The 72,089-nt window shown below is 22.1% G+C and overlaps 7 protein-coding genes across 8 annotated transcripts in view; 3 read left to right on the top strand and 4 right to left on the bottom strand.

Annotated features, from left to right (window-relative positions):
• Positions 1–1,903: 1,903 nt before the first annotated feature.
• LOC127291574 (mediator of RNA polymerase II transcription subunit 8) lies at positions 1,904–6,860 on the bottom strand. The gene is made up of 6 exons (XM_051320770.1): positions 6,646–6,860; positions 6,055–6,281; positions 4,464–4,709; positions 3,513–3,683; positions 2,508–2,613; positions 1,904–2,254 (listed from the first exon to the last, which is right to left on the bottom strand). Exons 2-6 carry the CDS (start codon positions 6,217–6,219, stop codon positions 2,178–2,180), a joined length of 765 nt encoding a protein of 254 aa, XP_051176727.1. The 5' UTR covers positions 6,220–6,281; positions 6,646–6,860; the 3' UTR covers positions 1,904–2,177.
• A 288-nt stretch (positions 6,861–7,148) lies between these two features.
• On the top strand, positions 7,149–12,452 carry LOC127291573 (proliferating cell nuclear antigen). Its single transcript, XM_051320768.1, has 4 exons — positions 7,149–7,558; positions 11,553–11,718; positions 11,846–11,990; positions 12,159–12,452. Exons 1-4 carry the CDS (start codon positions 7,338–7,340, stop codon positions 12,410–12,412), a joined length of 786 nt encoding a protein of 261 aa, XP_051176725.1. The 5' UTR covers positions 7,149–7,337; the 3' UTR covers positions 12,413–12,452.
• A 2,676-nt stretch (positions 12,453–15,128) lies between these two features.
• LOC127291565 (protein tramtrack, beta isoform) lies at positions 15,129–25,249 on the bottom strand. Its single transcript, XM_051320759.1, has 6 exons — positions 24,828–25,249; positions 24,263–24,504; positions 20,670–21,338; positions 20,483–20,590; positions 17,489–17,683; positions 15,129–17,363 (listed from the first exon to the last, which is right to left on the bottom strand). Exons 1-6 carry the CDS (start codon positions 24,835–24,837, stop codon positions 16,977–16,979), a joined length of 1,611 nt encoding a protein of 536 aa, XP_051176716.1. The 5' UTR covers positions 24,838–25,249; the 3' UTR covers positions 15,129–16,976.
• A 3,077-nt stretch (positions 25,250–28,326) lies between these two features.
• On the top strand, positions 28,327–40,483 carry LOC127291566 (palmitoyltransferase app). The gene is made up of 10 exons (XM_051320760.1): positions 28,327–28,748; positions 30,987–31,230; positions 31,327–31,487; positions 33,108–33,266; positions 33,342–33,479; positions 33,599–33,753; positions 33,951–34,068; positions 34,169–34,275; positions 34,361–34,484; positions 38,339–40,483. Exons 2-10 carry the CDS (start codon positions 31,082–31,084, stop codon positions 38,674–38,676), a joined length of 1,449 nt encoding a protein of 482 aa, XP_051176717.1. The 5' UTR covers positions 28,327–28,748; positions 30,987–31,081; the 3' UTR covers positions 38,677–40,483.
• A 1,143-nt stretch (positions 40,484–41,626) lies between these two features.
• Positions 41,627–48,471, bottom strand: LOC127291567 (protein odr-4 homolog). The gene is made up of 8 exons (XM_051320761.1): positions 48,286–48,471; positions 47,896–48,081; positions 45,615–45,817; positions 45,211–45,382; positions 44,908–45,105; positions 44,547–44,757; positions 42,237–42,416; positions 41,627–42,137 (listed from the first exon to the last, which is right to left on the bottom strand). Exons 1-8 carry the CDS (start codon positions 48,379–48,381, stop codon positions 41,977–41,979), a joined length of 1,407 nt encoding a protein of 468 aa, XP_051176718.1. The 5' UTR covers positions 48,382–48,471; the 3' UTR covers positions 41,627–41,976.
• Positions 48,472–48,667: 196 nt separating this feature from the next.
• On the top strand, positions 48,668–60,018 carry LOC127291572 (elongation of very long chain fatty acids protein 6). 2 transcript variants are annotated; one of them, XM_051320767.1, is made up of 4 exons: positions 48,668–49,043; positions 49,332–49,372; positions 52,498–52,823; positions 54,920–60,018. In XM_051320767.1, exons 3-4 carry the CDS (start codon positions 52,507–52,509, stop codon positions 55,482–55,484), a joined length of 882 nt encoding a protein of 293 aa, XP_051176724.1. In that variant the 5' UTR covers positions 48,668–49,043; positions 49,332–49,372; positions 52,498–52,506; the 3' UTR covers positions 55,485–60,018. The 2 variants fall into 2 exon arrangements, with proteins under 2 accessions (XP_051176724.1, XP_051176723.1); XM_051320766.1 differs by having other exon boundaries at positions 48,669–49,372.
• An 11,765-nt stretch (positions 60,019–71,783) lies between these two features.
• Positions 71,784–72,089, bottom strand: part of LOC127291576 (transmembrane protein 242) — a 4,326-nt gene continuing 4,020 nt past the window's right edge. Inside the window, exon 2 of the mRNA XM_051320772.1 lies at positions 71,784–72,089. This exon is cut by the window's right edge and continues 374 nt beyond it. Coding sequence (XP_051176729.1) covers positions 72,060–72,089 — 30 coding nt within the window. The 3' untranslated portion in view covers positions 71,784–72,059.

Genomic DNA, 72,089 nt, shown 5'->3' on the forward strand with positions numbered 1-72,089 from the left:
GAAATATGAGGTTTAAAATTTTTTTTAAATAATAATTATAATAATATTAAAAATAATAAATAAAAAAAATAAAAAAAAATTGCGAAATGAAAAAAATATATTATTTTAGACAAATTGGCCGAAATCGCTTATAACATTTATTGAAAAATGTAAACAAATTGATAGACTCGAAAAACCGGAACTCGAATTAAATATTCAACTACCGAGTCTTTTTCTAAAGGGTTTGACTCCAAAGAAGCAACATGAAATTTTATATCTTACAAATCTCGTTCGTAAACAATGTTTAGAAGAAAATATTTCTACTATTGTTGATTTTGGAGCAGGTTTGGTAAGAATTTTTTTTGATAAAAATAAATCAAAACGAAATTAAATTAAAAACTTTTTCAGGGCTACGTGTGTCAATTACTTCATTATTTATACGGTTATCGTATTCTTGGCTTAGAATCAAATGAAAAAAATGTTGAAAATGCAAAAAAAAGACAAAAATTATTTTATCCAAATTCAATAAATCATGTGAAATATTTACAATGTGAAGTAAATAATGAATTTTCCATTGATACAATTCATGTGAAATTAAAAGAAGAATTTAATGATTTATCATTTAAAAATGAGAAAATTTGTCTAATTGGCCTTCATGCATGTGCCGATCTTAGTGTTTGGATTATGAAAATATTCACACAACTTAAAGAGGCACGTCTTTTAATTTTACTTTCATGTTGCTATCATAAATTATCAATGATATCGTCAAATCAAATTTCCAACGTTGACAATGCATTAAATAATGATGGAGAATTTTTTCTACTATTTCCATTGTCGTCGACATTAAAAAATGTCATTGAATTGACAAATTTAAATTGTAATTTTTTTCAAAGGACATTTCTACGTTTAGCATGTCAAGAGCCTGCCGAACGTTGGCATGGAATGTCATCAAAAATTCATGAAAATCATGCATTTCACGTGATTGCAAGAGCTGTTCTTCAACTTTTTGCTAACAATAGTAATTATGGATTTTTTTTTTTTTTTTTTTTGAGGAAAATTAAATTTCAATCAAAATTATTAAACTTTTTTTTTTTAATGATTATTAATAATTATTTTGCTAATATTTTATTAATTGTCAATATTATTTTGCTAACAAATTAATTAAATTTTTTTTAAAATTAAAATGGTTATAACTTAGAATTTTATTTGTAAAAAAAAAATAAAATCGTTTTTTTTGTAATAAAATTAATTGATTGATTGATAAAAGAAAAATTGAAAAAACTGAATATTTTCCATTTTAGATAATTTACAACTCACAAAATTGACGCAAAAAGGAACGCGAAAATCGCAATGTGAAAATTTTTCAATGTACCTGAAGGATTCATTAAAAAGATACAAATTCACTGGAGAAAACGGTAGTTTTTTTGTTTTTTTTCTGATATAACAAAAAATTGGTTTCTTTCATTTCTTTACGAATTTATTTTTTGAAAAAAAAATTAATTTTTATATTTTCAAAAAGGGTTTTCTTAATAAATCCATATGAGTTTTGAAATAGACAAAGAATTTTTTTTTTATAAATATAAAAAATTAATATAAATAAAAATAATACAAAAATTAATTTAATATTTCAAGAAAAAATTTTTTTCTTACCTTCTTTTTTTTTGCAGATTTACCGGAGAATATTGAAGAAAAAATAACAAATCTCTGGACGACAAATGAGACGAAACTCAAGAGCGCCGAAATTTATACGGGACTTCAACTTCTTTTACAAAGTCCAGCCGAGTCATTAATTCTCATGGATCGAATTGTCTGGTTACGAGAATATGGATTTTGGGCGGAAATTCAATCCGTGATGAAAAAAACATTGTCGCCACGTTCTCATGCGATTATTTCAAAAAAAGAATAATAATAAAATTTCTCCAAATGTTGATAGCAAAAAAGGAAATTATATATTTTCTCTTTCCCCTTACTCTCAATTTTTTTTCCATTTTACAAAAAAAAAGAAAAAGAAAAAAAAGTATTCACATTTCATATTTACAAATTAAACTACTTACAATTAAATTAAATTAGAAAAACAGATACAATATGAAAAAAAATCAATTCTTTAAATATTGAATCATCAATAATTGATGGAGAAATTTTTCCCAATTCTCTCGAAAAGAAAATTGTAAAAAAAAAAAAAAAAGAAAAAAAAATTTCTACCGCCCATAAGGATGAATTTGCGAGGCTGCTTTGATGTTTGTCTTAATTGTACTCGGAGCTTTTGTCATTTGACCTGAAATAAAACGAAAGGGGAATTTTATTTTTTGTTTAAAAAGAAAAGAAGGTTATTTTTTTTAAATTAACAATTACTTGGAGAAGAAATTTAATAATATTAAATCGTTAAAATAAAGAGCAAACAAAAAAATAGTAAAAAAAAGAAATTATACTTAAATAAAAATTCCGTTTACTATGAAATAAATAAATAAATAATAATAATAATAATAATAATAATAATTTAATAAATTTCAAGTGGAAAGAAATTTTACCCATTGGTCCTTGACCACCAGGTTGGCCTTGACTACCAGGTCTTCCAACCATCATTCCTCCAGGTCCCGGGGATACTCCAGGTTGAACCATTTGCACCGAATCCGACTGGAAAAATTACATATTTTTCTCTTTTTTTTTCTTTTCTATAATAATTAAACAATTAAAAAACAAAAAAAATTCAATTTTTTTCCAAATTTTTATTTTTAATTTGAAAAAAAAAAAAAAATTTATTAGCCCTCGAATCGACCTTTAAGGGGCAAAAAAAATTCAATTTACATTCCGAAAAAAAGTAGAAAAAGTCGATTTTTTATTTTTAATAAATTTAATTAGTTAATAAATATTTTTTAATAATATTATTATTAATTATTAGATATTATTATTAATTATTAATAAATTAATTATCAATAATAATTGAAAAAAAAAATTCAAAAATTTTACCTCTTAATTAAATTTAAATTTTATTTTTAAAAATGATTTTTAATAAAAATTTTTTTACAACAAAAATTAAAATTTTTATTAATTTTTGTTAACTACAAAATTTTTTTTTATACAAAAAATTATAATTTTGTTTATCCTTTTTTTTATTATGAATATTTTTTTTTATGACAAAAATTATTATTTTTTGTTTTTTTTTAATAAAAAATTTTTTACGACAAAAATTATTATTTTTTACTAAAAAATTTTTTTACTACAAAAATTATAAATTTTTTTTTGTAATTTCTTTTTATTACTAAGCAACATTTTACGATAAAAAATTATTTTTTTTTTTTGAAATTGAATTTTTTTTGATTTTATTCGTTTATCAAGAAAATTTAAAAAAAAGAAAATAAATTTCTTTTTTTTTAAGTAATAGAAATAATTTTCATTTTTTTTTTTTTCTTTTTTTGATTTGGGGACTTTGTTCCGTTTATTTCTACGAAATAACTAAATTAATAAATTGATTAATTAATAAATTTCTAAAAAAAAAAAAAAAAAAGAATAAAATTGAAAAATCATTTTTCTACCTTAAGACCTTTTCCCATTCCAATTGCGGCAACAAGAGCATGAGTATCGGCAGCGCTACTTGTTTGCGCTTGTGCTGCACGCGTTCCAGCTTCACTTTCCCATTCTTCACGCGCTTTATTTGCAATATCCCAAACATGTCCAATAACTTTTGTATATTGTGCCACTTGTTTCTGAAAAAAGAATCTTCAAACATTTTTTCTTTCTTCTTAATTGAAAAAAAAAAAATTATTTTTTAAATCACTTTCCAATTGTTTAAAAAAAAGACACTAACGATCAGTGAAAGAAAAAAAAATACATTTTTTATACTAAATAAAAAATAAACAAATGATTTCTAGCTCTTTGCAAACTTTCTTTTTCTATTTACGAAGCGAGAGTGAAACTAAAAAAAAAAAATTTATTTTTTTTTAAGAAAAAATCTTAGGAGCTTACATTGCAGTCCTAGATGTCGTTTAGATTGCAAAATCAACAGAAAATTAAAGATTATTTTTAATATTAAAAAAAAAAAAATGGTTTCTTTCATTGAAATAAAAAAAAAAATAATTTTCTATTATTATTTTATTTATTATAATAAATAGATAAAGTCCTATAAAATAAATTCTATAAGATAAAAAAATAAATTTAATTTTCAAAATTAGGTAGAATTTTTGAAATTTTGTTCAACTTTTTTTTTTTGCAATATTCTGTAAATTTACAGAATTGCAAGAAAAAAAAAGAATAAAACAGCTAATTTGAAAATTTTCTTTATCAATTTTTTTGTCAATTTTCCAGTAAAAAATAATTGAATTATATAGAAAAAAATTTTATTTTCTTAAATAATAAAAATAGAAAAAAGAAAATAAAAATGAGAATTGTTTTCTTTCTTTTAAAAATTAAATTTCTTTTTTTTTTTGTAAAATAAAAATAGTTTTTTTTTTTTATTTACAAAGAATTTTTTTTTTTTTTTCACTTACGTGTGCAGAATCATAACTGAGATTTGCTGCCTTTGTTTCCAATGTTGTCATTTTTGCCTCAACATTTGGATCGGGTTTTGTTCGCAAATAATCAGGCACTAAATCATGAGCGAATACTGTTATTCTTCCCTCAGTCATTCGCATTAAATCTTCATCTTTCTCGGGACTCAAGTGTAATGGTAGCACTGTTAAATTCCTCAATGTTGGCGATTTTTCATGACTCAATATTTTCGTCAAACTCGTCAACTTTAATAATTTTGAAAAAAAAGAAAATGAAAAATAACAACTAATAAAAATTATACAAAATTTATTAAATTTAAAAAAGGAAAATTAATTGGTAACATTCTTTTGACAAAAATGAAATATTAAATTTTTTATTTTTATCAAAATTTTCAAATTTTTATTTTCTTTAAATAAATAAATAATTTTTTAGAACTAAAATAATTATTTTTCAAATATTTTTTATTTATTTACAACTAAAGAGTAAAATAAATATTTTACTTTATTTTAAAAATAATTATTCTTTCATTATCAAAATTTTCTATTTCATTTTTATAATAAATAATTTATTTTAATTTACATAATTTTTTTGTGAATTTTTATTTATTTATTTATTAACAAATAAATAGTAAAAATAAATATTTTACTTTATTTTAAAAATATTTTTTTATTTACCAAAATTGTCTATTTCTGTTTTATGTAAATAAATAAACTTCTTTTTTTATTTTATATTTTTCAAATAAATAAATATTTATTTATTTATTTATTTACAACTAAAGAGTAAAATAAATATTTTACTTTATTTTAAAAATATTTTTCTATTTACCAAAATTGTCTATTTCTGTTTTTTGTAAATAAATAAATTTCCTTTTTTTATTTTATATTTTATATTCTCCAAATAAATATTTATTTATTTATTTATTTACAAATAAAGGGTAAAATAAATATTTTACTTTATTTTTAAAAATATTCTTTTAATCAAAAAAAAAAAAAAAAAAAAAAAATTTCTATTTTATTTTACATTCTCTCAATAAATAAATAAATAGTTTTTTGAAGAAATAAAAAATATTAAAATAATTTCTTTTAAAAAAATTCAAATGTTTTTTTCTTTTCTTTTTTTTTTCTGAAATTCTTTTAAAAAAACAGAAAATTATTTCCAAAGAAAACAGAAAATTTTTAATTAAGAAGGAAAATTAAAATTTCTTTTTAATTTTCAAAAAGTAGATATAAAAAAGTTTTTTTTTCTCAAAAAAATATTTTATATTCGCAAAAAATAGATAAATAATAATAAAATAATAAATTTTAAATTATTTATTTAAATTATTAAATTTATTATTGTCTAAAATTTAAAAAAATTTTGAATAATTATAATTTTGAAAACCTTAAAATTTTTTGAAATTTATTTATTTAATTATCTATAAATAAATAAATAAATAAAATTAATTATTAAATTAATGTCAGCCAATAATTTTTATCAATTCCTTCAAAAATTAATTTATTTAAATTATTAAATTTATTATTCTCTAAAATTAAAAATTTTAAATAATAATAATAATAAAAATAACAATAATAAAAAGAAAATTATACTCACATGGCCGGAAATGAGGGCAAAATTATCAAGAAAACTGGGCCAATTAAGTGTTTCATATTCGTGTTCCAATTTAAAAATCATTCCAGCGATTGACGATTTTAAATCATTGACACGAGCAATTGTTGCCTCTAATGAGGCGTCTAACTGTTTTTCTTCTCTCTGCATTTTTTTGTTTTGCACTTCCGGTAAAATTTTTTTTTTTTTTTTTTTTTTTTTTTTTTTTTTATCTAAAATTACGAGAAAATTCAATTCAATGAGAGTGAAAAGTTTTTTTTTCGACTTTAATTTCAAATAGATTATAATTTTAAAAAATATATTTTCTTTTTTGTAAAAATTAAATTAATATTTGTTTATTTAATTTATTTTTGCAAATAATTATAATTAGACTTAAAAAATGAATCGATTTTTTTTTGTTGTAATATTTGTTTTTTTCATAAAAATTAAAATATTTATTTTTTATTTTAAATAAAAATTAAATTAATATTTATCTACTGTTTTAAATAAATTAATAACTAATATTTATAATAATAATATTATATATTTCATGCAAAAAGAAAGATATAATTGTTTTTAGGTTAGGTTTCAACTCACCTCCGTATACAGGAAAATACGTTTTCCTCGGCAATAAAAATATTTAATAATCACTAATTTTATATCACACACACATACTTGTGGAAAAAACTATTAATTGTTTTCATATCATGAAAATTGTAAAAATTCACTGGGAGGAAAAAAAAAGTGAAACGAGAATACAATAAACCACATAAACAAATTTGACAGATTAAAGTTTATTCAAGCATTGATAATGTAAATAATAAAGAAAGGGAATTACAATGTAAAAGAAACAACTTTAGGGCGTAACTCTTTAAATGCGCCACTGGACAAATTTCACTATTTGGGGGAATTTTCAAAAATTACCGAATTAAAGGTGAAATCACAAAGAAGCGTAAAGGGTGCTTTTATAAATTCTTTCACATTTCAGAAGTTTCACTCTAAAAATTCTTAAATAACAAAATTCCTTCTCTATTCTCCTATTATTTCTATGTTAATGGCGGTAAAATCTTAAAAAAGGCGGCACAAATGCGTAATTTTGGCGCCCTTGAAACCATAATGGACGTTCAGTACAGCGTGTGCAGTCGATAGTATAACATTAGCAAGTGCAAAATATTTTATAATAATTGTATTTAATATTCGAAATTCAACGAAAAATTTATTAACACGTTAAATATAGCTATTAGCTTTTTTTTCTATTTGTAACGCGTTAAGTACCAAAAAAAATCAAAATGTTTGAAGCACGTTTAGTACAAAGTTCTGTTTTAAAGAAAGTTATTGAAGCCGTTAAAGAGCTTTTATCTGAAGCAACATTTGAATGTTCGGATTCAGGAATGCAAGTACAAGCCATGGACAATGCCCATGTTTGTCTTGTATCATTAAATATGCGAAGTGATGGATTTGACAAATATCGTTGTGATAGGAATTTATCAATGGGAATGAGTATTACTTGGTAAGAGAGAGAGAGAGAGAGAGAGAAAGAGAGAAATTAAAAATTTTTTTTTTTCAATATTGGCATTATAATAATATTTTAATTTTAATACTTTTATCTTTTATTACATTATAATAATTCCATTTTTTATTGGGAGGGAGAGTAAATAAACTTTATTATTATTATAATTATTAAATAATTACAGTCTTTGGATTGTACGATTTTTTCGACTTTTTCCAACTTTTTTCCTCAGAAATTAAAAAATTTAGAAATTATTTTTGCAAAAATAAATTGATTTGAAATAATTTAAAAAAAAATGAATTTATCAGGTTTTGAAAAAAATTCTCCTCTATTATTATTAACTAGCAAAATTAAACGCGCGCAAGCGCGCTAAATTGAAGATTTGATTGTTTGTTATAAAGAAATTAAAGATTAATATTATCAATAATAATTTAATTTAATAGAATATTATTACATATTAAATGATAATAATGAAAATTATATATGTTTACAGGCCTCGGATTATACGACTTTTTCCGACTTTTTTCAAAAATACCACTTTTATCGACTTATTTTAATAAAATGCGACATTTTTTTTTTTTACATTTGAAAAAAAAATGTAAATAAAATACATTTTTTTAGTATAAAATGTAAATCTTCTTCAGATCTTCTTCAATTCAATTATTTAACAAATTTTTAACTAAAATTATTCTTCACTAAATTAATTATTTTTTAATAATTTTAATGAAATAAATCACAAATTCAATTATATCAAAAATTTATTTTTTCAATTAAAATTTTTATGAAATTTAACAATTGTTTATAATTTAAAAAAAATATATCACAATAAAATTGAATTATTTTTTAAAAATTTCAATTCAAAATAAACATTATTACCCGAAATTTTAATTCAAAATCAATTAAAAATCGAATAATTATCCACAAAATTTTCAATTTAAAATTTAATTATTTACCAAGTTTTCAATTTAAAATGAAATAAAATTCAATTATTTTCTAAAATTTCTATTTAAAATTAATTCACCAAATTTTCAATCAAAAATGAACTTAAATTAAATTATTATCCAAAATTTCAATTAAAATTCAATTATTTCCCAAAATTTTCAATTCAAAATCAACTGAAATTCAATTATTTTCCAAATTTAAAATCAAATAAAATTTTATTATTCTCAAAAATTTGAATTCAAAATTAATTGAATTTTCAATAATTTGAATTTAAAAGCATCTAAAATTTAATTATTTCTAAAATTTTCCATCGAAAATTTTTTTTTTTTGAAATTTAATAATTTCAATTATAACTCTAAGGAAATTCAATTATTTTTAACTATTTTAATAATATTCTTTGAAAATTCAACTATCTGAAACCATTCTTCAATTTAAAATGATTTTCAAATTATTGTATTTTGTCCGCATTTTCTAATAAATTTTTAGTGAAATCATCTAAAATTTTAATTACAAAACACTTAAAGTTTCAATTAATTTCAAAAATCTCAATTTTAAATCTTTGAAAATTCAATTAAATTTAAAAAATGTTTTCCAAAAATTGTTTGATAAATTATTATTTTTAGTTCTGTAAAATTTAATAATTGTTTGAAAATTAACAATATATCTTTTGAAATTTAATTATTTCTAAAAATTTCAACTTTAACCCTTTGAAAAGGATTATTATTGAAAAAAAAAATTTTTTATTCTAAAATCTGTTAAATATTTTTGTTAAAATGAAAAACAAATTATTATATAAAAAAAATAAAAAATAATATACAAAATAATAAATAAAATAGTATGAATACAATAAATAAAAATAAATTATAGTTACAAACATGAGAAAAAGAAAAATAAATAAAATAAACGTAAAAAACTTTACCAAATAAAACGATGAAATTAAAATTAACAGTCATTCTCACAATCGTCAATAAAATAATATAAAAAGATGAACAATTCAAAATCAACTAAAATTCAATTATTTTCCAAAATTTCAATTGAAATTCAATTATTTTCCAAAATTACAATTGAAATTCAATTATTTTCCAAAATTTCAATTCAAAATAAATTATTTTCAAAATTTTTAATTCAAAATAATCTAAAATTAAATTATTTTCAAAAATTTCAATTTAAAAGCTTCTAAAATTTAATTATTTCTAAAATTTTCCATCTAAAATTTTTTGAAATTTAATAATTTCAATAATATCTCTTCTGAAATTCAATTATTTTTAATGATTTTTATAATTCTTCAAACATTTAACTGTCTGAAACCATTTTTTACTTAAAAATAGTTTTCAAATCTGCAATTTCTAATAAATTTTTTAGTGAAATCATCAAAATTTTTAAATTAAAAATTACTTGAAGTTCAATTAATTTAAAAAATTTAAATTCTAAATCTTTGAATATTCAATTACTTTTAAAAAAAATACATATCTAAAATTATTTGATAAATTATTTTTAATTCTGGTAAAATTTAATTGTTGCCTGAAAATTAACGAAATCTTTTGATATTCAATTATTTCTAAAAATTTCAATTTTAACTCTTCCAAAATTATTATTATTGAAAAAAATTTTATTTAAAAATCTGTAAAACTTGATTAAGTATTGCCTGAAATATTGTCGACCATCAAAACTAAAAACTATGGTAAAATTTTTTTAATTCGAATAAATTGCTTTAATCTGACTTGAAAAAAATGATAAAAATGGAATTTTTAAGAATTTTTTTTTCAGAAATTTGCCCTATTTAAATAAAATTTTGAAAATTTGTCTTTACTATTAGTTCGATTCTGAAATATTCGAAATAAATTTTCTTGATAATATTCATTATAGAATTATTCTCATTACAAAATTAATAAAATCAACTGAAAGACATAAAAATTCCGTTTAGTCGATTTATATTCTAAAAGAAAGTGGATTTGTTTTTTATTTTAACAAAAATATTTTACAGATTTTTAAATAAAAATTTTTTTTTCAATAATAATCCTTTTCGAAGGGTTAAAGTTAAAATTTTTAGAAATAATTAAATTTTCGAAAGATATATTGTTAATTTTCAAACAATTATTAAATTTTACAGAACTAAAAATAATAATTTATCAAACAATTTTTGGAAAACATTTTTTAAATTTAATTAAATTTTCAAAGATTTAAAATTGAGATTATTGAAATTAACTAAAAATTTATTAGAAAATGCGGACAAAATACAATAATTTGAAAATCATTTTTATTTGAAAAATGGTTTCAGATAGTTGAATTTTCAAAGAATATTATTAAAATAGTTAAAAATAATTGAATTTCCTTAGAGTTATAATTGAAATTATTAAATTTAAAAAAAAAAAAATTTTCGATGGAAAATTTTAGAAATAATTAAATTTTAGATGCTTTTAAATTCAAATTATTGAAAATTCAATTAATTATGAATTCAAATTATTGAGAATAATGAAATTTTATTTGATTTTAAATTTGGAAAATAATTGAATTTCAGTTGATTTTGAATAGAAATTTTAGAAAGTAATTGAATTTTATTTCTTTTTAAATTGAAAATTTGGTAAACAATTAAATTTTAAATTGAAAATTATTGATAATTATTGGATATTTAATTGATTTTGAATTAAAATTTCGGGTAATAATTGAATTTTAGTTTATTATTATTATATTATTATATTATTGAAATTTTATTTACATTTTTTTTCAAATGTAAAAAAAATGTCGCATTTTGTTAAAATAAGTCTATAAAAGTCGTATTTTTGAAAAAAAAAGTCGTATAATCCGAGGCCTGTGAACATATAATTTTCATTATTATCATTTAATATGTAATAATATTCTAATAAATTAAATTATTATTGATAATATTAATCTTTAATTTCTTTATAACAAACAATTATATACTCAATTTGGTTCTTGCGCGCGATTAATTTTGCTAGTAAATAAATAAAATAAATTAATAACAATATTGCTAACATAAAATTTTTCCAAAATTTTTTTCTTTTGAAAAAATAATGAGATATTTGATTTTTAGCATGTCAAAAATTTTAAAATGCGCTGGTACAGACGACACTGTAACATTGAGAGCATGGGATAATCCAGAATCAATAAATGTTATTTTCGAATCGCCAAATAAAGAGAAATTAGCCGAATATGAAATGAAATTGATAAATATGGATCAGGAACATCTTGGAATTCCTGTGAGTTAATTAATTGTCACCAAAATTATTAAGATTTTATTTTAATAATAATTATATCAAAATTCATGGATTATTTCTCAACTGTAACCGGATAAAAATTTCTTATTCCTTTTTTCTTTTTTTGTAGGAGACTCTTTATTCTTGTACAGTAAAGTTGCCATCTGCTGAATTTGCAAGAATTGTAAGGGATTTGCAAATGTTTGGCGAATCAATAACAATTGCCTGCTCAAAGGAGGGCATCAAATTTAGTGCAGCTGGTGATATTGGAACAGGTTATTAATTAATCACGTATAAATTAATTCCGTATTAATTTGGAATAAATTATTTCCGTATTAATTTGGAATAAATTACATTAATTTGGAAATAAATTAAATCTGTATTTAAAACTAATGACTTAATACAAATTTAATATATACTTAAATGTTTATTTTTCCAAACAGCAAACGTAAAATTGGCACAAACCGCTGAATCAGATAAAGAAGAGGAAGCTGTAACGATAGAAATGCAAGAACCAGTGAAACAAGCATTTTCAGCAAGGTATCTCAATAATTTTGTAAAAGCAACGCCACTTTGTGCTCAGGTTCAACTTTCATTATCCAATGACGTACCCCTTGTTTGTGAATATAAAATCGGTGACATTGGCCATATTCGATATTATTTGGCACCGAAAATTGAAGACGAAGAGGAAAGCTAAAAATAACTTTTAAACTTAAGACAATTCTCTTTAATTTTATTTTTTTTTAATAATCATTTAAAAAAAAAAAAAAAAAAACAAGAAAAATGTAATAAACGCGACTTTTTTTTTCTATAATATTCATCTCGACTTGTTTGAATATTTTACAGTTATTTTTTTTTAGTAAATTATAATAAGTTTGTAAGAGAAAAAAAAAAAAAAAAAAAAAACGTTTCCTCGGTCTTGTAACTTCAAAGCTGTAAAATAATAATTTTTATAATGACTTTTTTTTATATAAAAAACAAAAAAAAAAAAATTGTGTGAATTTTTTTTAAACCTTTAATTGCCAGTGGGATATATACGTCCCAACTACTTCAAAAAAATCATAACTTTCTTAAAAGTTAACAGATCAAGTTCGCTGAGATCTCATTTTAAAAAGGACAGACACAGTAACTCACTTTATAAGTTTAATTTCAACTTTTTTGTTGTTTCTGTTATAGATAAGTTATTTTTGAGCACATATTTGAAAAATTTGAGAAAAAATGAACAGAATTTCATATATAGCATAATTTTTAATTTCTTAGTACAATAGATTAAAAAATGTTCTAAAAACACACACTTTCTTCGTTGACGTTAAATTTCAAAAAATCATAACTTCCTTCATTTTCATCAGATAAAAAAATAAAAAAATAAGGTCAGAATTTCTCAAACGGATCACCTAAAATTCAGAAATTTTTTTTGTAATCAAAAATCATTTCTTTTGACTCCTTACATGGTAAAAATAAGTCCCTGAAATTTGTAGGACAAAAAAAAATTTTTTTTGTTAAAGTTATAAACAATTGAAATTTTTTGCAGTCTTATTTTAAAAAATTTTTTTCTCGAGTTCCTGTTCATCAATTAAAAAAAGAAAAGGGTTTTTCTCGTCTTAAAATGTAGATTCTAAATATAATTTTTATTTTGAAAAAATTTCATATTTAATAGATTTTTATATTATTTATTTATAAAATGTTATTAAAAAATAGTGTTCTTGACGTCCTACAGAAAATTAAAATTTTTTTTTTTTTTTTTGAATTCCCCACCCAATTTTGTGTAAGAAACCGTTGAGAAAAAAAAATGAGACTAAAAAAAAAATTTCTGAATTTTAGGTGATCCGCGTTTGAGAAATTTTGACCCAATACGTATTTTCTTATTTTTCATATAGATTTCGAAAAAAAAAATGTTTCGAACAAAAAAAATTATTAATGAAAATTTCCCATGGAATGCCCCATATATACAAAAAATGTAGAAGTAGAGGGGGAGGGGACAGGGTAATTTTTCGCATTTTTTTTTCGAAAAAACCGATTTCTTTCCTTTCTATCTCGTATCTATCAAATCCAATCGGTCTTGCTATATTTTTTCTATAATCTACACGTGAAAAATACATGTATGTACTAAATTTCAGCTCTCTATATTAAATACTGTAGCCGCAAGGGGGGGGGGGACACAAAGCTGTGACGGACGCAAGAGTCTTTTCATAAGGGTTCCATCAGTACACCGAAGATGTACGGAACCCTAAAAATACATTATTTCGATATAATTAATTCAAAAAGAAATTGAAATTAAAATTTTTAGAAATAATTTTGAGTTTTGGAAGAGCAATAATAAAAATTTTTTGAACTAATTGAATTTCAGGAGATTTTTAATTAAAATTTTTGTAAATTAAAATTTCTGTATAGATATTTTATAAGCCTTAAATAATAATTAAATTTTCGAGAATTTTGAATTAGAAAATATTTTAAATAATTGAGTTTTTGAAAATCTTGATTAAAATTATTAAAATTAAATTATTCAACAATTTTAATTTTAGATAGAAAATTTGGAAATAATTGTATTTTAAAATAGTTCGAGTTAAAAATTTCGAAAATAATAATTAAATTTCAAAAGATGATTAATTGAAACTTTCATTTTGAATTGGTTTTGAAATTTTTTTTTTTTTTTTTAAAAACTTTAGACAATAATTTGAATTTTCAATTGAAAATTTTTTTTAAATCCTGTAATTTTCGAAGAATTTGTTTTAAATTATTGAAAATAATTGATTTTGCAACCAATAATAATTTAAGTTAATATATTTGTGTTTAATAACTCAATTTACGAAAAATTTACTGATTAACTTAATTTTCTTAATATATTCATAAAGAAGGGAAAAGCAAATGATTAAATTATAAAAAAGAAAATATAATTACAGTAAAACCTCCCAATAGTGGACACCGACGGTGAAAGATGAAATTGTCCGTTAACGGAGGTGTCCGCTATTGAGACGTTTTTATCTCATATAAAACAATTTAATTTTGCCGGGACTTTCAAATTTCGTCCGTTAAAGGAGGTGTCCGCTAAGAGAGGTTTCACTGTATATATAATATACTAAAAAGGAGTTTTATGAATTGCAACTATTTTTTTTTTCCATGTTTATTACAACAGTCTCTTTTCGTGACAAATAAGAAATTTAAGGATACATATTGATATAACATCAAATTTCTACTGATGTCATATTTTTTTAGGCTAACAAACATTCTTAATTGGAATTAACATTCAAAATTTTTTTTTTTTACTATAAAAACACCGTTTTTCGGAATGTTACATTTTTTTTTTTTTTGATGATGTATAATTACTATTAGGTTTTTTTTCGAAATTATATAGTTTTAATGTCAAGAATGTACCTTTTATTCAATCTCTCTTATTTCTTTTTTTTATGTATGTACACCAGTTTTTTTTTTTTTTTGCATCTTTTTGTTCATTTGGTTTTTTTTATGAATCACATGACCGTTCATAATGTATCTGATTATATAGTTTCCCCTTTTTTTTCAATAATGAATTATATTTGGAAGATTTAGGATTATTTTTATTTGACAATAAGTTTTACATTTATATCTAAAAGAAAATATATACGAAAAAAAGGGGGGTGGGGAGAAATTCTATACATTTTTGAAAAATAAATTTTTACACACTCCATAATTCTAAACATTTTTTTTTTGGATTTCAATTTGCTTTTCGTTAAAACCCTTTTTTTTGGGGGAAAAAAAGAGAGAATGTTAATTTATTGTTTCGCCGATATAAATATTTAAGAGAAAAAGACAAAAAAAAACTCTTAGAAATTAAATCTAATTTAAATATAAAGCTAATTTTTCTTTTATTATATAAAAATACAGAATTATAGATTATGAACAGTCAATAAATATATATATATATATATATTAATATATATATATATTATAAGTGACCCACTATAAATATATATATATATGGAAAATAATTCTAATTATTTATTTATAAATGTAATTATAGTAGAAATGGAAATATTAAATAGTGAAATGTAGTAGCATTAGTAGAAATATATACAAGTATTTTTTTTTTTTATTTATTTGCATAAAATCTTTATTTTGGTATTTGGATAATATTCTAAAAAGAGAAAGGAAAAAAAAACGTTTACTTGCTAATATTTACCTAAACTTAAAAAATACATTATACATTTGTACTTGTAGTACAGTTTTTTTATTCCATTTTTGCTTATTTTGTTTTTGTTTTCTTTTTTTTGATGGTTTGTAAGAAAAAATAAATAAAAAGTGGAATGTAGAATAAAAGGTTTATAATTATAGGTATGACTTTTTTTTCTAATAAATTATTATTACGTATTATTGTAAAATCGTTAAAGAGATGATAAATATTATTTCCTACGCGGAAAAAAATAATAGCTTTGGCAAATATTTAAAACTCGTTTTTCATTTTTTATGAGATTCGCATTATTTATAAATAGTAATTTTTTTTTTTTTTTTAAACTCGTATTCGTCACTTGTGCTTTAAGTTTTAGTTTTTTTTGGTAATTATTTTTATATTCTTTGTATTTTTGCAATAAACAGCTGTAATTAAAATAAGGTCAATTTTTTTTTATATGTATTTTTCATTTGAGAGGAATGGCGTAATTTTGAAAACAGAATTTTTCGATGCGTTTTCAAAAAAAAAGGATTGAAGAATCAATAAATTGTAGGTTATGTTTATGATCGTTTTCATGCAAAAAAAAATTCTAGGTTATGTTTATGATAATTTGGCGGGAAATTTTAAAAATACCACATAGAAAATTATATGGTATTAAAATAAGCTGCAACGCTTATTATTTTAATCAAATTTTGCTTATTTTAATATCAAAAATGTATTAAAATAAGCAAAATTGTATTAAAATAATAAGCGTTGCAGCTTATTTTAATACCGTATAATTTTCTGTGCAATTTTTAAAAATTAAAATTGAAAATAATTAAATAAATAAATATTTCAAAAATACGCCGAAAAAAATCCTCTAAATATTGACCCAACTGTGATAAATATTATTGACAATGTGAGAAATATTAATTACCTTATTTATCAGCCTGTGTATGTGTGTGTGTGTATTTATGTGTAAAGAAGAAATCATTTTTCGTTTAATAGGTCTTTTTTTCTTTTTTCATTCTTTTTTGAGCCTATATGACTTTTTTGGAAATGTCATATATATACATAATGTACCGTTTTTTTGTGGTTTTCTTTTCTTTTTTTTTTCTTTTTTTTTAATAAAATAAATCTAAGTATTCTTGTTGCCATTACTTCCAAATAAACTTGGATGAACAAATTTATCATGCAATGTTCTCAAGTGTCTCAATAAATTACTTTTGACATTAAATCCTTTTTTACAATAAGAACAGAGAAATGGCCTTTCACCAGTATGTGTTCGTTGATGAATAACCATTGATGCATGACTAGGAAATACTTTTTGACAAATATTACATAATTTTTGATGACTATGAATTCTTTTTGGTTTTGGTGGCGCTGAATTATTCATTAATGCCAATTGTTCTTCAGTGTGTTCAGTTTGAATATGTCGAACCCATTCTTGTGGCGTTGGATAAGTATTACCACAAAGATCACATTTTAATGGTGGAAATTCTTTACTATCGTCATCAATGTCGCCCTGATTAAAAAATTTTCGTAATTGTAAAAATTATAGATAAATTTCAATTATTAGTATTATTATTATTTTTTATTATTATTTACCTATTGGTATTATTATCATTATTATTATATTATTATTCTTACCTTTCGCTTCTTTCGTCGATTTTCCGTCATATCAGCATGAGTAAATTCTATATGTCGTACCCAATCAGAAGGACGATTAAATGTTTGACTGCACATATCGCACGTGAGTGGTGTATATTCTTCTTCCTCCTCTTCTTCTTCTTCCTCTTCCTCTTCTTCAATATCACCATCTTCATCGGCGCTATGTACGATTTCCTTTTTTTTTTTTGTAAAGATAGCAGAATTAGACAAATTATTATTGTTATTTAGATATTAAAAAAAATTTTTAACTTTATAAAAATTGATTATTTAAACAAATATGAGAAATTAAAACTAATATCGTAATTTTCTATTACGGCGCGTTTGTATCAGTTTCAATTACGGTGACAAAAATTACGTGTATTTTGAAAATACTTTGCCCACCGTAATTAGAGCCAATAGTAATCTTAAAAATGTTTCAATTACGACAAAGGAAAAAATTTGAACTCAAATAATTAAATTAATAATTCTTTAAATGTGCATTTTTATTAGTAATTGTATCAAAAAAAAGATTAAAATACTTTTTTTGAAATCATTTTGCAAGTTGTATTAAATATAATAGTTATTTTTTATGAACGCGCGGTAATTGATACACTTAATCTATATATGTTATTATTTAAGAAAAAAAAATTTAGAACATAAAAAAATTTTTTATTTACACACATTTTGAAACTTTTTTTTTTATTTCACTATTAAAATTTCTTTTTTAAATATTGCAATTTTTTTTTTTTTTACTATGGCTTATTTTCTGCTTAAACATATTAACTATACAATTTCACGGAAGAGAATTTCCAAAAAATGCCATGTTTCAAAGATATGATTATTTGTTTAACAAAAAAAAAAAAAAAAAAAAAAAATTGCGCTTTATTTTACGAAAATTGTATTTCTTTTGTTAAACAAATAATCATATTTTTAAAACAGTGCATATTTTTTGGAAATTCTCTTCGGTAAAGTTGTAGTTAGAAATATTAGAAATTTTTTTTTATAAATTTTTAAGAAATAATCAATTTTTGAGCTAAGCAAAAATAATCAGGATGCTTTGATATATTTATATATATATATCTTTAGGTATTACAAAAATACCTACAAACTAAAAGCTTTTATTTTATTTTTAGTGGAGTTTTGAGCATTTTCGACATGCATAGCTCAATTTTTGAGCCAAAAGGAAATAACCAGAGTGCTTTGATTATATATATATATATATATATATATATATATATATATATATATATATATATATATATATATATCTTCAAACTAAAAGCTTTTATTTTATTTTTTGTCAAAATTTGAGCTTTTCGATATATATAACTCGATTTTTGAGCCAAAAAGTAATAACCAGGATGCTTTGAATATATATCTTCAAACTAAGATCTTTTATTTTATTTTTAGTCGATTTTTGAGAATTTCGACTTAAATAGCTCAATTTTTGAGCGAAATGTAATAACCAGGGTGCTTTAAATATATATATTCAAACTAAGAGCTTTTATTTTATTTTTGTCGAGTTTTGAGCATTTCGATATATACAGCTCAATTTTTGAGCCAAGCAAAATAACCAGGATGCTTTGAATATATATATATCATTAGGTATTTTAAAAATATCTACAGACTGAAAGCATTTATTTTATTTTTTGTCGAATTTTGAGCTTTTCGATATATATAACTCGATTTTTGAGCCAAAAAGTAATAACCAGGATGCTTTGAATATATATCTTCAAACTAAGATCTTTTATTTTATTTTTAGTCGATTTTTGAGAATTTCGACGTAAATAGCTCAATTTTTGAGCGAAATGTAATAACCAGGGTGCTTTGAATATATATATTCAAACTAAGATCTTTTATTTTATTTTTAGTCGATTTTTGAGAATTTCGACGTAAATAGCTCAATTTTTGAGCGAAATGTAATAACCAGGGTGCTTTTAATATATATATTCAAACTAAGAGCTTTTATTTTATTTTTGTCGAGTTTTGAGCATTTCGATATGTACAGCTCAATTTTTGAGCCAAGCAAAATAACCAGGATGCTTTGAATATATATATATATATCATTAGGTATTTTAAAAATATCTACAGACTGAAAGCATTTATTTTATTTTTTGTCGAATTTTGAGCTTTTCGATATATATAACTCGATTTTTGAGCCAAAAAGTAATAACCAGGATGCTTTAAATATATATCTTTAAGTTTTATAATAATACCTACAGATTAAAAGCTTTTTTATTTTTTGTCGAATTTTGAGCTTTTCGATATATATAACTCGATTTTTGAGCCAAAAAGTAATAACCAGGATGCTTTAAATATATATCTTTAAGTATTATAATAATACCTACAGATTAAAAGCTTTTTTATTTTTTGTCGAATTTTGAGCTTTTCGATATATATAACTCGATTTTTGAGCCAAAAAGTAATAACCAGGATGCTTTGAATATATATCTTTAAACTAAGAGCTTTTATTTTATTTTTAGTCGATTTTTGAGCATTTCGACGTACATAGCTCAATTTTTGAGCCAAAAAGTAATAACCAGGGTGCTTTGAATATATATCTTCAAACTAAGAGCTTTTATTTTAATTTTTGTTGAATTTTGAGCATTTCAACATGTACAGCTCAATTTTTGAGCCAGAAAGAAATAACCAGAGTGCTTTGAATATATATCTTTAAGTATTATAAAAATACCTACAGACTAGAAGCTTTTATTTTTTTGTCGAATTTTGAGCGTTTCGACATATATAACTCGATTTTTGAGCCAAGCAAATTTAACCAGGGTGCTTTGAATATATATACTTTTAGGTATTATAAAAATACCTACAAACTAAAAGTTTTTATTTTTTGTCGAATTTTGAGCCAAAGAGTAATAACCAGGGTGCTTTGAATATATATCTTCAAACTAAGAGCTTTTATTTTTTTTTTGCCGATTTTTGAGAATTTTTGTGGCAACCGAAAAAAAGAATTGATTTTACCATAAATTTCTTACTTACTGGTTTGATATCAATTTCATGATCGATTGTAAGTGTATCTGATGGATCCATTGATTCTTCCCAATCAATTGGTTCATCTTTTACCAAAAGATCCAAATTCAATTGTGTCTGTAAGAAAAATAAATTTATTAAAAATATCGATTGACTAAGTTATTGATTATTATTTACTATGTTTTTTTTTACATACATTCTCACCGCTTTCACTTTTGGATTTTATTGATTCCCCATCATTGGTGGTTGTAGAACTTTTTCTTAATTGTTTCTTTGTATTAACTTCGACATTCTCTTTATTTTGTTTACTATTACTATTTTGTTCCAGTACACTTTTTGGATCTTCAATAAGTGGAATTTTTTCATCAACCTCATCTATTTTATCATCATCCTGTTGTTGATCGATTCTTTTGTCATTATTTTTTTTCTCAACGTTACTTTGAATTGTTTGATGACAATTTGATGATGAAATTGTGGAATTATTCGTTTGTAATGGAGGTGCAGTTTGTGTTGGAAGATCAGTTGCCGTTTTATCAGTTGGTTGAATTAATTTTATTTTTGGTACGCCGCCAGTTAACGATGTTGATGATTGATTATGATGATGATGATGATTATCTGACGATGTTCTTTTGTCGCGATCAATTTTTTGATTATTTGATGATTGAATGGTGTCCTTTTTATTAAGGCCACTACTACTGCTACTACTACTGCTGCTACTATTTGATCTCCATAATCCACGAACTCGAAGAATATCACCGGCTTTTAAAACACCTTCCAATTGATCATTTGTAACTGTTGCTTCACCGCTGTACATATATTGAATCAATATTTTCAATGTTCGATATCCAATTTCAGTTGGAAGTACCTAAAACGTTTTTTTTTTTTTTTTTTAATTATTTAACAAAAAAATATAGCTTTTCAACACTATTTGGGAAAATACAATTAAAATTTTATTTAAGTAGGACAAATTTCAAAAAAAAAAAATTCTTAGAGTTTTATTTTTATAATTTTTTCAAGTCTGATCTAAACAATTTATTCGAATTAAAAATTTTGTCATAGTTTTTAGTTTTAATGTTAAAAAAATTTTCAGGCAATACTCAATCAAGTTTTACAGATTTTTAAATAAAAATTTTTTAAAAAAAAAATTATAATTTTGAAAGAGTTAAAGTTGAAATTTTTAGAAATAATTGAATTTCAAAAGATTTTGTTAATTTTCAGACAAATAATAAAATTTTACCAGAACTAAAAATAATTTATCAAATAATTTTAGATAACTTTTTTTTAAAAGTAATTGAATTTTCAAAGATTTACAATTTTGATTTTTAAAAATAATTGAATCTCAAGTGATTTTTAATTTTTAATGATTTCACTAAAAAATTTATTAGAAATTGCAGACAAAAATATAATAATTTGAAAATTTTTTTTAAGTAAAAAAAGGTTTTAAATAAATTTTCGAAAAATATTATAAAAATTATTAAAAATAATTGAATTTCAGGAGAGGTATAATTGAAATTATTAAATTTCAAAAAAATTTAGTTGGAAAATTTAAAAAAAATATTAGAAACTATATTAAACTAAAATTTTTGAAAATAATTGAATTTTAGTTGAATTTTAATTCAAGTTTTGAGTATAATTGAATTTTTCAAAATAATTGAATTTTAGTTGAATTTCAATTGAAATTATTGAATTTAATTGAATTTTAGTTGATTTTAAATTGAAAATTATGAAAATAATTGAATATCAATTAAAATTTTAGAAAATAATTGAATTTTAGTTGATTTTGTAATGGTTCCAGATAGTTGAATTTTGGAAGAATATTATAAAAATAATTAAATAATAATTGAATTTTGAAATAAATTATTTTTAAAATTATTAAATTTCAAAAAGTTTTAGATGAAAAATTTTAGAAAATTTTTCAAAATTCAATTTCAAGTGATTTTAAATTGAAATTTTTTTTTAAATTTTATTTTCTAATTTTTTAAATTAAATTTTAAACAATTATTTGAATTTCAAAAAAATTTTAAATTTGAAAAATAATTTAAATTAATTGAATTTTTTTTGAAGAATTTAATTAATTAATCTGTTAAAATTCAACTATTTTCCAAAATTTCAATTGAAATTCAAAATTTTTAATTCAAAATCATTTAAAATTTACAAAGTTGAAGTACGCAACGTTTATGATAAACGATTTTTAAAGAAATAATTTTTAAAATGAAAAATTCTACAATTTTTTGCCACGAAATATTCTTTTATAATTTGTTAATCAATTAAAACTGCAATAAATATTTTTGAGGAAAAAAAATTATAGAATTATTTAATTTTAAAAAATTACTTCTTTAAAAATTGTTTATCATAAACGTTGCGTACTTGAACTTCATTAAAATTTAATAATTATTAATATATTAATAATTCCAAAATTTCAATTCAAAATCAGTTCAAATTCAATTATTTTCTAAAATTAAAATTGAAATTCAAAATTTTCAATTTAAAATCAACTAAAATTCAATTATTATCAAAATTTTCAATAAAAAATCAACTACAATTCATTTATTTTTCAAAATTTCAATTGAAATTCAATTATTCTTAAAAATTTTAATTCGAAGTCAACTCTAATTCATTTATTTTACAAAATTTTCGAATCAAAATGAACTGAAATTCAATTATTTTCTAAAATTTAAATTGAAATTCATAATCAACTAAAATTCAATAATTTTCCATAATTTCAATTGAAATTCAAAATTTGTAATTTAAAATCAACTAAAATTCAATTATTTTCTAAAATTTAAATTGAAATTCAAAATCAACTAAAATTCAATAATTTTCCACAATTTCAATTGAAATTCAAAATGTTTAATTGAAAATCAACTAAAATTCAATTACTTTCCAAAATTTGAATTGAAATTTAACTAAAATTTAATTATTTTCAAAAATTTCAATTCAAAATCAACTAAAATTCAATTATTTTTCAAAATTTCAATTAAAATTCAATTATTCTTAAAAATTTTAATTCAAAATCAACTAAAATTCATTTATTTTCAAATTTTTCAATTTTAAATCAACTAAAATTCAATTATTTTCTAAAGTTTAAATTGAAATTCAAAATCAACAAAAATTCAATAATTTTCCATAATTTCAATTGAAATTAAAAATTTTTAATTGAAAATCAACTAAAATTCAATTATTTTCCTAATTTTCAATTCAAAATCAACTAAAATTTAATTATTTCAAATTTTCAATTCAAAATCAACTAAAATTCAATTATTTTTCAAAATTTCAATTGAAATTCAATTATTCTTAAAAATTTTAATTCAAAATCAACTAAAATTCATTTATTTTCAAATTTTACAATTCTAAATCAACAAAAAGTCAATTATTTTCTAAAATTTAAATTGAAATTCAAAATTTTTAATTCAAAATCAACTAAAATTCAATAATTTTCCAAATTACCAACTAAAATTTTCACTTCAAAATTAATTAAAATTTACGAAGTTGAAGTACGCAACGTTTATGATAAACGATTTTTAAAGAAATAATTTTGTTAAAATGAAAAATTCTATAATTTTTTACCTGAAAAATATTTTTTTTTTTTAAATTTGTTGATAAAAAAAACATCTACAAGAAATATTTTTTTAGGCAAAAAATTATATTGAAATTTTTTAATTAAAAAAAAATTATTTCTTTAAAAATCGTTTATCATAAACGTTACTTACTTCAGCTTCGTAAATTTCTCTTTCAATTTAAAAAAAAAACAATAATTAAATATTAAAATAATTTTTTTTTTTCACATACCACAATGTATGGTGCATTTGTATTTGCTCCAAAGTGACATGTTTGAAAAATATGACTCAAATAGGAAGAGCAAGCAGCAAGAACAAATCGGTGAGCGGCGACATGTCTTCCACAAGAAGTTGCCAACAATACATCGGCAAACGATTCAGAATGCAATAATGTTGCAACAGAACTATGTAAATGTGCACTATAACTATGCCACTTCAATTGATAATTTTCTGATGCTGCGATAGACATTTTTTCTGTATATAACAATAGAAAATATTTGTTAATCGCAAAAAAAAAACTAAAATATTTTTTAATTAATTAAAAACAAAAAAATATTCTATACAATTTTTTAACAATACAAAAAAAATGTATACAAAAATACGCAGATAATATATATCTATATATGTTGCCCAATTTAAGGCAACCCTCATCTCCCTTTCTTTATATTACACACACACACACAGAGACACATACATACATATACACATACATGAACTACACAATATATTACTATAATTTAAATATTAATTTTTCTAACATTGTAAATAAAAAAAAAAAAAACTATTTTTCTAATTACCTGTCGTCATTGTGCAACAAAATCAGTTCTGTCGATGATGATGATGATGATGATGATAATGGCAAAAAGGATGGAGGAGCCAGTGTTTATCAATTTCTCAACAAAATAAAATTCAATGTTATGATTATTAATTTAATTCAAAAACTAGAGAATAATGAAAATTATTTTCAAAATTAATAAAAAGAATCAATTTTTCGATTTTGTAAAAAAAATAAAGGGAAATTTTATAATTTCTTTTTTTTTTTTTTATGTCGCGCGCGCGTCTTTCGTGATACTGTTTTGAAGGCGGCTAGACACGGGGAAACTATATGAGAATCGAACGAACAGACATGTAGGGACCTAAAAATCGATATTTCGGTCTTTGCTCCATTCTCTCTCTCCAACTGTTGTTGTATTAGTGTATATGTACGTGTGTGCATGTGGTTTAGTACCCCGCATTGGTTTGCGGGGTTTTTGCTTTTCAATGTGTTGGAAGGGTGCTCTCTGTTCATCATCGATTTTCCCGGCTACCAATCGCATCCATCCATTTATCGCATCGATCGTATAGCGCGAGCTGATTTCAGCGTTTGCGTTTGTCTGCGTCGTCGTTCAATTCGCCACCAGGTCTCTCTCTATCTCTCTCTATCTCTCTCTCTTATATACACTTATTTTTTTTTTACACAATAAAATATAATTCGCATTTTTAAAAAAAAATTCATTTATATTTGTTAAAAAAAAAAAAAAAATTGCACAATATTTATTTACTTTTAATAATTTCTTTATTCCTTACACTTTTTGTATTAAAAAAAAAATATATATATAAACTACAATAAAACTAAATTTAAATATATAGTAAATAAATACAAAAAAAAGTGTGTATTTTATTTAAATATTTTCTATATATTTTTGAAATTAATTTTTACATTTACTAATATCAGTTTATACATGATTTTATTAATATAAAATTATAGTAATCATAAATTTCTTTGAACCATAAACATGTATTGTAAACACGTGCTTTATTTAAGTGCAAAAATAATTTTGCAAAAATCTATTTTATTATATAATATATAAATTAAAATATTTTTTATAAAAATTATTTTTTTTTTTATTTTTTTTTATTTAGATTAATTATTTTTTAGAAAAATGATAATCAAAATTCTAAAATATTTTTGAAAATTTTATAGAAAAAAAAAATAATTTTTTTTTTTCAAAATAAAATATAGAAACAATATCTGAAAGTTATATTTGGAAAGTTTTTGAAATAAGATCACGTGACAAACAGGGTTAGGCATGTAGTGATGTAAATTAATACGTTTTTTAAGTTTCTTTACATTTCCGTATGTTACGTTCTAAATGCAGATTTAAGGGTGTGTTTACAATGAGCTACGTTTGTGTGATTCACAATTATCCAATGTGAAACGTCTGAAATGTGTCATTAGGTAAGCAACATTTCGGATGTTACACTTACAAATTAATAAATAAAGGTGCTTATATACCTCAAATTTCGATCAGATGAACATTATTTCTGGACCGTGAAAATGCGTGAAAAGTCATTTTCACGGCGGGTATTTTTGAATTGTTTTATACAAAAAATGTTTTTTTAAGAAATATAATATTAAATAATTGTTTTAATATGTAAGAACACTTTAAAATAGTGATAGAGAGATGATTTGATTAAAAAATTTAGCAAATTTTGCTTTAAAACGTTTCAGCTACAAGAAAGTGTAAAATGACGATGTTTGTGAAATGGTTTGTACAGTGTACATGTGTACATGTTTCTTTCAGTTATTCGAAACAATTAGTTGAATTTAAATTTATTTGATAAACATTTCAACTTACCGATTTATTTTCAGCACTCATTATTTATTACAAGTTAAAAAGAACCGACATAACATAAACAAAACTCTGAGAGACACTAACAAGGAAAAAGCACTGTACAAACCATTTCACAAACATCGTCATTTTACACTTTCTTGTAGCAGAAACGTTTTAAAGCAAAATTTGCTAAATTTTTCAATCAAATCATCTTTTTATCACTATTTTAAAGTGTTCTTACATATTAAAACAATTATTTAATATTATATTTCTTAAAAAAAACATTTTTTGTTTAAAACAATTCAAAAATACCCGCCGTGAAAATGACTTTTCACGCATTTTCACGGTCCAGAAATAATGTTCATCTGATCGAAATTTGAGGTATATAAGCACCTTAATCGATGATCCCCACTCGTCATTTGTCATAATTCTCGCCAACTACCGCACTCTGCTCGCAGGTCTAAAAAATTAAAGGTACGGTCACACGACTTTTGGAAAAACCGTTCTTGTCTTTCTCTCTCCTAAGACAGAGGCATATGATTGTCTCACTCTGCATTCTCTGACATTTCCCAAAGACGGAAAATGCCGAGTGAGACAAACTTATGCGTCTGTAATAGAAGAGAGAAAGACAAGAATGATTTTTCCAAAAGTCGTGTGACCGTACCCTAAGGCCTAAGAAGAATAGAGACGTAACTGGAATCGTAATAATGAGTCAAAGTAGGACAAACAATATGTCTATCCTTCTCTCACTCATTCTTCCGGTTGCGTTTCTATTCTGCTCAGTCCTTTAGTGACTTTAAAGATTAGAAGTTACTATTGAGTAACTAAATTTCCACTAGAGCGGTAGTTGACAATAATTATGACACAAATGGCGAGTGTGGACAATGGAAACCAACCGTAATTTACTTTCCAAATGTTGATTTAAGGCGCCGTCACATGACAGCGTAAAACGCTGGAGTTAAAACGGAAAGCATGAGAACGAAAGAGATAGTGAAATATGTTTATCTCTTTCTTTCTCATGCTTTCCGCTTTTACGTCGACGTTTCACGCTGTCATGGGACGGTGCCTTTAAGGCTGTGTTTATAATAAGCTACGTTTGTGTTCAGGCGCTTGTATACCTCAAAAATTCTGAGTATACTCGGAATTTGAAAAAAATTTCACAAATTTTGATTGACTCTGCATATAAAGAATTTGGAAATATTCCAATCAAAATTAGTAAAATGTCTGACAAATACCGAGTATACTCAAAATTTGTGAGTTATACAAGCACCTTTAAGGTGATTTCACTCTAAAAGTGCTTTTATACCTCCAGTATTTTGGTCAAGAAATTGGCTTGATTGAATTTTCACAGACTGAATTTGATTGGCTCTGACAAATATTCTATTTACACCATGAAAATTGATTATTGTTAGAGCCAATCAAATTCAATCCAGCCAATTGCTTGACCAAAATACTGGAGGTATAAAAGCACCTTTATCCACTGTGGAACGTCTAAAATGCGTCATCATGTACGCAACATTTCAGACGTTCCACTTAAAAATTAATAATTGTTTCACATTATCATACACATTACTATACAACCTTGGCTAGATTTCTTTCTCTATCCTTGTTCAATACACACGTTTCCCAGGTAACATATGTATAAAACAAGAACAGAAACAAATAATCATAATCTGTGACCCATGACTATATATACATGCACTAGTGTATATATACAAAAACTAAAAGTAACAAGAATACTTGTGGCATGAGATTGCACAAGATGATTGAACATTGTTTTTACTAAAAAGTAAATTTTTATTTTATTTAATGTAGTGATAATTTTCTTGTTATTTCCTAGGCTATAAAAAAATGATTGTGTATTAACAAAATTTAGTGACTAGTTAATAATTTTACATATATATATATATACATCATACGTACAAAAATTTGACCTATATTTTTCATAATATAAAAATTAATTTTTATCCTCTCTTTCTCACTCTCTCTCGCTTTGTTAATTCTTTTTTTTCGGTATAAATATATAAATATAATGACTGTGATAAGAAGCCTATATTGGAATTTAATAGTTTCGGCGATAATTGTAAGCAGTATACGAAAGGAACAAAGAACAACGTAAAAAAGGTAAGAAAATGTCAATTTTTTTTTTTTAACTAAAATTCATAGATTAAAATTTTTTTGAAAAAAAGAAAATAATCGTGACCTTTATAGAATACGTCTACATTGTGGATATTATAAAGAGCATATAAACTGAAAGTAAATAGATATATATATATATATATTATACTGATGACAATAATTGATTATTGTTTAAGAATGTCGAAGAATAATTATCATTATAGATGCAGTGATGATTATTTTATTTTGGAACTAATTGACAGAACAATTAAAATAAGTTGACTATAATAGAAGATTGAAAAATTTATCGTAAAAAAAAATTTTTTAAATTAAAAAAACAAATATTGGGTATGCAATAGAAATTTCTATTTTGTAATTGATTTTTTTTTTATTTATTGAAATATAATACACTTTCAATAACAATGTAAAATTAAAGGAAATTCCATTAGTTTGATTAAAAAAGAAAAAATCAATAAATAAACAAAAAGATAAAAATTGCTTTATTTATTAAACTTTTGTTTATTATGTAAAATTATTATTATTATTATTATTTTTTATCATTATTATACAAAATGATTCGTTATATAAATATAATATAGAAAATATATTTATTAATATATATTATTATTATTATTATTATTATTATTATTATTTTCTTTTAGTACTAATTGAAACTCCATGAATTTTTTCGAAATTTTTTTAGCAAGCCATTTTCGATTTATGAAATTTTGAAAATTTGGAAAATTTTCATGACATTTAATTTTTGAATTCTCATAATTTCCTTAAAAATGCATCAATTTTAAAAGTCTTTTTTTTTCAAAATGTGTGTTTTTAAACGTACTTTTCCAAAAAAAAAAAAATCGAATTTTTTTTTTTTAACGATATTACTATCAAATTTTTGAGTTTTAATGATAAAAAGTCAATTTTTCTCATTTGACGTAGTGATCGATTTTTTTCAAAATTTTTTCAAAAAAAAAAAAAAACTACTTCTTTTTACGAAACTTTTAAACCTAGCCCGATAATGGGCAAACAATTTTTACAATATTTTTGGAATTTTTCAAAAATTTTTGAATTTTGAATTTTTTAAAAAATATTTTTGGTTTTTTTTTTTTATATTACGTACTTTTATGTATTTTGACGCGCTGATTACGAAAATTATAGTGACAATACCGAAAAATTTGATTTTTATTGTGAAAACCATTTAAAAAAAGTCCCAAAATTTATGGTTTTTTTTCGTTTATTGGGTAAAATATGCAAAATTAAAGAAAATGCATAAACAAATGTATTTTAATAAGATCTTTAACTTTTGTATGAAAGTTTTTTTTTTTAATTTTACATATTTTACCCAATAAACGAAAAAAAAAACCATAAATTTTGGGACTTTTTTATGGTTTTCACCATAAAAATCAAATTTTTGAGGATTGTCACTATGATTTTCGTAATCAGCGCATCAAAATAAATAAAAATACGTATTTAAAAAAAAAAACAAAAATATTTTTAAAAAATTCAAAATTCAAAAATTTTTTGAAAAATTACGAAAATATTGTAAAAATCGTTTGCCCATTATCGGGCTAGGCTTAAAAGTTTCGTAAAAAGATGTAGTTTTTTTGAAAAAAGTTTGAAAAAAAATGACTTTTTATCATTAAAACTCAAAAATTTGATAGTAATATCGTTTAAAAAAAAAATTCGATTTTTCGTTTGAAAAGGACGTTTAAAAACACACATTTTGAAAAAAAAACTTTTAAAATTGATGCGTTTTTAAGGAAGTTATGAGAATTCAAAAATTAAAAGTCATGAAAATTCTCCAAATTTTCAAAATTCCATAACTCGAAAACGTCTTGCTAAAAAAATTTCGAAAAAATTCATGGAAGCTAGTCTCAATTAGTACTAAAAGAAAAAAAAAATTGGAGATGCAATTACAGATGGACTTCCATTTTGGCGTGGAATACATCATATATTTATTCTACTCAGGGTGATTTTTATGTTTCGGACCCCATAAAAAACATTTTTTAATTCTCATTTTTTTTTTTTATTTTTAAACAAAAAGAATGGAAATAAAGAAAAAAAATTTTTAGAGGGTTCAAAACACAAAAATCATCCTGTATATAAATTTAAATTGAATTATAATATATTTAAAAAAGAAATCTATTTATATTATTTTTTAATATATTTTTATTATTGTTAAAATTAAGATTGGAAAATTATTAATAAAAAATTACTAATAAATATTTTTATATTTTTTAGAATGATGAAAACTTGACCTACAATTTCGCAATTAAAACAAAATTCCCCATTTTTAATTTGATAATTATTGTTAAACAAAAAAAAAACGCACAAAAATGCCTCATGTTACTAGAAAATGGGAATTATTTCCTGGAAAAAATAGATTTTGCTGTGATGGAAGATTAATGATGGCACCACAAACTGGAGTATTTTATGTAACTGTTTGTTTAATCGCCGGAACAAGTGGATTATTTTTTGCTTTTGAGTAAGTTTTTATTTTTAATTATATCTTGGGGAAAAAAATTAAAATTAATAAATAATAAATAAAATAATAACCTTTGATTTGTTTTTTTTTTTGCAGTTGTCCTTATCTTGCGTCTAATATAACGCCTGCAATTCCAGTAATTGGTGGTTTTCTTTTTATTTTCGTTATGTCCGCATTATTTCGTACAAGTTTCAGTGATCCTGGCGTTATACCACGTGCAACGTCTGATGAAGCTGCCTATATAGAGCAACAAATTGGTGAATATAAATCCAATTTTAGAAGATATATACTTGAAGAAATATATATTCAAAGCACCCTGGTTATTACTATTAGGCTCAAAAATCGAGTTATATATTTCGAAACGCTCGAAATTCGACAAAAAATAAAATAAAAGCTTTTAGTTTGTAGGTATTATTATAATACTTAAAGATATATATTTAAAGCACCCTGGTTATTTTTGCTTGGCTCAAAAATTGAGCTGTGCATGTCGAAATGCTCAAAATTCAACAAAAAATAAAATAAAAGCTTTTATTTTGAAAATATATATATATATATTCAGAGCACCCTGGTTATTACTCTTTGGCTCAAAATTCGACAAAAAATAAAAACTTTTAGTTTGTAGGTATTTTTATAATACCTAAAAGTATATATATTCAAAGCACCCTGGTTAAATTTGCTTGGCTCAAAAATCAAGTTATATATGTCGAAACGCTCAAAATTCGACAAAAAAATAAAAGCTTCTAGTCTGTAGGTATTTTTATAATACTTAAAGATATATATTCAAAGCACTCTGGTTATTTCTTTTTGGCTCAAAAATTGAGCTGTACATGTTGAAATGCTTAAAATTCGACAAAAATTGAGGTATGTACGTCGAAATGCTCAAAAGTCGACTAAAAATAAAATAAAAGCTCTTAGTTTGAAGATATATATTCAAAGCACCCTGGTTATTACTTTTTGGCTCAAAAATCGAGTTATAATATGTCGAAACGCTCAAAATTCGACAAAAAAATAAAAGCTTTTAGTCTGTAGATATTTTTATAATACTTAAAGATATATATTCAAAGCACTCTGGTTATTTCTTTTTTGGCTCAAAAATTGAGCTGTGCATGTCGAAATGCTCAAAACTCGACAAAAATTAAAATAAAAGCTCTTAGTTTGAAGAGATATATACTCAAAGCACCCTGGTTATTATTTTTTGGCTCAAAAATCGAGTTATATATATCGAAAAGCTCAAAATTCGACAAAAAATAAAAAAGCTTTTAATCTGTAGGTATTATTATAATACTTAAAGATATATATTTAAAGCACCCTGGTTATTTTTGCTTGGCTCAAAAATTAATTATATTTTGATAATTTGTAATTGGTTAATTTTAAAAATTTGCACTAAAATTTTTCTATCAATTAATTGTCGGTCATTTTTAATTTCAAAGAAATGGAAATTCAGTGTAAAAAATTCGTATAAATATAAAATTGGGACAAATTTTAAATTCGGTAAATTGAAATTTCTGTCATTTAAAAATTTCATTAACATAAAATTTTGATTAAATGAGAAATTTGTTAAATTAAAATTCTATTAAATTGAAATTCTTCTAAATAAAAAGGTCATGTAAAGAAAATAGTGGTAAAATAAAAATTCGGTAGCTAAAAATTTTTTTTATGTAAAAATTTGTATAAAAAGAAATTCTCTGTGAAATGCTAATTCGAAAATTGAAAATTCGTCTATAAAATAATTATTTCTTATAAAATGCTCTTTTTTGTTTTTAATTTTCAAAAATATTTTTTTACTAAATTTTTTAAATTTAGCTACCCATTTTTAGTTCATTTGGACTACGGGAATTGTTTTTGTAAATAAATAAATATTCTTTTTTCCTTTACAGAAGTGCCAAATAATGGTAATTCACCAACCTACAGGCCTCCACCTCGAACAAAAGAGATTATGGTTCGAGGACATCCTGTTAAATTAAAATATTGTTTCACATGTAAAATATTTCGTCCGCCTAGAGCGTCACATTGTAGTTTATGTGACAATTGTGTAGGTAAGTAAAAAAAAACTGATAACTTTAATGCAAAAAAAAAGAAATCTAATATTTCTTAAAATTATTTATTTACAGAACGCTTCGATCATCATTGTCCCTGGGTAGGAAATTGTGTGGGAAAAAGAAACTATAGATATTTTTATGCCTTTATAGTGTCTTTAGCATTTTTATGTGTTTTCATTTTTGCCTGTGCAATAACACATCTTATAATGTGTAAGTATTTTTTTTCGATTATTTAAATTATATTTGTATTATTATTGTTAATTGATATACAAGTTGTAAATAATAAAGGGAAGATCAGTAGAATTATTGTTGTTTTTTTTTCTATTCAGTAACGAGGGAAGGACTACAATTCCTAGATGCTGTGAAATCATCACCAGGTAGTGTTGTCGTTGGTGTTGTTTGCTTTTTCTCCGTTTGGAGTATTCTTGGATTAGCTGGATTTCATACTTACCTCACAACAAGCAATCAAACAACTAATGAAGATGTATGTTTATTTATAATATTTTATATAATACAAATATAAAATAATATTGATGCATTCTGAAAAAAGGAACCTAAGAAGCAAAAAGTTACCTATCATTTTTTTTTTTTGTTTCTTAGTTCCCCTTTCTTCAGATCGCATATAATTTTTTCCTCTATATATATAATAGAAATTTTTCTTTTTATTCTAATTTTTAACAGATAAAAGGATCTTTCACTAGTAAACGGGGACAAGAAAGTTTTAATCCCTACAGTCAAGGGAATATTTGTGGAAATTGTTTTTATATATTATGTGGACCTGCTCCGCCAAGTCTCATTGGTAAGTTTTTGAATTAAAAATTTTTTTTAGGGGTAAATAAAGATTTTATACCATTTTATAATTAATAACTGTTATAACAGGTTTAAATTTTTTGTTTTAGATCGTAGAGGTATTGTTACATCAGAATATCGAACACAACGTGAATGGATCGATGGAGAAAATATCAATCCAGGAAAAACGTATGGTTCAGTAAAAGTTCAGCCACAGGTGAATAATAAATAAAAAATAAGAAATAAAAATAAAATACTAAAATAAATTCTTAATAATGTAATTTTTTTTTTTTTGCAATCAGCAACAACAGAAAATTAATGGCATCGGTAATATATCAATAAACAACGATGTTGGAGAATTTACCGGTTCAATGAACAATCTCTATCCTGGACAACATTCACCACAACGAATTGAATCAATAAACGGTGAGTTACCACTATTAAGAAATCCATGTGCCAAAGATTATATAAATTTTCCATCTCACTATATAAATGTAAACAATGATCATCATCATCATCATCATCAACAACAACAACAACAACAGCAGCAGCAGTTGCATTATTGTACAAAATCTTATTCTTCTAATTCGTTTATTAATAATGCAACAGCAAATAATGTTATAATGCAAAAAATTAAAGACATTGAACGTACAGAGAAAATATTAGCAAATTTACAAAAATTTCATCCACATAGATTGTACATCGAAAATGATGGTTTTGAAAATAATTTAAAATTCAATCAAGAGTATAGTATAGATTTTCGTAATTATCCATGACATAAATATTCTGATGATGGTATTTTGCCAATTGTCCCATCGCCACCTCAACGCCGCCTCCATCATCATCATCATCATCAACATCATCATCAACATGATTGTCATTATTGTCATCAAAATTCATGTTAAATAGTTATCGATTACGTCTTTGAAATTTCCACAAAGATTTGATCTTCAAATTCTTTACATAATAATGATTTTCGATGTTTTCGTGTTGATTATCCCTTTAAGGATGGAATGTATAAAATTTTTTTACATAAAATTTAAGGACAATTTCCGCTAAATTTAGTCCTTAAAGGGTTATTTTATGAAATTGAATTAAAAAATGAAAATCTTTCATGTACTCTTGATAAAAATTCACATTTTCGAAATAAAAGTATTAAAGGAAATGTTATAAGAACATAATAGTATGTTTTAAAATTAGTACAAATTTAAAAAAAAAAAAAAAAAAAAAAATAGGTAGTAGTTTACATTAGAATTGTTATATTCTAATAATAATTAGAAAAAGAAACTTTTATTAAAAATAAAAACCATTATAAACATAATCTAGAATCTTTGAATAAACAGAGTTGCCACAAGTCAGGGAAATTTTACAGAATTTAAACAAATGTGCCCAACGATTAAAAAAATTGAATTCTTTTTGTATTTATTATTTTTATCTTGAAAAAATTGAAATCACTTTGTATTTTTAAAATCCTTTAATTATTTAAATTTTAGAAAATAATATTTATAGTTTAAAATTCTATAAAAAATCTCATTTTAAGATAAAAAAATATCTAAAACTTTTTTTTTTAAATTATCACGATTTTTTAAATAAAATTTACATTTGATAAAAAAGAATAAAATTCTCAAATATCAAGGAAAATTGTTGTGGCAACCCTGATAAGGATAAAATTATCATAAACATAACCTATAATTTATTGATTCTTAGGTCTTAATACTTTTAATATTCCGTTAATATTATAATTTATAAAAGTGATGAGCGTAAAGAACGTAAGAGAGACGTAAATTATAGGTTATGTTTATGATCATTTTAGCTATATATTGATTAAAAGTTCATTTTTAGTTTTATGAAAAATCAAAATCAGTCTTTATTTTCTTTGTAAAGAAAACACTTGATTATATTTGTGTATTTTTTCCCCTCTAAACTATCATAAACATAACCTATAATTTTTTTTTAAAACGATCATAAACATAACCTACAATTTATAAATTAATCTTAATTTTCCATTAATATAAAGTTATTAAAGGTATTGGCTCTGAAGAAATGAACCTTAAAGGCAAAAAATTATAGATTATGTTTATGATAGTTTTGAGTCTTCATTATAAAAATAAAGTCTGATTTTGATTTTAAATAATTAAAAAAAAAACTTTTAAACAAGATATAAAACGATTAAAAATATAATCTACAAATTTTTTCGCTCAGGTTTCTTTTTTTAGATTTCATCATTTTTAGAACTTAATATTAACGGAAAATTAAGAGAATTAAGACCTAAGAATCAATAAATTATAGGTTATGTTTATGATCATTTCAACTTCAGTATCATAAACGAACATAAATATAACCTATTTTTTTTTGCTATCTTAGCGTCCGTTTCGTTTTTTACCTGAAATCAATCAAACATTTCTGAAAAAAATTAAAACCGTTACTAAAAATTTTTTAATAAGTCACAGATTTCTAAGTTACTAAAAAAAAATAAAGTAACTTGAAGGTTAATTTAATACAATGAATAATTGAAAGTTACAAAATTAAAAAAAAAAAAAAAATGTCACTCGTGAAATAATGGGTAAAAAATATGTTAAATTATAACCAATTTTGCATTTGATTTTACAGGTGTCGAAGTATTAAAATTAATTAATAATAATAGAATTATAATAAATTATTAATTATCAACAATACAAAATATAAACTTGTAGGTTCAAGTGCAAATTTCGTTTTACATACTATGTATTAAAAACATTTTTAACATCGCTCTTGGTACCCCTTAAGTAATTGTTATTTGTTAAAAAATATTTACTATTCTATAGAAAAATTTCGAAATAATTTGTAAAAATTTTTTTTTAAGGGGGTTCAACTTTTTTAACATAACCTCAAACTAAAAATTGGTTTTACCACCCAAAAAAAAACTATAATTAAAGTTAATTTTACTATAGGGATTTGAAAAGATCTAATTGTTCAATTAAAAAAATAACAATGATAATTTTCATCTTTTATTTATATAAAAAAAAAATTAATTTTTTTTTTATATAAATAAAAGATGAAAATTATCATTGTTATTTTTTTAATTGAACAATTAGATCTTTTCAAATCCCTATAGTAAAATTAACTTTAATTATAGTTTTTTTTTGGGTGGTAAAACCAATTTTTAGTTTGAGGTTATGTCAAGGAGTTTAATCGCCTTAAAAGAAGCTTCATTTTTTGAAGCAAAAAAAAAAAAAAAATGCTGCACTGCGCAATGAAACGAATATGATTTTTCGTAAAAAATCAATTAGCACGCATTTTTTAATGTAGGATTCTTTCTTAATGTAATTCGTTTCTTTTTTTTTAATTATACGCATCCTCTTCAAAAATTGAGGGATGAGTGCGTATCTGATTGCTGGTAGGTAAGTTTCTCTTTTCTGGATTTTTTTTTATTTTCTTATTATTTTGTATATATATATATTTAAATATCTCTATGTGTAATATTAGTTAATATTAATTAATTAATTAAAATTTCATTTGGATGTAATTAGAAAACTTTTTAAATCTACATCCTTTTGAAATTTTTCATTATAGTCAATTTTATCAAAATTTCAATTTGATAAAAACTTTTTCTATTTATAGAAATCGAATAATTGCACTTGAACTTCCCCCCCCCCCTCTTTTTTTACTCCGAATCTTGAATTTAATGCTTTTAATATACGATATGAGTATTTAAAAAAAATACTCTTGCGTTAAGAATTCTATAAGGAGGTTTAGACATAACCTCAAAATTAAAATTGTTTTTTTTTTTAAATAAAAACCCTAGATATAACCTCAAAGTAAAAAATTGTTTTTAATAACAAAATAAAAACCCTAGTTTTATTTATTAATAACTTTTTAGTTTGAGGTTATGTTCATAGGTGTTGAAACACCTTAAGAAACTATATTTTTTTATTTGTAAATAAATATTTAAGGCTACTTCCACAATAGCTAAAAAAGACGCATCCATTGCCAACTTTTGATAAAAAAAAAAAATTTATTTCCTTATTAAAATTAAAAAGAAAATTCGAGGTTATGAAATTTTTATTTTCTTTAACAAAACTTTATTTACAATTTCAATGATATTAACAAATTGAAATTGTAGAAATAGTGAAATATTGTAAAATAAATTTGTTCTCGACAGGTGGCAATGGATGCGCGCGCATTGTTTCGTCCTTAAAAAAAAATCGTCTGCTAAACGTTGCGATTTAACTATTGTAGAAGCAACTTTAGGAAATAAAAATATAACTAAAAAATTAAAAAAATATATTCTAATTTTTCAGGTAGCACAACAAATAGTGTGAGTCATCTTGTGAGCCATGAGGCTCCATTGGCCTCACTTAATATTGCGCCAATAGATATTGATGAAATTGCGCCACTACCACATTCTCGGCCAACTGTATTTTCATCAATAAATGTTACCTCATCCTCAATTGGATTAGACGATGTAACAAGTATTCCTCATGTAACTACAAATAATACAACTGCCACAACGCCATTGTCAGCTTCAAAGCTCAGATTATTACAAGACACAACAATGATTGAATCGGCATTAGATTTAGATTCATTAGAAGATGTGGCCAGTCAGGCGGGTTTGATCAAATTAAGTGGAACTGTATAAATTATTATTATTATTTCCCATTTTTGCTTTTTAGTGCTCAATTTGCAAATTACGCTCTTAAAGAAGGGGGTCAAAGAAAAATTTGAAGGTTATGTTTATGATCGTTTTTACAAGTAAAATAATAATTTTTATTTTCTACATAATAAAAACAAATCTTCCCATTTTTTATATTTTTACTCAAAATTATCATGAACATAACCTATAAATTGTAAATCGAAACTATCATGAAAATAACCTATAAATTGTAAATCGAAACTATCATGAACATAATCTACAATTTCTAAATCAAAAACAATCACAAACATAACCTATAATTTTTTCCTTTCTTTAGAGAGGTTCTTTAGGTTTTAATTCTCTTATTATTTCCGTTAACAGTAGGTGATAAAAGTAACTAAAAGAGTCAAAAAATTATAGATTATGTTTATGATCGTTTTAAAAAAAAATTTGTAGGTTATGTTTATGATAGTTTGGAGGGGAAAAATACACAAATAGAATCAAGTGTCTTCATTGCATAGAAAATAAAAAATTAATTTTGATTTTACTTACAACAGGAACTTTCAATCAATAGTTAAAAACGATCATAAACATAACCTGTAAATTTTTGCGTCTTATGTATCTTTCTTCGTAGTATGAACAGTTCTACCGATTTTCACCCTTACGGCAAATACGACTTACTAGGTTTTTACTTTGGGCAGCAGAAATAGACAATGCGCTCCGAAGAAAGATATATAAGACGCAAAAATTTACAGGTTATGTTTATGATAGTTTTTACCTATTGATTGAAAATTCCTGTTTAGTTATAAGTAAAATCAAAATTAGTTTTTATTTTCTATGCAATGAAGACACTTGATTCTATTTGTGTATTTTTCCCCTCCAAACTATCATAAACATAACCTACAAATTTTTTTTTAAAACTATCATAAACATAACCTATAATTTTTTGACTCTTTTAGTTAATTTTATAACCTACTATTAATGGAAAAATAAGAGAATTATAACCTAAGATTCAATAAATTTGGAATTTTTTAAAACGATCATAAACATAACCTGCAATTTATTAATAAATTTTAATTTTCCGTTAATGTTAAGTTTAAAAAAAAAATGATTGGCTCTGAAGAAAGGAACATTAGAAGCAAACAAAAATTATAGGTTATGTTTATGATAGTTTAGAGATTATAAAACTATAACAAACATAACCTATAATTTTTCCACCACATAATTCAAGGTTATGTTTATGATAATTAAGTATAAAACTATTATAAATATAACCTATAATTTTTCGGAAGATAGGTTATGTTTATGATTGTTTAGAGAGTATAAAACTATCATAAACATAACCTTGAATTTTTCCAACCACTTTTTTTAAGAGCGCGTCGTTTTAATTTAAATGCTGCTATGTTTGCATATTAATGCAATCTTTTTTTTCTCTTTTTTTCTATATCAAAAAATAAATCGTTTGGGTTGTACATTTAAATTAAATGTAAACAGTATTAGCGCAACTCGACATCTTGCAATTTATCTTCTATTATTAAAAAAAAAAAAAATAAATAAGTTAAGTATTATCAATGTTAACAATAGCAGCAGCAATTGTACATTAGTTTAATTATAAAAAAAAAGAAAGAAAGAAAATTAGTATAATGGTAGAATTAACAGTGATACTAAACTCTGCTCTAATACTTATAATCAGTAAAGAAAAAAAAATACCAAGAGAATTGTATCCCTATATATGTATATAAAACTTTTTGAAATATGCATTTTTTTCTAGAAAGGAAAATAAAATTTTTGTATAAAAAAAAAAAAAAAAAAATAGGATCATATTTGTTTAAAGGCTGAAAAAATATGAAATAATTATTTTCCTAATAAAATTTCAATCATTTTTAACAATATTAGAATAGTTTTTTTGATTATTTATTTTTTAATATGTTAATTTTAAAATTCTATTTTTAATATAAAATAAAGGAATATAAAGAAGATAAAGAAAATAAAAAAAAAAAATAAAAAAATATAGAGAAAAAATATTAAATAATTTATGAATGTATTATGTACATATACATATATATATAGTAAGCAAAATATCCTATTTTTGTCATTCGCCGAATTTTTTTTTTCAATTTTTGAAAATTCTTGTCGCAATATTCATTTACATCAAAATTAATAAATTGTTTTTTCCATTCGGTAATAATAATTTTAAAATAATTTTTTTTTAGAATATTGTATAATATTTATATTTGGAAAAAATTATTTTAAAATTAATGGAATTGTATAGAATATTATAAAAAAAAAAAATATTGTAAATGAAAAGACTCTGAAAAGTAATATCACTGCCTGTAAAATATTTATTTGATCATTTTTTATTTCAAATATTCGCAATTATTATTAATTTAAAAAATATGGGCGATAAAATATTGTTTTAATGTTTAAAAGTTGAAAAAAAACAATTATTGTACACATATATATATATATATATATATATATATATATATATATATATATATATATATATATATATATATATATATATATATATATATATATATATATATATATATATATATATATATATATATATATATATATATGTATGTACACGTTTTAGGAACTCTTATAATTATGTATATATTCTATAAATATTACAATGTTATAAATAATATAAAAAAAAACTTTTATCGACTGCATGTAAAAAAACTCTATTCGTAATTTCCTATATATATATATATATATATATATATATATATATATATATATATATATATATATATATATATATATATAATTATATAAATATATAAATATTGTTATAAATTATTAAATTAACATATTATTCGAATAATAATAATTATTTTTATTTGCAATTGTTTATGTAATTGAAATTTAAAAAATTAACTATAATAGGAAATTTCGAGTTTGTAAAATAATGTATAATGGATAGAAAAAGAAAATTGCCTATAAATGCTGTGAAATTATAGAAATTTCTTTATTTCTCTTTTTTTAAAATAAAATTTTTTTGCAGTATGTATCTTAAGAATTTTTACATTAAAAAAAAAACAATGTTTACAATTAATCAAACATTTGTATAGAAATTTTTCTTTTTTTTTTTCTTAAATGTATGAATTTTACAAAATATATTCTTTTTTTTTATATAAATACCAAAAAAAAAAAAATTCTACTTTAAAATTATTTGCAAAAAAAAAATCACCCATAAACTTCTCAAAGATAAAAAAATGTTTATTTTTAAAATTAAAAAAAAATCAAATTGTTAAAAATTGAAAAGCTTGATAAAAAAAAAACATGAACAACTTTCTAAATTTGATTAAATATGATTGCAACAATAAGAATAATTAATGCAAAACTTAAACCTGTTATGAAAATGAAAATATTCCTTTTTCCAGTAATGTGTTTTTGATTATTGATTATATCACTTGTTTTTGTGTCTTGATAATGACAATAAAATTCCGAATGATCTGTAATTAAAGAGATTTTTTTTTTTGAGAAAATAAAAAAAAATGAAATTTAATTATTGAAATTAAATAAATTGTTAGTATTTAAAAAATAAATCTTACCAAATTGTAATTCCAAGTCTTTTTGTATAAAATCATCTGGAACTTTGATGTCTAAAAGTTCAAGAAGAGATGATAATACTTCTTCTGTACCTTCACCGGGAAATAAATAATCCGATAAAGTCACGTTACGAGGAAGTTTAATAAATACTCGTCTTGGTGGTTCGTGAACTATTATTGTCTCTAAAATTTGATATTTAATATTTTAAAAAAATAATAATAATTAAAAATACTAATAATCGAAAAACTAGTAACAAATGTACTATTAATAAAAAAACTGAAAATAAAAAATAATAATAGAAAATACTAACAATAAAAAACAATTTTTTAAAACTACTGGTGATAATAAATTATTATTAATTTAAAAAAAAACTTAATTATTTCATGAATAAATTCTACGACAAATGAATTATAAAAATTTTCAGTTTAAAATCTATTAAAATTTACTAATTAACAAAAAATTTAACTGACAAACTTTGAAAATTTAATTAATTAAAAAAATTTTAACAAAAATTCTTCAAAATTCTAATTTGCAAAAATTTTTAATTAAAATTCTCTAAAACTTAATTATTGTGTAACTAATTAAATAAAAAAAAATAATCAATTTAAATATACAAAAAATTTCAATTCAAAATCTGGATTAATTCTAAAAATTTCGACATTACCTCTTTTGAAATTTAATTATTTTTTAAATTTCTGTTTAAAATTCTTTGCCAAATAAATTATTTTTTAAATTTCTGTTTAAAATTCTTTGCCAAATAAATTATTTCTAATAATTTTAACGAATTTCTTCTAAAATAAAATTATTTAAAATATTCTTCAATTATTTAATTAAAAAATTTGTTATTATTCAATTATTGTCTGTGATTTGTATAAAAAAAACCTTCAGCAAATAAATTTTATAAAAATTTCAATTAAAATCTATTGAAATTAAATTATATTTAAAAAATTTTTAAATATTCTTCTAAAACTCAATTATTTTTAAAATTAATAATTTTCAATAATATATTAATATCAATTATATAATTAATTTTTTTATTTTACAGTCATTTACTTTACATAACTTTTTATTTGAATGAATTTTAATTTAACAGAATTATCAATCAATCGAATATTATGTGATTCGAATTTTTAAATGACCAAATAATTAACAAAAAAATTTCAATGCGAATTTCGAAATTAACCATTATAAATTTTCAAGAAATAATCAATTTTTGAGCCAAGCAAAAATAACCAGGATGCTTTGAATACATATATATAATATATCTATAGATTTTATAAAAATACCTACAGACTAAAAGCTTTTATTTTATTTGTATCGATTTTTTAACCAAAGAGTAATATAACCAGGGTGCTCTGAATATAAGTCTTCAAAATAAGAGCTTTTATTTTATTTTTTATCGAGTTTTGAGCATTTCGACATGCACAGCTCAATTTTTGAGCCAAGCAAAAATAACCAGGATGCTTTAAATATATATCTTTAAGTATTATAATACCTACAGACTAAAAACTTTTATTTTCTTTCTCGAATTTTGAGCGTTTCGACATATATATCTCGATTTTTGAGCCAAGCAAATTAACCAGGGTGCTTTGAATATATATACTTTTAGGTATTATAAAAATACCTACAGACTAAAAGCTTTTATTTTTTTGTCGAATTTTGAGCGTTTCGACATATATAACTCGATTTTTGAGCCAAGCAAATATAACCAGGGTGCTTTGAATATATATCTTCAAACTAAGAGCTTTTATTTTAATTTTTGTAGAATTTTGAGCATTTCTACATACATAACTCGATTTTTGAGCCTAATAGTAATAACCAGGGTGCTTTGAATATATATCTTTAAACTAAGAGCTTTTATTTTATTTTTTTGTCAATTTTTTAGTATCTTGACATGCATAGCTCACTTTTTGAGCCAAAAAGAAATAACCAGGATGCTTTGAATATATATATAAATATCTTCAAGTATTATAAAAATACTTTCAAACTAAAAATTATTCTGTCTAATTTGAGCATTAAAAAATAGTAAATAATAAAAATAATTAATAACAAAAAAATACTAATAAAAACAATACTTTCTCTACGGAGGAAGCAATACTGAAAATAAAATTTACTAAATTACAAATAAAAATACTGAAAATTAAAAATACTAATAATAAACAAACTGAAAATACGAAAACTGAAAATAAAAAAATATTAATAATAGAAAATATTAATAATAAAAAATACTCATAAAAAGTACGAATAAACAAAAAATTAATAATAATTAATAAAAATTAATTAATATTAATAATTCATTTATTTTTCTTCACCTTCAGGACTACCGTCTTCTTCTTCAATTAAACTGTCCAAATGCATTTCTAATCTACTAGCCAAAGATCTCAGTATATCTTGTTTAACTGCATTGTTTGCTTCTTCTATTGTTGCTTTTTGATGAACAAATGTTCGACTAACAAGTTGACCAACTAATCGCATTGATGCACCACATTCAATTGAATTTGCTTGCTTTTCAAGAGTTCTTTCCTATTAATGAAAACAAACATTATTTTTTTTATTTATTTTTTTTTTTTGTATTTATATTATATTTATTATTATTTTACTATATTTATTTTTTATATTTATTTATTATATTATTTTATGAGGAAGATGATAAAATCAAATGTTTAATCTTACACAAGGAAAATAAAGTGAAACTTGTAATATTTCAAATGATGCTTCACTATTATTTTCCTTATTATCACAGCATCCTTTTTTCTTTTCTTCTGTCAATTGTTCCACAATTGTTTCAATTGTAGTGTCAGAAGAAGGTATTTTTCCTTCAATTAATATCACTGATGAATTTATCATGTTTGATGTCTCATTAAGAATATCCTTTAAAGAAAAAAATAAATGACAAAAAAAAGAGGAAATTTTGCTTTTTCCCATTATTATAATAAATACAATATTAACAATAATATAAAATATATATATATGCACCTGGAATTGTTTCTTTAAAGAAACTGGTGTTTTAAATCTTGCAATGGGAAATAAACGATTAAAATCAATACGTGTTTCTAAATAATGCCATTTTGTATTTGTTTGAAATTTCCAATCCACTGGTTTTACAATACCAACATTATTTTTTGTATCCACTGATTTGCAAATGTATCTATTTTTTTTTTAATATTAAAATTGAAAATTACAATTATTTAAATTTAGAATTTTTTTTTAATTATATATTGTTTTTTTAGTCTTAATTGTTAAAATTTTATTTTGTTATAAATAAATAAATATATTATATATTTATAATTCTATATAAAATAATAAATTTTAAATTCAATATTTAAATTTGTCTTTAAAAAACTAATTGTAAACTTAAATTTCAAAACTTTTAAAATTACTTTTTTGTAACGCTATTATAATGTAGTATAAGATTTTCTTGATTGTGATTTCCATAAAGATATTGGTTAGAAATCAAATTTTTATCAACTGATGTGAGAATAAATTTCAATTTTTCAACAGAAACACTAGAATTAAATATATCTTCTGGACCAACTGTAAAAATTCCTAAAATCCACATTCCACCCGATAACATTCTAGTTACCTGCAAAAAAAAAAAAAAAAAAAAAAGAAAACAGAAAAAAAAAATGTTGTAATTATAAGTATTAAAAAATTTTTTGATTTTTCAATATTATATAGAACAGTTTTTATTTATGAACAAGAAAAAAATTTCAAATCAATGGAAATACTAATTTATTAATATTTTATGGCAAATTTTTAAATTGGAAAATAGTTTAAAATTATTGAATTTTCAAAGATTTACAAATTTTGATTTTTGAAATTAATTGAAGTTGAAGTGATTTTTAATTTCAAATTTTCGATGATTTGACTAAACATTTTATTAGAAATTGCAGAGAAAAATACAATAATTTGAAAACTTTTTAAGTGAAAAATGGTTTCAGATAGTTAAATTTTCAAAGAATATTATAAAAAAACATTAAAAATAATTGAATTTCAGGAGAGTTTTAATTGAAATTATTAAAATTCAAAAAAATTTAGATGAAAAATTAAAAAAAAATTATTAAAAGCTATATTAAATTGAAATTTTAGAAAATAATTGAATTTTATTTGATTTTGAATTGAAATTTTTGAAAATAATTGAATTTTAGTTGATTATGAATTAAAATCTTTAAAAATAATTAAATTTTAGTTGATTTTGAATTTAAAATTTTGAAAAATAATTGAATCACAATGTAAATTTTGAAAAGTAATTGAATTTTAGTTGATTTGGAATTGAAAATTTTCAAAATAATTGAATTTTAGTTGATTTGGAATTGAAAATTTTCAAAATAATTGAATTTTGGTTGATTTAGAAATAAAATTTTTGAAAATAATTGAATTTTACTTGATTTAGAATTGAAAAATTTGAAAATAAATGAATTTCAATTGATTTTGAACTGAAAATTTTAAGAATAATTCAATTTCAATTGAAATTTTGAAAAATAATTGAATTTTTCTTGATTTTGAATTAAAAATTTTGAAAAAATTGATTTTCAATTAAAATTTTGGATAATAATTCAATTTTAATTGATTTTGAATTGAAATTTTGGAAAATAATTGAATCACAATGTAAATTTTGAAAAATAATTGAATTTTAGTTGATTTAGAATTAAACATTTTCAAAATAATTGAATTTTAGTTGATTTGGAATTGAAAATTTTCAAAATAATTGAATTTTAGTTGATTTAGAAATAAAATTTTCGAAAATAATTGAATTTTTCTTGATTTTGAATTTCAATTGAAATTTTAGAAAATTATTAAATTTTAGTTGATTTTGAATTTAAAATTTTGAATTTCAATTTAAATTTGTGTAAATAATTGAATTTTAACTGATTTTGAATTGAAATTTTGGAAAATAATTGTAATTTAGTTGATTTTGAATTCAAAATTATGAAAATAATTGAATTAAAATTTTTGAATTTAATTGAATTGTAGTTGATTTTAAATAAAATTTTAAAAAATAATTGTATTTTAGTTAAATTTCAATTCAAATTTTTAAAAATAATTGAATGTTACTTGATTTTTAATTGAAAATTTTCAAAATAATTGAATTTTTGTTGATTTTGAAATGAAATTTTTGAAAATAATTGAATTTTAGTTAAATTTTGTATATAATTGAATTTCAATTGAAATTTTTGAAAATAATTGAATTTTAGTTGAATTTCAATTGAAATTTTGTAAAATAATTGAATTAGAGTTGATTTAAATTGAAAATTTTGAATATAATTAAATTGAAATTGAATGTTTCTGAATTTATTTGAATTTCTGTTGATTTTGAATTGAAATTTTGGAAAATAATTAAATTGTAATTGATTGTTGATTTTGAATTGAAATTTTGGAAAATAATTTAATTGTAATTGATTTGGAATTGTATTTTTCGATAATAATTGAATTTCAAAAGATTCTAATTTTCCCGTAAATATTTGAGGTTAAAAAATTGTTTAAATTTTTTTTTTTTAATTCAATTGAATCGCAATTTTTTTTTTTTTGTAAATGATTTTTTTTTGTTACTTATTAATTTTTAGTAAAGAAACAAATGTTTTTTTTTTGAAATTTTTTTTCTTCCTCATTTATTAAATTTCGTGGGGGAAAAAAAAAGGAAAGGAATATTTTTAAACTCACATGTCTTGCATGATCAACCACCCAATTTCCAGGAATATCTTTAATAGACTTTATACAAGTATTATCGACAGATTCTTGAGAAATATTATTTAAAGCGGAACTAATTACAGACTCTTCAATAACATCTTTTTTTGATGGTGGTGAAGTTCTTGCTAAATGAATCACAAAATCTTTTTGTGCACAACTCTATTATGGGGGGAAAAAGAAAAAAATTAAAAAAAATTGTATTATTTCGAAAAAAATTATTTGAATTAATAAATAAAGATTTAAATAATTAGATTGCTTGAAAAATTGTAGAAAAAAAGAGAAAAAAAAATATAAACAGCTGCTGGAATATAAAAGAATTTTTTTTTTTTTTTATTATAATTGAAGAAATAAATTGTAAAAAACCTGTCCCAAAATTAATCCTATGGTATATCCTTGGCGATTTGCAAGAGTATTTAAATAATCAAGAAGATTATCATTAGCAAATGTAGTTCTTGGCATTTTTTTTTTGTATTTTAATTTTTAAAAAAATATGAAACTTTTAAAAAAAACATCTGTCACTGACGAGAGAGTGTCAACAATAAACGTATTTCGAATATTGTTGGAGTTAAATTTTGTTACCTTATTGATAGCAAAAAAAGTTGCCACTATTTGCCATGGCGCCACTAGTCTTATGAAGGTACTATTAAAACCTATCCATTCCTGATGTTGATGAACGCACCTTAAGACCATTGTGATAAATATTTTTTCACAACAACTCATCCCTGATAATCATATTTCGATTCCGCGACGAGCCACACACAAAATAGAAAAAAAAAATCTGATCAAATCGTGTTCAGTGTCTTAACACGGTAGACATTGTCGTTGAGTGTATGTTATCTCGTCGAGTGTTTCACAATACTCCCCGTGAACATAACTCTTAAATTTGGACTTCTAGCCAAATTAGAGGCTAGAAATAAAATTAAAATTAGTGTTATCATTTTTTTTTCCTATCATATCTGAATGCAAACATGAAACATTGCATTTAAAAATTATTTTATTTTTTTTTTTACATATTCCGCGCGCGCCTCTCTCTAATGTTCTTTTCAGTCAACATTTGCTAATAACCATATTGGATTTTATATTATAGTGCCTTGTCGTCCTATCTCATCAAACACACACGGGTAACTTTTTTCCTTATATATGATCATATCTAATTGTTTATTCGCGGAAGTTTCAAACAATATTGATCCTGAATAAATAAGAATGTTTGCAAAGTTGTCGTATGAATTCAATTATTAACATTTTTACCGGCTCATGTGACTTTCCTGCTGCATTGAAAACTTAACCTCAATTTTTATTGCCGGGTTCACGCGGATAATATCTATCTATATATATATAATATAAAAAAAGTGCGCTATTTATTGATTGTGTTTCGTGAAATAAAATTTATTTTAACGAATTTCTGGCAGTGAATTACATTGGATTTTACTTGTTGCTGATTTAGTAATAGGTATGTTGATTTTTTTTTATGAATTTTGCTTTTTTTTTTGTTCCTAAATGACCACGAGAAATTTCTATTTTTACTTTTTTTGCTATTTGTAAATGTGTGTAAAATTTCCAAAAAAGGAGATTTTTTTTTTATTAGAATTTTTGCTTGTGTATACTTATATTTTTACGAAAATTTGCTGATAGACAGAAACTTTAGCTCCAGCAAAGAATAGGCCTCGAATTATACTTTTTTTTTTTTTTTTTTTTTTTAAATACGACTTTCTTGGACTTATTTTAATAAAATGCGACTTTTTCGACTTTTTTTACATTTTTTAAAAAAAATTTTAAACAAAATACGTTTTTTTTAATATAAAACAAAGATCTTCTTCAGATATTCTTTATTTCAATTATTTGACAAATTTTTAAATAAATTTATTCACTAAATTAATTATTATTAATAATTTTAATGAAATTCTTCAAAAAATTCAATCACCTTAAACTAATTTTCAATTAAAACTTTTTATGAAATTTAATTATTGTTTATAATTTTTAAATAAATGAGCAAATAAAATTATCAAAAAATTTTAATTCAAAATCAAGTAAAATTAAATTATTTTTCAATATTTCAATTGAAATTCAATTATTCATAAAATTTTCAATTCAAAATCAACGGAAATTCATTTATTTTCAAAATTTTCAATTCTAAATCAACAAAGATTTAATTATTTTCCAAAATTTCAATTCAAAATCAGTTAAAATTCAATTATTTTCCAAAATTTCAATTGAAATTCAAAATTTTTAATTCAAAATCAACTAAAATTTAATTATTTTCCAAATTATCAACTAAAATTCAATTTTTTTAAAAACTTTCAATTCAAAATCAACTAAAATTGAATTATTTTCCAAAATTGCAAATTCAAAATAAATAAAAATTGATTTATTATCCCAAATTTTATTTAAAAATAAATTTTTAATTCAAAATTTTTAATTCAAAATCAAGTAAAATTAAATTATTTTTCAATATTTCAATTGAAATTCAATTATTCTTAAAATTTTCAATTTAAAATCAACTAAAGTTAAATTATTTTCTACAATTTCAATTGAAATTCAAAATTTTTAATTGAAAATCAACTAAAATTCAATTATTTTCTAAAATTTAAATTGAAATTCAAAAATTTTAATTCAAAATCAACTAAAATTCAATAATTTTCTAAAATTTAAATTGAAATTCAAAATTTTTAATTGAAAATCTATAAAAATTCAATTATTTTCAAAAATTTCAATTCTTAATCAACTAAAATTGAATTATTTTCCAAAATTTCAATTCAAAATCAGTTAAAATTCAATTATTTTCCAAAATTTCGATCGAAATTCAATTATTCTTGAAATTTTCATTATTTAAAATCAACTTAAAATCATTTATTTTCAAATTTTTCAATTCTAAATCAACTAAAATTCAATTATTTTCCTTAATATCATTTCAAATTCAAAATTTTTAATTCGAAATCAACTAAAATACAATTATCTTCCAAATTATCAACTAAAATTCAATTATTTTGAAAATTTTCAATTCAAAATCAGTTAAAATTTACGAAGTTGAAGTACGCCACGTTTATGATAAACGATTTTTAAAGAAATAATTTTTAAAATGAAAAATTCTATAATTTTTTGCCAAAAAATATTCTTTTATAATTTGTTAATCAATTAAAACTGCAATAAATGTTTTTAAGGCAAAAAATTATAGAATTATTCAATTTTAAAAAATTACTTATTTAAAAATCGTTTATCATAAACGTTGCGTATTTCAGCTTCATTAAAATTTAATAATTATTAAAATGTTCAATTGAAAATCAACTAAAATTCAATTATTTTCCAAAATTCAATTCAAAATCAGTTAAAATTAAATTATTTTCAAAAATTTTCAATTTAAAATCAACTAAAGTTAAATTATTTTCCATAATTTTCATTGAAATTCATTTTGATTCAAAATTTTTAATTGAAAATCAACTAAAATTCAATTATTTTCCAAAATTCAATTCAAAATCAGTTAAAATTAAATTATTTTCAAAAATTTTCAATTTAAAATCAACTAAAGTTAAATTATTTTCCATAATTTTCATTGAAATTCATTTTGATTCAAAATTTTTAATTGAAAATCAACAAAAATTCAATTATTTTCGAAAATTTCAATTCAAAATCAGTTAATATTCAATTATTTTCTAAAATTTAAATTGAAATTGAAAATTTTAAATTCAAAATCAACTAAAATTCAATAATTTTCTAAAATTTCAATTGAAATGCAAAATTTTTAATTGAAAATCAACTAAAATTTAATTATTTTCCAAATTATGAATTCAAAATCAACTAAAATTCAATTGTTTTCCAAATTTTCAATTTAAAAGATTATAAGATTTTATTATTTCTAAAATTTTCCATTTAAAATTTTTTGAAATTTAATAATTTCAACTGAAATTTTATTATTTTTAATGATTTTTATAATATTCTTCGAAAATTCAAGTTTGTGAACCTTTTTTTTTCTCTTTAAAAGTTTTCAAATTGTTGTATTTTTGTCTACAATTTTTAATAAATTTTTTAATGAAATTATCAAAATTTTTAATCAATTGAGGTTTAATTAATTTCAAATATCTAAATTGTAAATATTTAAAAATTTCAATTAAATTTAAATAATATTATCTAAAATTATTTGATAAATTATTTTCAATTCTGTTAAATTGAATTATTGTCTGAAAATTAACAAAAATTTTTTGAAATTCAATTATTTTTAAAAATTTCAACTTTAACTCTTACAAAATTATTATTATTTAAAAAAATTTTTTATTTAAAAATCTGTAAAATTTGTTTAAATATTGCCTGGAATTTTTTTCGACCATCAAAACTAAAAACTATGACAAAATTTTTAATTCGAAAAAATTGCTTGAAAAAAATATAAATTATAGAAAAAAAGTATTTAATTAACAAAAATATTTGCAATTTGCTAAAGTTTTAAAAAGCATAATTTAAGTTCCAAAGCGGCATAATATTCTGTTTTAAAATATTTTATTTCTAAAAATTTTTTTTTTTATTTTTGCAAATAGTTTTAGCTAAAAAGGTTACATTATATATTTTGTTAAATTTTTTATTCTTCAGGAAAGGAAAATGGACTATAGAGAAGTAACTCTACCAAATTATTCGTATGTATTCAATTTTGAGGAAAAATTTATTCATCAGGACACAAGAATATGGATGAGAAAAAATTGGACAAATGGTTTTTACTTTTGTGCAATATACATGATATTAATATTTGGCGGTCAACATTTTATGGCAAGCCGACCTAAATATAATCTAAGGGGTGTCCTGAGTTTATGGAATACTCTATTAGCATCCTTTTCAATTATTGGATTCACTAGAACTGCTCCTGAATTGATTCACACATTGAGAAATTATGGCCTTTACCATAGTGTCTGCATACCAAGGTAAATTGGAGAAAAAAAAATTATATATAAAATAATAAAATTTATTCACTAATTTATTTAATTCTATTACCTAAAATTTATTTATTATTAAATTGGAACGCATGAATAAGTTTAAAAAATCATTGTTAGAATTTTTATTTGAATTTCATTAGTAATAATTTTCATTGAGTTAAATTTTATTTGTTCGAAGTTGTTTGCAGAATTTTCATTTAAACCGATTTTCTCTATTCAATTATTTTAAACAATATTCAATTAAAGTTTTCGTAAAAATTCTACGAAAAATTATGATTTTATTTCAAATTTCTAATTTTGCAGAAAAAAAAAATTGTACAGAATTTGAATTTTATAGACTATTCATTTGTTCGAATTTTCATTTTACACAATTTCCATTTATTGATTATCATGTAGAATTTTTATTTAGACAAAAATTAATTAGCTAAAAATTCAATTTGATTGAATTTCAATTTGTGGGAAAACGTTGTTTCCGTTGAATATTAATTTTTCAGGAATTGTAATTCAAAAGAATATTAATTATTATGCAAAAAGAATATGAATTTACAGAATTAAAACAGAATATTCAAAATATTTCTGTCAAATTGATTTTCGATTATTTGCATTTTCTGTAACTTTAATATTCTAACAAATTAATAATCTCTCTAATCTTCTTTCTGGATAATTAATATTCTTTTGAATTAAAATTCCTGAAAAGTTTTAGCTACCGAATTTTTGTTTGGCAGATTTTTTATTTTAGAGTTGTTTAATTTACATATGACTTTTCATTTAAAAAAATTATTTTTAAAACATTCTTAATTGAATATTGTTTGCAATAATTGAATTTTTGAAAAACTTGATTAGAATCATTGAATTTCATGATGTATATTTAGTTAAGAAAAATTTTTTTTAAGACTATTTTTTTCCCTCAACATGTATTAATTTTTTTCTAATTATTTTGCAGCTTGAAAAACTGACAAAAATATTTAAAGCTTGATATGTCTGGTGGTATTTTGTTAAAATACTAAAAGATATATATATATATATATATGTTCAAAGCACCCTGGTTAATTCTTTATTGGCTCAAAAATTGAGCCATAATTGTCGAAATGCACAAATTAGACAAAACAAAATTTGAAGTTTAAAGGTATTATTATAATAGATGAAGATATATATTCAAAGCACCCTGGTTACTTTTGCTTCGCTCAAAAATTGAGTTATGCATTTCAAAATGCTGAAAAATTGACAAAACTTGAAATAAAAGCTCTTAGTTTGAAGATATATATTCAAAGCATCCTGGTTATTAATTTTTAGCTCAAAAATCCAGTTATATATGTCGAAACGCTCAAAATTCGACAAAAAATAAGATAAAAGCTTTTATTTTAAAGAGATATATATTCAGAGCACCCTGGTTATTACTCTTTGGCTCAATATTCGACAAAAAATAAAATAAAAGCTTCTATTTTAAAGAGATATATATTCAGAGCACCCTGGTTATTACTTTTTGTCTCAAAATTCGACAAAAAATAAAAGCTTTTAGTTTGTAGGTATTTTTATAATACCTAAAAGTATATATATATATATATATATATATATATATATATATATATATATATATATATATATATTCAAAGCACCCTGGTTATATTTGCTTGGCTCAAAAATCGAGTTATATATGTCGAAACGCTCAAAATTCGACAGAAAAATAAAAGCTTTTAGTCTGTAGGTATTTTTATAATACTTAAAGATATATATTCAAAGCACTCTGGTTATTTCTTGTTGGCTCAAAAATTGAGCTATGCATTTCAAAACGCTCAAAAATTGACAAAAAATAAAATAAAAGCACTTAGTTTAAAGTTATATATATTCAAAGCCCCCTGGTTATTTCGTTTTAGCTAAAAAATCAAATCATTTAATGTCGAAACGCTTAAAATTCTACAAAAAAATAAAATAATAGCCTTTTAGTTTGTAGGTATTTTTATAATACCTAAATATATATATATATATATATAAATAATTTATTCATGCTTCCCATTAAATTCTATTAAATTTAATATTAAAAGTTTCCTTTCTCTCTTTTTTTTTTTTTTTTTATAAATTTTCAGTTTCATCGAGCAAGATCGTGTCTCTGGATTCTGGACATGGATGTTTGTACTATCAAAATTACCAGAACTCGGTGACACAGTGTTTATAGTTCTTCGTAAGCAACCATTAATTTTCCTCCATTGGTATCATCATATCACCGTTTTACTTTATTCATGGTTCTCATATACCGAATACACGGCATCGGCACGATGGTTTGTTGTAATGAATTATTTTGTTCATTCAATAATGTACACGTACTATGCATTAAGAGCAATGCGTTATTCACCTCCAAAATTCATTTCAATGGTAATTACGGCCTTACAATTAAGTCAAATGGTAGTTGGTTGCGCAATTAACGTTTGGGCCTATCAATATCTCGAAAGTAGCCAAACCGAGTGCCACATAACGAGTCTCAATATTAAATACAGTTTAACAATGTATTTCAGTTATTTTGTATTGTTCGCGAGGTTCTTCCATAAAGCTTATTTGGGTGGCTCGCGAACTAAATCCGAGAGGAAACTCTATACAAATGGTGCTCCTCATATCGCTGCCGATTTTAGTAATAGCAAGCTCAAAGCTAATTAAATTTAAAAAGAAAATGAATTTAAAAAAAAAAAAGTAAAGAAAAAAAAAACATAAAATTGAAAAACAAAAAAGCCAATATTTGCTAATAGCATTTAACGATTTAATAATTACGAGTTCAAATACCAAGAGCCTTAAACCAAAGCCAATAATTAAAAAAAAAATAATAATAATAATAAAAATGCTACTTTTCTTTCTTCCTCTCTTGGTTGGAATTGACTCAATTTGATAGACAAACACTAACACAATATTTAAATTATTCACTCAGAGAAAAAATTGCCAATTTTTATGTAATCGGGCAATTTTCTTGTTTTGAATCGGAATTTTATTTTGCTTCTTTTTCGTTTCGAATATTTTTCGTTTTTTTTTTGTCACCTTTCAGGTGTTATAATTTTGAATTAATTAAGTTAAGTGCTCTAGTTATTGGCAGTTTTTTTTTTTTAATTTGAGAATTTTATTATAATTTATTATTTGTATGAAAATAATTATTTAAAATTGAAAAAACAATAATGTTTAAAAAAATATTTTTTCTAATTTTTAACTGACGATAATTAATTCTGGGGCATTTATCTTAATTTAAATTTTTTATATCGAAAAAAAAAAATTTTCTAAAAATGTTAAATATTAAATTTTTTTAAAATAAAATTCTTATTTTTTTGCAAGTTTCAATTTTAGTGTTAAAAAAAAAATTAATATAAAAATGAATTTTTGTAAAAGAGAATTTTTTTTTTTTTTTTTTTTTTTTTTGAGTTAAGATAAGGAATGACTGGAATAACGGCGAGTAAGATCGAAAATTAAGTAGTATATGGGATGAGGTGAGACCTTGACAGTGGGAGTGGTCTTGAGATTCAAAAACATCCGTTACCTCACATTCAAGCTGAAAAATTCTGACGTAAGAAAAATCGTGTGACAAGAATCGCGTGACATTTTCTATACATATATATATATATATATTTATTTATTTTTTAGGGAAAAATTCAAGCACTGTTTAAAAAAAAAATCAAGAAAATTTTTAAAAATATAATTCTCTTGAAAAAATAGTTTTTTTCTGCATATTTTCTACAATTTTTTTTTCGTCGAATTATACGTAATTTTCTCGTATTTTTAATTATTAATTATTAATTAATATAATTACAATTTATATTCACTTTTTTTCTACTGTTATTTACAATAATTATTACATAATTCTTCGAGGATTATAATTAATAATTCTTTTTAGAGTTAATTGAAAAATGCGAGAGAAAAAAAAATTATTTTCGGCCACATTTGTCTGAATAGTAAAATAAAAAAAAAATTTGTTTTTTGAAGGAAAAAGTAAATTGTTAAAAAATATTTTTATATACATTTTTTTAATTCCATACGTTCGATTTTATAATTATAAATTTGTTGAATTAAAATTTTTCAATATATTGATATGAAAAATGGAAAAATTATATGTACATTGATTTTTTTTCCTATTAATTTATTGAAGAATTTTTTTTTTTTTTTTTTTGAATACAATATAATAAAAGCAGCTAATCTAGTTTTGTCTTATCTAAAATTACCAACAATTCCAGTAGTAAAAAAAAATATTATGCAAAGTTTGTATTTGATAACATTAATTCTCTTTAAGAAAAAAAAAATGATTTAAGTCATATTTTTCCTTTTTTTTTTTTGCCAATTCAAATTTGTAAATTATTTTTGACATATTAAAAATTGGATTTAGAAAAAAAATGTTAGAAAAAATAATACGAAAATTAAAATTGACAAAACAATTGTAAAAAAATTATTATAATTAAAAGAAAATTGTTAAAAAAAATGTAAAATTTTTTTTTTATTTTTAATAAAATACCGAAAAATAGTTTTTTTTAAACCGTAATTAAAAATCAAAATCGAAGAAATCTGAGTTTAAATTTTATATATATATATATATATATATACACATACAGAAACTAGAAAGTAAGAAAGAGAGAGAAATGTTTTCCCTTTATCTCTTGGACACGATTTTCCATTCATATATTGGAGAGACCTTTTAATGGTATTCATGGTTTTCGAAGCTGACTTTCTTTATTAATGTTGCGCCTATTTTTTGAACAAGTGTGATACTTAGGGACGCATGAATAAGTTTTAAAAATCAATTGTTAGAATTTTCATTTAATTTAAAATCAATTGTTAGAATTTTCATTTAATTAAATTTCATTGGATATAATTTTCATTGATCCGAATTTTATTTTTTACTTTCAATAATTTTAAACAATATAACAAATAAAAATTTTTAAAAAAACAATTTTTTGTTGTTGAAATTTTTAAATAATTTTGGATAAAATACATTTTAAAAAAATTTTAATCAAAAAAAATTTTCAAAATCCATTATTTTTAAAAATCTTAACTGTAACTATTACAAAATTCAATTATTTCTTAAATTGTTTTCTAATATTCGTAGCTAAATTAATTATTTTTAATGATTTTAATCAAGTTTTTGAAAAATTCAATTATTTTAAACAATATGCAATTAAAAATTTTCTAAAATTCAATTACTTTTTAAAAATTCGTAAACAAAATAAATTTACAAAAATTTTAATAAAAAAAAAGCTTCAAATTACAATTTTTTTTTAAATTTTGACTGTAATATTCCAAAGTACAATTATTTTTAAAATTCTTAGGTAAATTAATTATTTTCAATGATTTTAATCAAGTTTTTCAAAAATTCAATTATGGTAAACAATATTTAATTAAAAGTTTAAAAAAAAACAAATTTTTTTTTTGTAATTCGTACATAATTACAATTACAATTTTATAATTTTGCATAACTCGAACAAATAAAATTCGGTTCAATGGAAATTATACATCTAATGAAATTCGATTAAATTAAAATTCTAACAATTTTTAGAATTTACTCCTGCGTCTCAATAAATAAATATTTCAATTTTTTTCTTTGGTTTCTATTTAAATCTTCTCAGCACAAATTCTTTTTAGAAACTCATTTTTTACGCTAGTTTATTATTTATCGAGAGATAATGACACAAAAAAATTTCAAAGTGGACACTTTGTCTTCAACTTTTCAATGCAAATTTATTTAAAAAAAAAAAAAAAAATATATTAAAGCGTTGTCATGTTAAATAAAGATATTTTTTTCACTTATTCAGTTTTTCTTTAATTTAATCAATTTTTGTCAGTTATTACTGTTTGAATAATAACAAGTATTATATTTTATATTCGATAATGGTAATAATAATTTTTTATTTATTAATGAAACATTGAAATTGTGATTAAAAAAAAAAAAAAAAAAACAAAGAGAAATAATAATTTAGTATATCATTTTGAACGAGATAAAAATGGTAATTTGTATAATGAATATTACAGTGTTGCGAGTGTGAATTATATCCGACCAAAAGTTTAAAATAGGAAGTGCATAAGGTATATAGATAGAAATATGTAACTTATACAAATATTAGTATTCAGATTGTCTTACGTGAATGTTTTTGAGACTCGCGCAAAGTAAAAGTCGTGCCCCATATTTTACATACAATAGTTTTCATTAATGAATTTTTAATTAATGAAAGAAAAAATATAAATTTTTAATTAACGAATATGAAAAAAAAAATGAATTTTCACTTATGCATTTTTAATGCATTTGGAAAATTAATTTCATTTTCATAAAAAAAAAAACACAAAAAACAATTTGATAATAAAATTTACTTCGAAATCTATGTTAACTCTGTTATTATTATTTCATCTGTTTGTGATAAATTAATAAAAAAAAAAGAAAAGAAAAATATTTTGTTATATCTCTACCTTATAAATAATAATATTAATATTATTAAGGATTCAAGAAATAAATCGAAATTCGCAAACTTAATTTAGATTTTAAAAAATTAATTCTGTTGTCAATTTTATAATTTATAATATTAAAAAAATAATTTAATAATTATGAATTAAAAAATTAATAATTTTTTCTGTTAGTGAATATTTTTCTTTTCTTAATATGATTAAATGCGTTTTATTACGAGTTTTGCTAATTAGATTGTCAAGAGAAACAGAAAAAAAAAATAAGAATGATTACACATTATTTAACTCTAATTTATATACAATTATGTAATAATAAATAGGTGGTGATATTTTATAAAAAAAAATTTTTTTTTTTTCGTTTTTATAGGTTTACGCACACTCTTCGTTATATTTATTACATATACTGCAAATGTGTGGGATTATTGTTAAAGATGTATTCTCTTTAAAAGCCAGTATATTTATTTAAAAAAAAAAAATGAATGAAAAAAAGTATTTCTACGTAAGATATAAAAAATCTGGCAGCCCCCTGCGGGGGCGGCCACATTCTCATCACGCGCTTCGCGCGTAGGGGCTCGCTTCGCTCGCTAGTTTGAGCGCGCCCCGGGGCGCGCGAAGGATAATCGTCCCGCTTCGCGGTCCGATATTATTACGCGCTTCGCGCGTTTTGTTTGTTTATTACAATTCAAAACCTATTAGCATTAATTACTTTTTAACTACACTCTGTAATACAAAAATTTTCCTATTAAATTTAAAAATTGTATTAATTGTACTACCAGAAAGTAGTTGAATGACCCAAGAATCTATTTGGTAGAATGAGATTTTGTAGTTGTTTTAGACTTTGTAGTTGATTTAATTAATTTTGAAGTAAAATGTCAAGAAGAAAGAAATTATTTTTATTTATTTTATTAAAAAGAATAAAATTAATTACACACAGAGTTCAAATAAGTAAAAAAGTAGTTATTTTAAAAGTGGATGTTCATATAATCGACTTGTTTTGAAAAATTTATTAGAAACAACTCATAGTCTTTATTAAAATGCGTTAAATTAAATTATAGAAATAGGTAAGGTTTAAAGGTATTAGAATAAATTTTTTATCGGGCACTGAAGAATGACGGCACTGTAGCTGATCAAACTTAGTTCCTTAATATTGCGCCGTGGATTGGCCAGGTCTTTGTAATTAACGAAAATCGACAAACCAAATTATTTACTAAAATAAGATATTCCGCTTTGAGCTAATTTCAATTGAGTAAAAGAAAAAATTAATTGAAGTGCGATTCCAGGTGAGATTTTGACTTTTTCGGAGTAGGTTAACCGATTGCAATGAAACTTTGGAATTTTGTTATATATAGTAAGACTAATCTTTAACGTAAATTTCAGCTTAAAATATTTGTTAGTTTACGAGATTTGCAATAATAACAAAAAATGCGAGTTTAACTTATTTAATTTTAATAATTTACGTGTATAAACAATTGCGATTTCTGCTAGTTGACGTGCAGACGTCATTGCGCACGCAGCATTCTCCTATAACTAGCTGACGTGATTCGTGGACTAAATTGGCTACGTGAGAATGCTGCGTGCGCAATGTCGTTAATGTTCCTTTGGAACATTAAAGAAAACACAGGTAAGATCATTTTAGGGTTTGAGTGATTGAATTTTAGATTGTCGCGTGAAATTTATTCAATTATTATTTAATAATTTTTTTAGTTGTAAAATTATAAAAAATTGTTCTGAAAGAGATTTATTCCTCTCATTTTCCTTGACATTTTAAAAAAAGTAGACCTCAATCCGATTATTAGAACGGAAGATATAGCACTTTAAAATTTTTTGTTATTATTGCAAATCTCGTAAACTAACAAATATTTTAAGCTGCAATTTACGTTCAAGATTAGTCTTGCTATATATGAGGGGCTGATAGTAAAAATGGTTTAAAATAACATTGGGAGCAAAAGTGGGATAAGTGACTTGGGAGCAAAAACGGGTTAAAATGATTCGTGTAATTTATTGATAAATTCATTATATTATCGATTAAAAAATATTAATTATAATAAAATATGCATTTTTTCCTATTGTTAATATTTTTTAATCGATAATATAATGAATTTATCAATAAATTACACGAATCATTTTAACCCGTTTTTGCTCCCAAGTCACTTATCCCACTTTTGCTCCCAATGTTATTTTAAACCATTTTTACTATCAGCCCCTCATATAACAAAATTCCAAAGTTTCATTGCAATCGGTTAACCTACTCCGAAAAAGTCAAAATCTCACCTGGAATCGCACTGAAAATTTAAAAACACTAAAAAAAAGAACTTTAAAGTAAAAGCATTTTTTAAAGCAACAAATTTATTATATGAGGTTTTGCTCTCATGTTTTTATTCATAAAAATTTTTTTGTACAATTTATATAAGTGAAATTTTTGGTTTTTATAAATTAAATTTCATTTTCTTAAAGTACTTTGACTTTAAGGATAACATTCTCATCACGGCACTCGCGTTTCACGCTCGAAAATTAGAAACATACAATAGGAAAAGGAGGCATGCATTAACCTATTAACGAAATTTTTACAGGTAATTTGAGGCTCTCTCAAATAGTGTACTAAAAGAACCGAAAATTTTTAAATAAACAATTTACAAGCATTAAAAAAAAGATTTTTTTAGAATTTTTGTTCAGTTTTTATAATTTTTCAAATCTTATCCCTTCAGAATACCTTTAAATGCTAAAAATATGGTGTCAAAAATATTCCAATACGCCATTTTGAATTTTTAAAAACTGACTTCAGAATCGTAATGAGCGACCTACACACCAAGGAGTAGAAAGATTTATTTAAATTTGTTAAAAAGATTGTTGAAAAATGAATTTTCTCTTAAAAAATATCAATGTTTATACTTAGTTAATTCATAATTCTTTATAATTTCGCCTGCAACACTTATTATTTTTGTTTCACTTCACAATGCTTCCGTTATAGTGGAAAAAATGTTTTAGGAATACTGCTTCAAAAACTTTAAATCTAGAGATGAAAGTTGCTAAAAGAAAAGGTGGCAAAATAGGTTAAAACTGGGACGCAAAAAATTAATGAGTAAAATAACCGAATTTTAAAATAATCGAATCAATGTTAAATTATTCCGTTATGATGGGCCAGCCATTTTGGATTTTTTAAATCTAACCTCAAATTCGAATTCAGGGACCTCGAAAACAACAGTGTACTCATTGATACTTAAATAGAAAAAGATTTACTATTTTCTTCAAAGGTGTACAAATACGTTCAAAATCACAAAAACAGAACGTCTTTTTATTGGAATATATATGAGCCATGGATTGTCAAGGGGTTAGATAAAAAAAAGGGCTAAAAATAAAAGAAGTTCACTAAATTCAAAAGTTAGCAATCGAAAACATACAATATTCTAGTAAAAACAGTGCAACATGAACTAATCAGAAACATTATGAAAAAAATTGCAATTTTTGGAAATGGATAGCAATGGTTCACTTATATAAAAAAAAAAAAAAAAAAAAAATAAAATTCGAAATATTATGAGTAAGTTACTTTAATTTATGTTAATTGAAGGTGGTTTAAAGAGAAATAATACATATTTGAACACATTTTTTCAAAATAAAGTGATTTTGCTCTGCATTTTACCCATTTTTCATCGGTTTTTGTCATTTTTTGTCTTTTTTTAAAAAAGTGGTATAACTTTTTTGTTTTAATCGCTATTAAAAATTGTCAAAAGAAAAAAGTGTTTATTTTTAGTCGTAATTTTCGAAAAAAAATTAAAAAAATTTTTTTTTTGAAAAATGTGAATTTTTGAAATTTTTAAAAACTCAAAATTTGAATAATTTTGTTGATTTTTGATGAAATCATCTGGCCAACGAACTCAGGCGAGATTTTGGTACACTTAAAGTGTATACCAAATTTGAGGTCGATTAATTAAAATTTACTCAAGTTATCGTCGAGACAACTTTTTTGTCTACAGACATACAGACATACATACATACATACATACATACAGACAAACATTTGTTTAAAACCTATTTTTTTGGCATCAGGATGTCTTGAAACGTGGAGATTCACAAGAATTAGATATTGGTCAAAATCGGGCAAATGTAATACTTTCTCATTATGATGAGAATGTAAAAACAAATTTTTAATTAAAAAAATTCAAAAAAAAAAAAAAATAAAATAAAATTCGAAATATTATGAGTAAGTTACTTTAATTTATGTTAATTGAAGGTGGTTTAAAGAGAAATAATACATATTTGAACACATTTTTTCAAAATAAAGTGATTTTGCTCTGCATTTTACCCATTTTTCATCGGTTTTTGTCATTTTTTGTCTTTTTTTAAAAAAGTGGTATAACTTTTTTGTTTTAATCGCTATTAAAAATTGTCAAAAGAAAAAAGTGTTTATTTTTAGTCGTAATTTTCGAAAAAAAATTAAAAAAATTTTTTTTTTGAAAAATGTGAATTTTTGAAATTTTTAAAAACTCAAAATTTGAATAATTTTGTTGATTTTTGATGAAATCATCTGGCCAACGAACTCAGGCGAGATTTTGGTACACTTAAAGTGTATACCAAATTTGAGGTCGATTAATTAAAATTTACTCAAGTTATCGTCGAGACAACTTTTTTGTCTACAGACATACAGACATACATACATACATACATACATACATACAGACAAACATTTGTTTAAAACCTATTTTTTTGGCATCAGGATGTCTTGAAACGTGGAGATTCACAAGAATTAGATATTGGTCAAAATCGGGCAAATGTAATACTTTCTCATTATGATGAGAATGTAAAAACAAATTTTTAATTAAAAAAATTCAAAAAAAAAAAAAAATAAAATAAAATTCGAAATATTATGAGTAAGTTACTTTAATTTATGTTAATTGAAGGTGGTTTAAAGAGAAATAATACATATTTGAACACATTTTTTCAAAATAAAGTGATTTTGCTCTGCATTTTACCCATTTTTCATCGGTTTTTGTCATTTTTTGTCTTTTTTTAAAAAAGTGGTATAACTTTTTTGTTTTAATCGCTATTAAAAATTGTCAAAAGAAAAAAGTGTTTATTTTTAGTCGTAATTTTCGAAAAAAAATTAAAAAAATTTTTTTTTTGAAAAATGTGAATTTTTGAAATTTTTAAAAACTCAAAATTTGAATAATTTTGTTGATTTTTGATGAAATCATCTGGCCAACGAACTCAGGCGAGATTTTGGTACACTTAAAGTGTATACCAAATTTGAGGTCGATTAATTAAAATTTACTCAAGTTATCGTCGAGACAACTTTTTTGTCTACAGACATACAGACATACATACATACATACATACATACATACAGACAAACATTTGTTTAAAACCTATTTTTTTGGCATCAGGATGTCTTGAAACGTGGAGATTCACAAGAATTAGATATTGGTCAAAATCGGGCAAATGTAATACTTTCTCATTATGATGAGAATGTAAAAACAAATTTTTAATTAAAAAAATTCAAAAAAAAAAAAAAAAAAAATAAAATTCGAAATATTATGAGTAAGTTACTTTAATTTATGTTAATTGAAGGTGGTTTAAAGAGAAATAATACATATTTGAACACATTTTTTCAAAATAAAGTGATTTTGCTCTGCATTTTACCCATTTTTCATCGGTTTTTGTCATTTTTTGTCTTTTTTTAAAAAAGTGGTATAACTTTTTTGTTTTAATCGCTATTAAAAATTGTCAAAAGAAAAAAGTGTTTATTTTTAGTCGTAATTTTCGAAAAAAAATTAAAAAAATTTTTTTTTTGAAAAATGTGAATTTTTGAAATTTTTAAAAACTCAAAATTTGAATAATTTTGTTGATTTTTGATGAAATCATCTGGCCAACGAACTCAGGCGAGATTTTGGTACACTTAAAGTGTATACCAAATTTGAGGTCGATTAATTAAAATTTACTCAAGTTATCGTCGAGACAACTTTTTTGTCTACAGACATACAGACATACATACATACATACATACATACATACAGACAAACATTTGTTTAAAACCTATTTTTTTGGCATCAGGATGTCTTGAAACGTGGAGATTCACAAGAATTAGATATTGGTCAAAATCGGGCAAATGTAATACTTTCTCATTATGATGAGAATGTAAAAACAAATTTTTAATTAAAAAAATTCAAAAAAAAAAAAAAAAAAAATAAAATTCGAAATATTATGAGTAAGTTACTTTAATTTATGTTAATTGAAGGTGGTTTAAAGAGAAATAATACATATTTGAACACATTTTTTCAAAATAAAGTGATTTTGCTCTGCATTTTACCCATTTTTCATCGGTTTTTGTCATTTTTTGTCTTTTTTTAAAAAAGTGGTATAACTTTTTTGTTTTAATCGCTATTAAAAATTGTCAAAAGAAAAAAGTGTTTATTTTTAGTCGTAATTTTCGAAAAAAAATTAAAAAAATTTTTTTTTTGAAAAATGTGAATTTTTGAAATTTTTAAAAACTCAAAATTTGAATAATTTTGTTGATTTTTGATGAAATCATCTGGCCAACGAACTCAGGCGAGATTTTGGTACACTTAAAGTGTATACCAAATTTGAGGTCGATTAATTAAAATTTACTCAAGTTATCGTCGAGACAACTTTTTTGTCTACAGACATACAGACATACATACATACATACATACATACAGACAAACATTTGTTTAAAACCTATTTTTTTGGCATCAGGATGTCTTGAAACGTGGAGATTCACAAGAATTAGATATTGGTCAAAATCGGGCAAATGTAATACTTTCTCATTATGATGAGAATGTAAAAACAAATTTTTAATTAAAAAAATTCAAAAAAAAAAAAAAATAAAATAAAATTCGAAATATTATGAGTAAGTTACTTTAATTTATGTTAATTGAAGGTGGTTTAAAGAGAAATAATACATATTTGAACACATTTTTTCAAAATAAAGTGATTTTGCTCTGCATTTTACCCATTTTTCATCGGTTTTTGTCATTTTTTGTCTTTTTTTAAAAAAGTGGTATAACTTTTTTGTTTTAATCGCTATTAAAAATTGTCAAAAGAAAAAAGTGTTTATTTTTAGTCGTAATTTTCGAAAAAAAATTAAAAAAATTTTTTTTTTGAAAAATGTGAATTTTTGAAATTTTTAAAAACTCAAAATTTGAATAATTTTGTTGATTTTTGATGAAATCATCTGGCCAACGAACTCAGGCGAGATTTTGGTACACTTAAAGTGTATACCAAATTTGAGGTCGATTAATTAAAATTTACTCAAGTTATCGTCGAGACAACTTTTTTGTCTACAGACATACAGACATACATACATACATACATACATACATACAGACAAACATTTGTTTAAAACCTATTTTTTTGGCATCAGGATGTCTTGAAACGTGGAGATTCACAAGAATTAGATATTGGTCAAAATCGGGCAAATGTAATACTTTCTCATTATGATGAGAATGTAAAAACAAATTTTTAATTAAAAAAATTCAAAAAAAAAAAAAAATAAAATAAAATTCGAAATATTATGAGTAAGTTACTTTAATTTATGTTAATTGAAGGTGGTTTAAAGAGAAATAATACATATTTGAACACATTTTTTCAAAATAAAGTGATTTTGCTCTGCATTTTACCCATTTTTCATCGGTTTTTGTCATTTTTTGTCTTTTTTTAAAAAAGTGGTATAACTTTTTTGTTTTAATCGCTATTAAAAATTGTCAAAAGAAAAAAGTGTTTATTTTTAGTCGTAATTTTCGAAAAAAAATTAAAAAAATTTTTTTTTTGAAAAATGTGAATTTTTGAAATTTTTAAAAACTCAAAATTTGAATAATTTTGTTGATTTTTGATGAAATCATCTGGCCAACGAACTCAGGCGAGATTTTGGTACACTTAAAGTGTATACCAAATTTGAGGTCGATTAATTAAAATTTACTCAAGTTATCGTCGAGACAACTTTTTTGTCTACAGACATACAGACATACATACATACATACATACATACATACAGACAAACATTTGTTTAAAACCTATTTTTTTGGCATCAGGATGTCTTGAAACGTGGAGATTCACAAGAATTAGATATTGGTCAAAATCGGGCAAATGTAATACTTTCTCATTATGATGAGAATGTAAAAACAAATTTTTAATTAAAAAAATTCAAAAAAAAAAAAAAAAAAATAAAATTCGAAATATTATGAGTAAGTTACTTTAATTTATGTTAATTGAAGGTGGTTTAAAGAGAAATAATACATATTTGAACACATTTTTTCAAAATAAAGTGATTTTGCTCTGCATTTTACCCATTTTTCATCGGTTTTTGTCATTTTTTGTCTTTTTTTAAAAAAGTGGTATAACTTTTTTGTTTTAATCGCTATTAAAAATTGTCAAAAGAAAAAAGTGTTTATTTTTAGTCGTAATTTTCGAAAAAAAATTAAAAAAATTTTTTTTTTGAAAAATGTGAATTTTTGAAATTTTTAAAAACTCAAAATTTGAATAATTTTGTTGATTTTTGATGAAATCATCTGGCCAACGAACTCAGGCGAGATTTTGGTACACTTAAAGTGTATACCAAATTTGAGGTCGATTAATTAAAATTTACTCAAGTTATCGTCGAGACAACTTTTTTGTCTACAGACATACAGACATACATACATACATACATACATACAGACAAACATTTGTTTAAAACCTATTTTTTTGGCATCAGGATGTCTTGAAACGTGGAGATTCACAAGAATTAGATATTGGTCAAAATCGGGCAAATGTAATACTTTCTCATTATGATGAGAATGTAAAAACAAATTTTTAATTAAAAAAATTCAAAAAAAAAAAAAAATAAAATAAAATTCGAAATATTATGAGTAAGTTACTTTAATTTATGTTAATTGAAGGTGGTTTAAAGAGAAATAATACATATTTGAACACATTTTTTCAAAATAAAGTGATTTTGCTCTGCATTTTACCCATTTTTCATCGGTTTTTGTCATTTTTTGTCTTTTTTTAAAAAAGTGGTATAACTTTTTTGTTTTAATCGCTATTAAAAATTGTCAAAAGAAAAAAGTGTTTATTTTTAGTCGTAATTTTCGAAAAAAAATTAAAAAAATTTTTTTTTTGAAAAATGTGAATTTTTGAAATTTTTAAAAACTCAAAATTTGAATAATTTTGTTGATTTTTGATGAAATCATCTGGCCAACGAACTCAGGCGAGATTTTGGTACACTTAAAGTGTATACCAAATTTGAGGTCGATTAATTAAAATTTACTCAAGTTATCGTCGAGACAACTTTTTTGTCTACAGACATACAGACATACATACATACATACATACATACATACAGACAAACATTTGTTTAAAACCTATTTTTTTGGCATCAGGATGTCTTGAAACGTGGAGATTCACAAGAATTAGATATTGGTCAAAATCGGGCAAATGTAATACTTTCTCATTATGATGAGAATGTAAAAACAAATTTTTAATTAAAAAAATTCAAAAAAAAAAAAAAATAAAATAAAATTCGAAATATTATGAGTAAGTTACTTTAATTTATGTTAATTGAAGGTGGTTTAAAGAGAAATAATACATATTTGAACACATTTTTTCAAAATAAAGTGATTTTGCTCTGCATTTTACCCATTTTTCATCGGTTTTTGTCATTTTTTGTCTTTTTTTAAAAAAGTGGTATAACTTTTTTGTTTTAATCGCTATTAAAAATTGTCAAAAGAAAAAAGTGTTTATTTTTAGTCGTAATTTTCGAAAAAAAATTAAAAAAATTTTTTTTTTGAAAAATGTGAATTTTTGAAATTTTTAAAAACTCAAAATTTGAATAATTTTGTTGATTTTTGATGAAATCATCTGGCCAACGAACTCAGGCGAGATTTTGGTACACTTAAAGTGTATACCAAATTTGAGGTCGATTAATTAAAATTTACTCAAGTTATCGTCGAGACAACTTTTTTGTCTACAGACATACAGACATACATACATACATACATACATACATACAGACAAACATTTGTTTAAAACCTATTTTTTTGGCATCAGGATGTCTTGAAACGTGGAGATTCACAAGAATTAGATATTGGTCAAAATCGGGCAAATGTAATACTTTCTCATTATGATGAGAATGTAAAAAAATTGAATATATCTCATTTACGTAGAACATTAATTTAACAATAAGTTTTATTCCTTTTTTTATAAATATATAAAATAGAAAAATAAAAAGTGTGCAGAAAAAAAATTCTTTTTATTTTTGAATAAAAGTCTATTTTTTTGAAAAGTTCCCTATTTTAATTCGCGCGTTATTTTGATATAAATAATGTAAATTAAGCAACAGTATTTCTACAAAAAAAATCATTACAAAAACTATAATTAAACTGATAATTTTAACGCTTAACTGATCAGTTAAGGGTTAAAAAATTTTTAAATTTAAAATATAATTTTAATATAATCTAAATAATAAAAATTCTTTATCTTCTCTATAAAAAAAATCCCTAATGCAGATAAATAATCCTTAATAGATTAGATTTATTTTGTTTATGAAACATTCTTAATTGTATTCCTTTTTTTCAAGGGATTGATTGTTTTTGAAGTTATCTGAATAATAAACATTCTTTATGAAATATCCTCCTGCTTCAATTTGAGCTCGAAAAAATGCTCGGGTCTACTGGACCCATGGTGCCTGTTAAGGGTTAAAAAAAAGTAAAATGAGAAAAAATATACAATATAAATAAAACAAAATGATGCAAGTTCCAAAATATAATAAAAAGTACCTATAACATAAATAATAATAATATAATAAAAACAATAAAAATAATAATTTTGTGTATTTAGAAATAATAATAATAGTAATTTTTTATTAATGAACAAAATCGAAATTATTCAAATACTTCCAAGTCAATCTTTCTTATTTGAGATATTAAAAAAAAAGGAAAAAAAACAACAATTAATATTCATGAAAAATAGGTAAGTAATGAATCATTTAAATATTTAAAAAAAATTTTTCCTGGATGGCAAAAACTATAATAAATAATTTTATTACTTTGTAAAATTTTTTTTAAATATTTAAAAAATTTGTCTTCAATCTACAATGTATATAAAAAATTTTCTATTTATGAAGCAAAAGAAAAAAAAATATTAAAATTATTATTTTTTAAAAATACATTATTCATATTACCAACAGTGGTAAAAGATTAGACTTGATTACTAATTAACTTGTCACTTTTTTTCTCAAATGCATAGGAAAAAAAAAAATTTTTTTTTTTCATTTTTCATTATTGCGTATTAGAAAATTTATGATCAAAAGAAACAAAATGTAAAACTTTTCAGAAAAATTCATAATATTCTATTTTTAAATTCTATAGTTTTTTTTTTTTTTTATTAATACTAATCAGTGAATTTTTAGCCTAAGACCAAAGTTTAGAATAGAAAAAATTGCTGGATACATATTTAATTGTTTAATAAAGCAATAAATTTAATAATTCAATTTTTTTTTAAATAAATAATTTTTACATTTAAATGATATTCTTCAAAAATTCAATTATTTGAAAGAATTTTTTAAAATTGAAACTTTTAAATTTCAGTTTTCGTTTGTAATTTCTGATATAATTTTTAAAAATAGAGATCATAAAAAATTTCAATTTAAAATTACTTGAAGTTCAATTATATTTTCAAAAATATGAATTGTAAATCTTTGACAATTCTATTATTTTTTAAAAATATTATCTAAAATTATTTATTTTCAATTCTGTAAAATTTAATTATATTGTCTTTTTAAAGGTTTTAAATTAAAATTGTTGAAAATAATTGAATTTCAAGTGATTTTGAATTGAAATTTAAAAAAAAATTTAATTATTATTGAATTTGATAAAATTTTTCATTGAAAAATTGTTTTAAATAATTAAATTTGTGAAGAATTTCATTAAAATTATTGAAAATACAAATTAATTTAGAAAAGAATTTCAGTTAAAAATTTGTTAAATTTTTAATTAAAAAAAAGGCAAAAAAATCACAATTTTATAAATCAGCAAAAATTATAATAACTTTTGCGTTTCTTATCTTCTTTTTATCTCACATCAATTTTACGATAAATAATCATTATAACGCTCAAGTTTCGAAAATTTCCTTTATTTTTATTCAAATTTTAATATTCCTTTCACTAGAATTTATTTTAAATTTTCAACAATTTCGTTTTCACAAAAATATGAGATGCAAATCGTTAAGTGATGAGCAAATTACGTTTTAAAAATCGACAATTTGTTTGCCTAAATTTACAATTAAAATATCTAAAACAAAAAAAAAGAATCAATAGACGTCATATGACTATAAAAGAAACGTTTTAACTGAACATATAAATTATGCGTTTGTAAACACTCAAATATCGTTTTCTATGAAAAAGAGCAAATACATAACGCAAATATTTCTCATTATTCAAAACAAAAAAAAAAAATTTTTTCACCTAAATTTAAATAAATAAATTATATAACAATTACATAATTATTTATTATTTATCTATAATTTAAATAAGTTTTTTTACGCTCGTGAAATAATATGAAAATTTTTAATTCACATGAGAAAATTGGAAAATTTTTTTTTTTTTTTTTACAAAACGAAAAACTATTTTTCCGTAAAGAAAAAAAAAATATGATACAGAACACACGCGTTAAATAAGAAAACCATTTACAATATTGTTCATTTCTTATCACAGGGAAAAATGTTTTTTTTTTTTTTTTTTTTTTTTTCATTGCAAACTATTATTATTATTTATTTTTCACAAGAGTTTTTCGGAGGAAAAAAAAAGAGAATCTTTTTTTTGTTCTAATCTGGCGATTTTTTCCTTGCTGGATC

Source organism: Leptopilina boulardi, unplaced genomic scaffold (assembly GCF_019393585.1).
Source record: "Leptopilina boulardi isolate dan_hultmark-lab unplaced genomic scaffold, ZJU_Lbou_2.1 LbouV2_144, whole genome shotgun sequence".
Lineage (NCBI taxonomy): Eukaryota > Metazoa > Arthropoda > Insecta > Hymenoptera > Figitidae > Leptopilina > Leptopilina boulardi.

What these genes read in the sequence shown, in the direction of transcription:
- LOC127291574 (XM_051320770.1), bottom strand. Translation starts at nt 6,219, where the DNA reads ATGCAGAGAGAAGAAAAACAGTTAGACGCCTCATTAGAGGCAACAATT. An exon ending in TCAGTTATGATTCTGCACAC is followed by an intron (nt 3,684 to 4,463) that starts GTAAGTGAAAAA and finishes TTCTTTTTTCAG; the next exon opens with AAACAAGTGGCACAATATAC. An exon ending in TGGTGGTCAAGGACCAATGG is followed by an intron (nt 2,255 to 2,507) that starts GTAAAATTTCTT and finishes GTTTTATTTCAG; the next exon opens with GTCAAATGACAAAAGCTCCG.
- LOC127291573 (XM_051320768.1), top strand. Translation starts at nt 7,338, where the DNA reads ATGTTTGAAGCACGTTTAGTACAAAGTTCTGTTTTAAAGAAAGTTATT. An exon ending in AGGAACATCTTGGAATTCCT is followed by an intron (nt 11,719 to 11,845) that starts GTGAGTTAATTA and finishes CTTTTTTTGTAG; the next exon opens with GAGACTCTTTATTCTTGTAC. An exon ending in AGCTGGTGATATTGGAACAG is followed by an intron (nt 11,991 to 12,158) that starts GTTATTAATTAA and finishes TTTTCCAAACAG; the next exon opens with CAAACGTAAAATTGGCACAA.
- LOC127291565 (XM_051320759.1), bottom strand. An exon ending in CAAATGCACCATACATTGTG is followed by an intron (nt 21,339 to 24,262) that starts GTATGTGAAAAA and finishes AAAACGTTTTAG; the next exon opens with GTACTTCCAACTGAAATTGG. An exon ending in ATCGACGAAAGAAGCGAAAG is followed by an intron (nt 17,364 to 17,488) that starts GTAAGAATAATA and finishes TTTTTTAATCAG; the next exon opens with GGCGACATTGATGACGATAG.
- LOC127291566 (XM_051320760.1), top strand. Translation starts at nt 31,082, where the DNA reads ATGCCTCATGTTACTAGAAAATGGGAATTATTTCCTGGAAAAAATAGA. An exon ending in GGATTATTTTTTGCTTTTGA is followed by an intron (nt 31,231 to 31,326) that starts GTAAGTTTTTAT and finishes TTTTTTTTGCAG; the next exon opens with TTGTCCTTATCTTGCGTCTA. An exon ending in ACGAATTGAATCAATAAACG is followed by an intron (nt 34,485 to 38,338) that starts GTGAGTTACCAC and finishes CTAATTTTTCAG; the next exon opens with GTAGCACAACAAATAGTGTG.
- LOC127291567 (XM_051320761.1), bottom strand. Translation starts at nt 48,381, where the DNA reads ATGCCAAGAACTACATTTGCTAATGATAATCTTCTTGATTATTTAAAT. An exon ending in CTTTAAAGAAACAATTCCAG is followed by an intron (nt 45,106 to 45,210) that starts GTGCATATATAT and finishes TTTTCTTTAAAG; the next exon opens with GATATTCTTAATGAGACATC. An exon ending in AGACTTGGAATTACAATTTG is followed by an intron (nt 42,138 to 42,236) that starts GTAAGATTTATT and finishes CTTTAATTACAG; the next exon opens with ATCATTCGGAATTTTATTGT.
- LOC127291572 (XM_051320767.1), top strand. Translation starts at nt 52,507, where the DNA reads ATGGACTATAGAGAAGTAACTCTACCAAATTATTCGTATGTATTCAAT. An exon ending in CATAGTGTCTGCATACCAAG is followed by an intron (nt 52,824 to 54,919) that starts GTAAATTGGAGA and finishes ATAAATTTTCAG; the next exon opens with TTTCATCGAGCAAGATCGTG.